The 58,227-nt window shown below is 42.0% G+C and overlaps 2 protein-coding genes across 23 annotated transcripts in view; both read right to left on the reverse strand.

The window, feature by feature from the left end:
- nbeaa (neurobeachin a) overlaps positions 1 to 8,002 on the reverse strand; it is an 85,973-nt gene extending 77,971 nt beyond the window's left edge. For all 19 annotated transcript variants that reach the window (XM_068716011.1, XM_068716005.1, XM_068716013.1 and 16 more), the window contains exon 1: positions 7,462 to 8,002. In XM_068716011.1, the coding sequence (XP_068572112.1) occupies positions 7,462 to 7,758 (297 nt within the window). In that variant the 5' untranslated portion in view covers positions 7,759 to 8,002. The remainder of the gene's footprint in view (positions 1 to 7,461) is intronic.
- Positions 8,003 to 16,745: 8,743 nt separating this feature from the next.
- stard13a (StAR related lipid transfer domain containing 13a) lies at positions 16,746 to 50,061 on the reverse strand. 4 transcript variants are annotated; one of them, XM_068716021.1, is made up of 14 exons: positions 39,171 to 39,932; positions 28,709 to 28,780; positions 27,681 to 27,762; positions 26,066 to 26,129; positions 24,127 to 25,436; positions 23,543 to 23,713; positions 22,943 to 23,102; positions 22,435 to 22,633; positions 21,846 to 22,059; positions 21,283 to 21,397; positions 20,386 to 20,637; positions 19,842 to 20,059; positions 19,200 to 19,376; positions 16,746 to 19,101 (listed from the first exon to the last, which is right to left on the reverse strand). In XM_068716021.1, the coding sequence occupies exons 1-14, from the start codon at positions 39,628 to 39,630 to the stop codon at positions 18,984 to 18,986; spliced, it is 3,612 nt and encodes a 1,203-aa protein (XP_068572122.1). In that variant the 5' UTR covers positions 39,631 to 39,932; the 3' UTR covers positions 16,746 to 18,983. The 4 variants fall into 4 exon arrangements, with proteins under 4 accessions (XP_068572122.1, XP_068572119.1, XP_068572120.1 ...); XM_068716018.1 differs by lacking the exon at positions 39,171 to 39,932 and adding an exon at positions 49,522 to 50,061 and having other exon boundaries at positions 16,750 to 19,101; positions 26,045 to 26,129; XM_068716019.1 differs by lacking the exon at positions 39,171 to 39,932 and adding an exon at positions 49,522 to 50,061 and having other exon boundaries at positions 16,751 to 19,101.
- Between the last annotated feature and the right edge of the window lie 8,166 nt (positions 50,062 to 58,227).

Here is a 58,227-nt window from a genome sequence, read left to right on the forward strand (position 1 = left end):
CAAAGGAAGCGACACAGAAGTAACAAAAGGTGTCATTAAGCAGGGATTGGACATTTATTTCCTGTGTTCTCCCCATTCCCAGAAGTTGCCCTCACCCAAAATCTGATGTGGCTTATCCTCGGGGAAAAAAAACAGCATCTGGAAAGAGCAGCTAACGAAGAATGAGGAGGAGTTTAGAGGAGTGGAGCAAGAATGGACCAAAAACTGAAATATAAATCATGATGAAGCAAGGAAAAATCAGCATTACACCTTAGAAAGATACATTTGGCTCTGAAGGAAATCGTTATGGAGAATCTTGCTAGCAAGAGGATTTTGGGTTTGTCGTTTAAGGGACAACAAAAATTTTAGATTTGTAATTGGTTCTTTCTCTCTCTCCTTGGATATTTATCAAGTGGAAATGGTTTCTAGATTGCCTGGCATGCCTCAAGTGTGTGAACTCAATTTCACAGAGGAACGCTAACCATGCTAACAAGCCAGTTGAGGCTAATCTCACAGTGTGATAAGTGACTGATGATGAGAAATGGCCAATTCAAATTAAAAATCAAGGTATCTCTAACAGGCATTGTGCTTTTATGTAAAAAAAAAGTGTGCAAGCACTCCCCGTCTACTCAGGTCGCCGGGACTCCTGCTGGATTTCACTCCTGCATCACCGGGAGCAGAGGAGAGGGGAAGAGTAGTGATACACACAGCGTGATGAGGCTCCACAGGGGGGGGGGGGCGGAACTCATCAGACCCCCACAGCACACCGTACAGCCGGACTGGAGCTTTGGTACACTCAAGAAGAAAAGAGGGACCTGAAGGACAATCACAGGCTTTTCAATCCCCCCCCCCCTCTGAAACTCTCTTCCTTCAGTTTACCGACAGTCTCCCTCCATCACTCTTTCTAGAGCATCCCTCGCATATCATCTGCTGCCACCTCTCTGTCTCTCTCTCAGGACAACCCAGCTGTGTGATAGATAGCAAAGCCATTCATGACCTTGCAGTGGAAGCCACACCCACTGTCCTCCACCTCCACATCACGTATGTGTGTGTGTGTGTGTGTGTGTGTGTGTGTGTGTGTGTGTGTGTGTGTGTGTGTGTGTGAGACAGAGGGAGAAACAGGCACGAAGTGTGTGTGTTCAAGTGGCAGCCCATATAAAAACATTTCAACTTGTTATTTTGTTCTAACGCGGTTGTTACCGTTAGCTAGTGTTGCTCACTGGCTGTAGCCCCGAGGCGCAAAGTGACTAAGCTTCTCTACAGCATTACAGCAGCTAATCTTCCTCAAAAAATAACCCCCAACAGCATCGCGCAGAGGCCTGCAAAACACTTGCAAAATGTGCATCCTCTTTCTGAGACATTGTGTTTGTCTCGAAATTTCAGGGTTCCTCCAAACGCTTTTCTTCTCCTGACTGCAGTATTAGCCCGAGGCTAATGTTCCCTTCCCTTCATGAAGACAGGATACACCAGCAGTTCTGCTATACAGAAATTAATTCAGTTAAAACATAACTAATATTACATGTAGAGCTGAAACGATTTGTCGATTAATTGAGTTGACAGAAGAAATTAAATTAGTGTGGTACTTTCGGGTAAGTTGTGCACTATTAGCTATTAGTTAGCTTACAGTTCATGCTTTGGGTTAAGCTAACGTTAGCGTGAAAAAATGGCAGTGTGATGCGCTTTTTTTTTACTACAAAACACACTCTGATCAGGCCCTAAATGATAATTCAAGACAATAGTTGTCAGACTAATTAATAATTAAAATAGTAGCCCCGATAACATTGTTTTCTGACTTTGTTGTTCCCAATTTAATGGATAATACACAATAACTGCTAATAGGCTATCCGTACACAGTAAAAAGGGGTTAAATGTAGCATTTGGACAAATACTATTACTACCATAATAATAAAAGTATAAACAAATGAGACCACCGCTGAGCTCATTGGCGATCTCGACTGGCCTCTACTCCACTTCACAATGTCTGCTACTGATTTAGGTTTCACATTAAAAAAATCAGTTGAGTCACTTTATGGCAAAAGGCAACACTGCCTGGACACAAACCAGGAAGAGGACGCCAGCAGCGCCAACACAAAGAGAAAGAAAGGCAACAATCTCATAGCAACACAAAACTCTCCTGGAAAATGTTGATCAAAATGCACGAAAAGGCAACACGAGCAATTGATGATCTTTGCATAATGGCAAAGAGGACTGTCATCTTGACCATGATCTCATTAATCGATGGCAATAATACAAAACCACAACAACAATTCATTTGATAATAAAATAGGGATGCTGTGTATAGAGCTCATTAAATTGTGTGCGTTATTAGCAGTACAACTAAACCAAGCTTATGTTCCATAACTGAAAAACGTTAAATGTCTTTTGTATTAATTAAAGTCCATCAAAGATCATTATCTACGCACACTAGCAAGGCCGCACATTTTTCACGAGACTATTACAGTCTATTAGTGGGATGTTTGCTGGGAGAGTCATCTGCATGGCTGTGAGCACACGATGACGCATTGTTATTCCCCAGCATGGCCATGCAGGCAGATTACAGTGCTGCGGGGAAATAGTTAGCCTCTGCCCTCAGTGTGCAGCCACAGGGCAACATCGGAAAACAGTTCAACTGAATTTTGCGCTGCAAAAAAAACACCTCAGGGCAAGATAACATATACTCACGTAACACGTTTTGAAATTGGGCGACCTATTCCTTTAGAAATCTGCACTATTAATCAGCATTCCAATGGCCCTGCTCTCCAGACATAGGGTCAACTGTTAACACATTACAAAAGATAGAAACACATAGAATCACTTTGCTTTCTTCCATTTCATTGTGTCATTGTGTTTTATGTTCATATACTTTCGTTTGTATATTTATATTTGCACAGTAGTTAAATGTTTATGCTAACCTTTGTTCTACTTTGTTGTTGTTTTTTGTCAATTTCTGTCTATGTATGTTGAGAACATGGCCAGTAAAGCTGATTCTGATATATATATATATTTCAATATTGTGATATGAGACTAGATATTGTCGATTTGAGTGTCCTTTCCTGGTTTGAAAGGCTGCGTTACAGTAAAGTTATGTATTTTTCTGAACTTAACTGTTCTAGCTGGCCAAAATATTGTGATACTTGATTTCCTTCATATCACCCGGCCCAGGCTGCTACTGCTTGTCCCGCTATATGTCTGTGTGTGCATGCATGTGTGTTTTTTTGGGTCCGTGAGGGACGGACTCGGTGTGTCTTGCTGACTCCGACTCTGCTCGCCATGGACTCGGTATCGGGTGACCTTGGTGATTGTGGAGTGTGTGGACGAGAATAATGAGACGTTTGCTAACAGAGACTCAGCGGGACCACTAAAAAGGGCTCAGGTGGGGATCGACACTGCCAGAAGATATTGCATCTGGCCAAGAAAGGAAGGTGAAAGAGAGAACGAAGAGCAAAAGAATGAGCATGGAGACAAAGAGTGAGGCAGAGTGTGCCACCAAATCTTTTTCTATGCCAGACAAACACTCCAGTTTGATCCCAAAAAAAAGCAGAACAACTAGATAAAGCTGTCTATAAATAAGCACAGCTGGTGTCGTATTAAGGCGAGACTGACAGTACTGCCTGTAGATGCATTTGAATTACGCCTCTCGATTCTTCAAACAGAAATTTCTCCTCACTTCCTCATATATCCAACATCACAATTTAAATCATGTCAAAGAAAATAACCACAGCCTGAGTTGTGGACCATTAACCAAAAAATCTGAGATTCATTTAGTCGTTAAGTCATTTTTTTATGCTCTTTCATGCTGAATGACTTCTTTCAAAGAAACTTCTGAGCACATCTCTGGTGAACACAAGACTCAAAGTAGAGCTTTGGCGTAGTTCTTTGTGGACAAAAATGGCAATAATGATGAAGTTTCGGTAAATTTAGCAGCAAGCCTTACTCACTAAAAATGGACGACTGGATTTCCAGCATTGTAAATCCCTCACAGTAGCTCTGCTGCTCGATTTTGTCTGTGTCAATTTGTCTGACCTTTAAAACCGAATGTTGTGGCGTTCTTGGACGGCGAGGGTGAAGCAAAGGTAGATAGTAAAGCGGCAGGTAGTCCTGCAATGAAATTATTAACTTCTCCGCCATATATTTACCCTAGACTGATATTTACAGGGGAAAAAAAAGATATTTGCTAGCTGTGATTGGATGTTTTTTGAGCACACCTCACCTTATTTGAGGGCCCAAAAAACCTGACCAGTTTTTCTAAGGGGAAAGTAAAGTATCCTGTCCTGTAGGGTGTGGTGTCTTACAGTGGTCCCCAATCTTTTAGGCCTCTGACCAAACAAAGAAATGTCTACTTGTGACCCATCATCGCCAGTTGAATATGTCTATGGGTTATGACCAGCTCGACTAAAAAAAAAAGATTTTATTGCACTATTTTTAGGGGCTAGAAAATGTCAAACTATACAGCAATTTTCAAGTAAAAAAGCAAAAATTAGGAAAAATATCTTACGTTTTTTTTCTGCTGTTTATCATCTAATGACCCCTCAGATTTATCATATTGTACTCAAAAGACTTGACGTACATGCATATAAAAGAATTAGCAAATGAGAGGAGCAACATAACAAATGACCCAAGTGTCCAACGTGCTTTTCACACAAAATCAAGGAATATCTTTTGGAAAAATGGTTCACCCCTCCAGTAGAGATCCAGAGTCTGGTGGCTCATGGTGGCCCATCACCCAATTGTGCATCCATCATCAATCTAATTCACTGACGATCCCACTAAAATCTAGCTGCATTAGTGTGCACCCTTTTTCAGACATACACGTGTTTGATGTTTAGTGCTAGATGGCTTCAAGCCACGACCATATTATTGTATAATAGGAGAGGAAGAGACAAACAAAGACAAAGATAAAGAAAGAGCGTGAGAGATAGACGCTGTGGCAGCGTACTGTGACAGAAGTCCGGAAGTGGAGAGCAACACCAGGTGGTCGAGCGTCTGGAGGCAGGCAGTCAAAGAGCAGTGTTGCCTTGACAACTGTGATGCCTTGCTGATGATAATAACTGAGCACCAGCAGCCCACACACATAATGCAAGTGTTTTTATACAGCACATTTGCTGTATTTAAAGCAGAGCAGCAGTGCTCTGTGGTTTCTGTATCAGCATCAGTACAGCCAGCATTCTGGCCAGAGTTGATTGTTATTGTCTTCTCTCTCTCTCTCTCTCTCTCTCTCTCTCTCTCTCTCTCTCTCTCTCTCTCTCCTTTTCTTCTCCTTCTTTCTAGAGACAGTGCAGTTCATCACTCGCCAACGGCCAGCATCGCACCGTATAGAACAAGGAGAGTATCCGATCCAGCCGACAAGCCATCTGTTTGCCCAAGCCGCAGTGGGATCTGATCAATACAGCCACAGTGGACGGTGGATGTGGCCGCTGTGGCCTCCCACACTGACTGGAATAATGGATCAGCTTTTGGGTCACAGTGGACTCATTGTACCAGCAGCATGACCGCTGAGGTTCCAGCCTCCACACCTCTTTTGTTTCAACTCTTTTAATTAAGGAGCTGGGCAACAGAATTCCCTAACAGGCTTAGCTATTGGCAGCCTCGCAACCACAACTGATTGTTCAATTCAGGATTTAGCAAGTAAAGCTTTTGTATGGACAACACATAGTGCTTTAATTTGTCAGGGTGTCAGGCCTTGGTGTGTTAATGCATCAGACCAACATGTGGGCCTAAATGCAGGTATTTATGCAAAAAAATGGGGTCCATTTCAGTTGATGATCTGATGTGGACCAATCCAGAGTCCTTTCCTCTTCCGCTGCATCAGCTGGTGATTTCTGAGCACATAGCCACTGCAGCATCCTACCACCTCATCCTCCTCCACTCTCTCTCTCTCTCTCTCTCTCTCTCTCTCTCTCTCTCTCTCTCTCTCTCTCTTCTCCTCCCCCACCCTCCATCAACCCCCTCTTCTCCTCCTCCTCCTCTCCACCTGCTTTTAAATGCATGGCGCTGCCCTGCCAGCCCAGTCTATGCAGGCAGCATCTCTCCTCTCAGCCCTCCAGAGTGAAGGAGGAGGCTGTGGAGGATGGATGGTTATCAGCCTATGCAGCCAGGGGGGGGGGGGGGGTGTAAGGGAAGGAGACAAGGTCGGAGTGAGCCAGCAAAGCCCCTCTGCTCTTCCGTGTAGTACCAATAATCGATTGGGGGGATGAGAGGCAACCTGAATCCGGACGGCTCACCAGTCTGACAGAGAGGGAAATGGTTTGGCCCAGCTGTAGGCTGTCCTGCTCCAAGCATCCAGTGAGTAAATGGTACACCGGCTACACGGAACCCCGATACAGTCAACCTCCAGACAGCACTGAACTGAAATCGGGTTATAATTTATGTCGACGCTATTCGACTTCTTCCTCAAAAGAGAATGAATAATGATCTGAGCCCCCCTCTTTTAGCAGATATGTAACACCATGCAGTACACGCCATCGCCTGATGCATGGAGGAGGGAAAAACAGCCTGGCAGCATCCAACACACACGTCCTATATCCTCCTAACGCATTAGTTCTCCAGTCCCACGTCTGCTGTACATTTTGCTCCTCTGTTTCGTAACGGGAAACACGTCAAACCCCCCCCCCCCCCCAGCTGGATTAAAATCCTCTCATGTGTAGGGTAGGCCCAGCATCGCCTCCAACGGAGGGTAAAGATGGAAGGAGGGGGGGTGGCAACGTACAACTGATCCATAAATAAAAATGATCGCGGTTGCACTGGCCGTGTCTCAGCTACCTATACATCACTCCTTTGCGCACAGGATGCAGGGCCCTGCCTTCAACAATAGGCCCATGCATAATTTTGAGCCATTCTCATACACACACATATGTCGATGGATAGCATAATGCTAGTCGGCCTTTGTTCGTGTTGGATTGATTTTTTTTGTTTCAGTGCTCCACAGACAGTGCATGCCTCAGTGTTTTCGTTCTTTAGGAAAAACGAAATAATTCCGTTTTGGTGTCTCGGGTGGTTGTGCGCAACATTGTAGCCCATCGCCGTGTGCTGGAACCTGCCAATGCATCATTCAGGGTACATATCGGGGTCAGGGGAGAATAGCCTGCACACACTTTCTCCCGTGCACTACAGTTTAAACTGCAAACGTTGTTTTCCTTGTTGCACCGCACACTGGTCATTTAGTCAACAATGGCTGGTGATAGACTACCCTTCATGCCTTGGTGGGGTCACATGCTTTCCTTTAGGTCCTCTAAGGCTTTACAATAATACAGCTTCAGCCTGTTTATCCCCCCAAACACACACACACAGCCTCGTGAATGCTCTTTTATATCTGCAGAAAAAGAAAACCCCCACATCCCGTCCTCCGAACAAACAAATGACATCATCTTCTGAAAGCCACACAAACCATGGGAGTGAAGCATCGTAAATAAAACATAGCGGGTTAGCACAGCACTGTGCTCTATGGCTGCCTTTCTAACAGTTTTGATCATGTTTTTCACTCACCAGGTTCAGCACCGTCTCCACGATGTCCCTGTTGCTAACCTCCCCAACCTGGATCAGGCCCACCAACACGGCGAATTTCATCTGGATATTCCTGATCGGGACAGCGGGGTTGATCACCCCGGCCGGGAGGACCATGGAGCCGGCTGAAGACACCATCCTTTCCCCGGTGGCGCCGGAGCCAGCGCCCGCGGCGACCTGCTGGACGGAGGAGCCCGGCGGCGGATGGGAGTCTCGGTCTGTGTCCGTGAGCGAAGAAGTAGACCCCGGTGGTGCTGAAACCGGCTTCTCGCTCGACATTTCCCCTTGGAAACAGGGAGGAGAGGAGCGGTTTGCCGCTGTCTCTCACACCTGGTCTGCAAGCTCGAGCGTCCGCTGCTACACAAAAACCATCCACTGCGCAGAAGAAAAACAAGGGAGAGCGGTGTTTCTGAAGCCCTCTGAAGTCACCCTATCCTCCTGGAAATGTGTCGGGATTCATAGGGCTGGAAAAAAGGGATGGAGGTTTGACAGAATGGTAGCCTCCGCTTCTTTCTCTCTCCTCTCTCTGTCTCTCTCTCTCTCATTGGCAGGTTGCAGTCAGTGCGGTCGTCGAGGAGAGAACGCCATGTTGACGCCCCCTGTCTGCGGCAGCGCGCGCTAGCCACACATGCGCATTCGGTAGCTTTCTGGTAGGGCGCTGAAGCGGAATAACATGGAGCCATCCGCGCATGGGTTCATGCAGATATAACAAGGCCACCTGAACAACAATGATTTGTTTTGACTTTGTTTTGTTGTTTGTATTTTAATGTTTTACTATTGAACGGCTCTGGAGATGGAAATGTGGAACAGTGAAGACGAGCTGAATACAATGATTTAAAAAGAAAAAGCAACAATAAATACTGGTGGGCATATTGTAGGTGCAGTAGAGGGGCAATTCATATTGAGTTCAAGCAGTTTAGGGAGTCTGGCTTCCAGACGGAGGCTGTATCTATATTCAGAAGCCATCTGTCCCACTTATTTCTGTCCCTTTAGTTTAACCTTTGTTTCCCTATTAAGCATCACAAGTCTGCTCTTCGGACACTCAACTCAAGATTGTGTATGATTTGTTTTACCTCTGTTCCTCTTTTTCTAATGTCCTCAGCTCTTTTTTCTACTTTCCTGCAATCATTTTCACTTTTTGAACACACTTTCTTACCTCACCACATCTGTTCTTCATCCTCCTTGTGCCCTCTGCTTTACATAGTATTGCTATTTCTTACAGGCCCTAATGTGGAATATACCACCCTCAAACAATTATGTCTTTATGTGGCAAGGAAAAGCAATGCACTTCTAGAAAACTGCTCTCTTTATTAGCACTATTTTATTTGTTTCCTTCAGGCTTAAAACCAGCGCCACACATGCAAATACATACTGTATGCAAACAGTTATGTTTGCAAGTACTTTCCATGGAAACAGTTTGGATGGTGCTACAATGTCCTGCATGTTTGACTGTATCTAGACCTTTATCTTTCAATTTTTTTGATGTCGTGCTCTCAGTATTATTGACTCACAGGTCCAGCCGGTGTCTCTCATACACACATACTCACTAATTGTACAGACCGTGGCCACTGGTTCACTACCTGTGTGCGGACATAAGCCTGTTTCACACTCCTTGTGTTCTTCCAACAGGACACATCTGCTGGGTAGGATTGCCATTAGCAAAGCAACTATAGAGGCTGATTCATCTGTCTGAGTGTATTTTCATATAGGCAGTGATGGCAGTCTCTTTGATGTCTCGCTCCCAATTTTTCTTGAGATGCTGGCTGTTGACAGGGGGGATAAGGTGAGGGTGATATGGGAGTGACATTTTCTGGCTGTGTGTGTGTGTGTGTTTCACATTTGGCGCACGTGCATGTGCATACATGAGATCATTAGAGGATCTTACAGATTAGCAGAGGGTGAGGCCATGTCGGGTTTTTTTCCTTCCTAAACCCAATATTCGGCACAAAGGAAATTAAGGAGACAATCACACACACACACACACACTTGCACACAAATGCTTGCATCTGTTACATACTTCCCTCACACACAGAGAAGCAATTTCTCAAACAAACTCATGCTATCTTGCTGTCAGATGCACACACACTTGGGTTCACATGCACGCACACGGACACACACACACAACCACAATGGCAGACTCTCTCTCGCGCACAAACACACTCCTCTTTGTTTTCAGACAAAGGCCTGCTTCTGCAGCTTTGTCATGATTCCACAAAAGACTTCTTTAGCATAAAGAGAGGTCTTAACCGGGATCTGCTTTGTGATTGGGTAAAAGCACTAACATTGTTCTTCTCTCTCTCACTCTCTCTCTCTTTTCCACCATCTCTTCCTCTTCTCTCACCTCCAGCAGAGGTGCAGTGCTTGCGGGCAGTCCATCAGTTTCCTCTCTGTTCCGTTGCACCTTTGTAGAGAAGTGTGGAGGTAGTGTCAGTGTCCTGTGGGGGTGATGATCACAGTGCTTGAGCTTCCAGCAGGGACCCGGACTCAGTGAGGTGAGCAGAAGAGGTGGCATCGATCAGTGGAGAACGGACAAAATGAAGTTTATATCTTGGCAATTTTTTTGTGGTTGCAGTTATATTTGGTTTGACATGTATTAGCGGTTGTCATTTAAATGACTTATAATTCTGTCAATGCCTGGAAAAAAATGACACCACATTTGTGAGGAGTTAAGAGAGCAGGATCAAGATCCAAAGTAATGTTTTAAGACATTACTTTGTCTATTCTGCTTCCAAATCTCTGTCTCTGCTATTAGGAACAGTAGAGAAGCAGACTTGTTGATGTACAAAGGGCTGACCTCAGACAGCAACACAGGTAATAACTTCCTGTTTTCAAAGACGGATGTGAGTCATCATCGAGATGGCTGTGTCTGTGTGTGTGTGTGTGTATGTGTGTGTGTGAGAGTGATAGGGATGGGAGATGGACAGAAACTGATTACTGAACTGGCACAACACAGCAACTTGCTGTCTCTTTGCATGTAATTCGTCAGTTATACAATTTCATATTATTTCAGCGAACATATACAATTTGAGTTGAAACATTTGATCAAAACACTAATGAGCTGACTTAGGTTAGGTTTTCTTTTCTCCGATTTTCTCATTGCTCCGTTACTTAGATCCTCTGCAATCGTGCGACTAAATACTTTCAACAAGCAGGTCATATTCCCTCTCCAATTCACTCAGTTACTCTAATACTGGTGGAATTGTAGAGGACAATCCTCAAAGAACACCACAAAGTAGCTTATTAAAGTTTTAAAGATAAAGAGTGCCTATGTATAACTCTGAAGGAAAGAGAGAAAAAAGAGGTCATCCTGCTAAAAATGTCATAACCTCAATATTGGTCATTGTCAGGTTTTAGGGATTACACACTCCTCCTTGGGTTAAGAAGATTACACCATATTTGCTCTTATGAATCCCGTTCAAAAAACCCTCTGGAGGAACTCAGAAGTGTGCAAAGATGAAGGTTTGAACAAGCTTCTTTTATCTTAGACAAGGAAAAATAGCCATTTTGAAAATGTCACAGTTTTGGTGAGAGGCAGCGGTATGTAGTAACAATCCCTATGTTCTGGAGAGTTGTCACCAGGGATGAAGGAGCCGAGTCTTTGACAGGGGTCAGGACCTGGGATCAAGGACGTGGCTCTTTGACTGGGCTGCAATGCTGGGCTCCTGAACTGTGCTGGTTGCCATAAATAACCCAGCTGAGATGAAACCATCACTTCAGTTTGATGGAAAAGCCCACGTACAGTATGTGTCCCTGACGGCTATCCAGTTTGAAAGGCCAGCTCTGAAAGTGCGTACACCAGAGAACAGTGAACAGTGTACGTACAAACACGTCTGCTTGTTAGCAGCATCGGCACTTGTGTTGTCAGTACACGTGACAATGATCCAGTATGGCTCAATCTCTTCAACCCCATGGCCCCTCAACCCCCTGATGAGTCAATTATTATGCGACAAAGCGTTGTTCAAACCTGCAGAACTTTATTTAAAATTCTACTCAAGATTTCCATCAAATCTGTCAAGTTGAATCACTGCATAACCAGATGCACAGCACCAGAATTTGATGTACTCAATACAAAAGTGTGAGATAGCTTCAGGACACTGTGGGTATGTACACATCCAACCAGATACCTGTAGCCACATACAAATAGCAACTCGCTGGTGAACATAGTGGAGCATTTAGCAACTCAAGAGCCAGATATTTCCCTCAGTAGTTGGTGGAGACAGAGCTAAAGGAGAGTGAGTATTGGACTCATGCACCAGGTGTCCAGAAGCAAAACTCCAAATGAATGAGACATACATAGCACATTGTGATAGTTTTGTGTGTGTTTCAAGTGTACACAATAAAATCATGCATCATTTTATACTCTCAAAAACCTATATCTTAAAATACCGCAGAGTTGCCGCTGCCAGCCTACCAACAATCAGACTAACTGAAACCCTGACACTCACAAGCCAGAGTCTGTACCTCTCACAGAGCTAAGCATCCATTTTCCAGAAAAGAATTACTAGGCAATCTTTGAAAAACCTGGAGGGTCATTTAGCAACAGTTGCCGTTGTTATAATGGTATTTTCAGAATCCTCAAAGACTGTTACCATCTGGAAAGAAAAAAAAAGTCGGTCCTAAATTGTACATCTTTTTCCTAATCGGAACAAAGATGTTATCTAGGAATGCTCAATTTGAGCAACTTGAACCGTGTTTTCAAACATGTACGAATAAAGGCATACATTTGTTGTTCGTGTTTTACAAATAGAGCAAGGACATAAGTACATTTTGGCAATCTCAATTTTTTGAGCAATAGTCGAAAACATATTTTTTCATCCAGTTGGTAAAAGGATTCTGAAAAATACCTTTATATCAGTAGTAAGTGCTGGAAAAAAAAGACCTTCTGGCTTTTCAAAGATCGCTGGGTAATCATTTTTCAGAAAATTAGCTACTTTAACTCAAATAACAGGGACACATGAGAGGCACAAGTTCTTGAGTAATGCTAACGAGTTTTCATGTGAGGCACCTGGGTCCATGAGCCTGAGAAACATCCAGCAGACCTATCTAACAGCAATTAATTGATTCTTCAAAAACAGATGTAACACCATCTTCACCAGCTGTAACGCCAAATCAGCCCAGGGGTGTAAAATGCCCTTTACCCTTACTTATGGCACCATCTCTCAGGCCACACCAATCTTCAAACTCATTTTGATCTCAACTACACACCTGTTAAGTGTTGTGACTCCATCTTAAGCGGTTGTGACGCTACTGTGGATCTGACCACATTTTTCCATAATGACACACAGAGACTCACATGATGAAAACAATGCCAGTGTCACTGTCGCAGCTGGTAATCAGTTATGTTATGCACTGCAGAATTTGGATGAAAATGTCATGCTGCATGTCATACTGTATACCAGGGGTCAGCAACCTTTTTGATATGAAATGCTATCAACATTAAGGTTAACATGAACTGTAATTATGACACTACATCAAATTTAGAATGTCCAATTGATCTGTGATTTTATTCCATTCATATAAGTAATGTGCAGCAGCATTTAATAATAATAAAAAATAATAATTCTGCCCCCTCTTCAGTTTTGATTTTAGCCAGCTATGATGTCTTTGCTTGATTAGTCATTGTTTAATGTTACATTTTTTTACTATAAACACAAGATTTAAAATGGTGCTTTTGTGTGATGCTTTTTGGAGAAACTCAGTTTTACAAATCTCCAGATTAAATCAACTAATCGATAAATTGACAGAATTGCTTGTTCCTCGACAAAGAATTTATTTGGTCGAGAACAGCCCTATTGTAATTACATATGAGAGCGCTATACAAAAAAGCTGAAGTCCTTATGAAAACATCCACATCTGAGTTGAAATCACTAACCCGACCAACCTTCCATCAATCTTATTCATCAGAAAAAACATTCAAATGAGCAGTACTTTACTGAATTCGATCATGTCCACGTTGTGTTATGATAAACCGGAAATCAAATGTCCAGCTTTTGTTGCTCTTAAGGTTTCTATACTGATGTATACAACGCTTCTAAACCTGCAAGGATTGTCCTGAAAACTTGACACATCTGTAATGAATGTTCCATGGTCTTGCTCAACCCGTTTGCCATAAAAGTTAGAAATGTAATCAGGGACCTTAACCTTAATTAAGTTCATATGAACTACTGCAGTACTTAGTACTTAATGTAAACCACATCTGCATGGATATTTGTTCCCCTTATGGCACAGAATTAGATCAGGGTTATATATCTGATGCAGTCTGTGCAGCAGTGTTGAGGTCACATTTGCTATAAAACAGACTCAATTGCTAACAAGCTCCAGCTGTGGACCTTATGTACTGAAATTAATTGATTTTTTTTCCTGTCCCTTGTTTTGAAATGGTTACCACATGCTTCACTAATGTATGTCATTAATTGTGCATACCTTTGGTTAAAGCATGCCAATACCAGGGCATACACTCAAGGATACTGTACACATAACTGCCAACATGGCTTCATCAAAAATTCATTCACTGGATAATTTATTCATTAATGACCTTATCATGGTTGTCTATAAGAAGACAGTGGATTAGCCGTTCTCAGAGGAGATACATCTGTTTGATTCTCTCCCTGCTCAGCTTTATAGTGGGAATGTGCTAGAGATAAAGAGCAGCAACATTAAACAACATTCAAAAGTCCAGCATTACAAACTCTCTATTCAACTTCAAGTTCGTTGGATAGTGTGAATCTGATGTTGGTCTCTTTAATGAGATGAGATGGTCTTTTTTTCAAATTTTGCTATTTCAGTCTGTTAATTAGAGCGTTACATAAGCGAGGCTGGGTTAACATTAGCCATCCCTCCTGAAATGATTTTCTTATATCTGTAATAGAGGAGAAAACATATGACAAATAAAAGGAAAGCGATAACAACAGTTATCAGTTTTGTGATATCAAAAGCGTATAAAAAGTATACGCAATAATATTTTTAAATAAATAAATTAATAGGTTATAGGCCTGCATTCAGTAATCATATACTAAAGCACTGTTAAATTCACGCCACTTAAGTTGTTCTCTATCAATTAAAAATATATTTGATATATTGTTAAGTATATTTTCTGTGCATGTTGAGTTTATTTTGGTCAGATAAACTCTTTTACTGTAAAAAATACTATTTAATTTAATGTAAATACCCAGAACAACACAGACTGCAAACTTTATTGCTAGTGATGTATTGATTCAGTTTGACTCTTGGACGGTAACATGTAGGCCTACTTATGTACAAATAGACAGATTACAGACTAGATTTCTATACATTATTGTGTTTCCCTAAATGCTGTATTTATTTTTTGTAGGCCTACAGGCCTGAGAGGCATGCTTAACTTGACTTCACAAACAAAACATAAAAAGGCAGTAAAAATAGAAAAAATAGTACTACTATTTTATTATATTATAAGGGGTAGCTTGTAGATTCTCGTTGGTGTTAACATGTTGTTCATTTAGGTATCTTTCCAATCTGCCTGTATTATGTCGTCACCACCATGGCATTAAACTATATTTCGAGTTTTAAATATTTGAATAATAATAATAATAATAATAATAATAATATATTTTATTTATTGAGCGCTTTTCATAGTACTCAAAGACACTTTACATTAAAATCATCATATATAAAAGCTATACACTATAAAAAACATAAAACACACAATAATGGTCACACATTAAAAGCAGTTTTGAAAAGGTGGGTTTTGATTTGGGATTTGAATATGGAAAGCTCAGTGCAGTCTCGGATGTGTTTGGACTTTTATGTTCCATGATATACAATAAAACTCCCGAAAAATGAGTTTAAACTGGTTGTCATGTTTACTTGAGTTAGTGAGCAGTAATTTGCATTTGTACTCCGTCTTGGAGTCATAAATCAGTTAAATCTGAACACACAAACATATTTTTAGATTCAGCGTTACCTACATTTCCCAGAGGACTCCGGTTAGAAATGACAAGAAAACGGACGATCATTATAACCCCAGAACTTGCCAGAGAACTTCCACATTTTAAAGTTTTCTTTAGTATCAAAGTACTAGATAGATAGATGTCTGTAAATCCATGGATGTATTGCCAAAAGGAACTGCCAGTAGTTAATTCGGTGTACTTTTAATGTTGCCAATTCGGCAATAATGTGTAGAAATAGTAGGCAAAACAGACGGGGTTGCCTAAAGAAAACTAACTCCACGGCAACATTATACTCTCTGTTTACATCAATCAAACCCCCAAATCTTGGAAACCGTAGTTCAAAATGCAAGAGCACGATAACCCCAAAATCGAAGTAGGACATAGAATAATGGAATTACAATCTGATTTATACAACTTTTTTCATGTTGCACTCAGTATCAATATTTTTTTCCCATCGACATGGTTCTTACGTTCCTGCAGCACCGATGCTCTCCTCCTCTATTCATTAACATTTCTGTTTCGTTCAGAGAAGGTTGTAAAGACTTCTTGGACAAGGGTAGTTGCTGGACTTGCACTTCCTGTTCCTTCCAGAAGAGGTCACCGTCAAATCCGTTTGCAGGGTCACTCTGTGTGGAGGAACACTGATGATCTTATTAACCCCTCTGCATTTTATCTGAACATAATGAGAAACAGCAGTGTAATAGCAAATTACACTTTCTTTTGCAGAATTTACGTCTTAATGATTTTAAATGTTTGCTTAGAAAATCTACCCCTCCAGAATAAAGTGGATTCAGTTGGGGGGGGGGGAAACAATGCTTGATTCACCTCGTCAGTAATCTTTTTCTTTTTTTTTTCATAGTGTAATTTGCAACATGATGTTCCTCATTTGTCAGACTCCATGGAGTAGTGAAGTACACCCACGGTGCAGAGGATCATTGACATGCAGGAGCTGTAACGGTGTGCCCTAGATAAAATCAGTGACATGTTAAATGGGGTAGAAGTTAAACTAATGTTCCACACATTTCTGTTCTGTTACACCCCCGCTTACAGGGAGAGTAGAGCCTGTATTAAAACACCTTAATCGCCCTCTGTGAGAGTCCCCATCTGTCACGGCTAAGTAGGTAAATGTGATTGAGTATTGATCTGAGCGGTGGGGGGTTTAGTTTCCTAAATCAATCCATTGAAAGGACACAGAGGGACAACAGAGAGGAAATCTTCATAGGGAGAACCCCTTGATGACTCTTCATACACTCAAGTTATCTCAAAACAATCTACATGGCACAGTTTCCAGACTCATGCAGGACCTTCAGACTCCAGTGGGGCGAGAGCACCACTCAATGGACACGAGAGCACATAACAAGGAAAATTATTTATAAAAGTATTTTCATGCTATTATGCCTTTTGATGTTAAAACAATTTAATATCAGAGACTGAAGAACACTTCCACAGAAAATGTTTTGTTGAATTCTTAGATGTTTTTATTCTCTTTAGTAACAATGGTTCTGTTTTCTGTCACTTTGTCAGAAATAACCACCCTGGTCTCAGCTACTCAGATTTGGATTATGAGCCTCTTCCCACACAGCCGAGGGCTCACGTCGAAGTCACTCACTCACTCTTTGTCTTTTTGTCTCTCTCATACACACATATTTACACAAACACTCTCTCTCTCTCTCTCTCTCTCTCTCTCTCTCTCTCTCTCTCTCTCTCTCACTCACTCACTCATTCACTCACTCACTCACTCACTCACTCACTCACAAACACACACACACACACACACACACACACACACACACACACACACACACACACACACACACACTTGGCACACCAGCAAACAGCATCCACGCAGGATTTTGGTGGTACTGTAGAGATATTGTATCATAGCAACACCGTAGCAACACCTACAGCCGAAACTAAATAAAAAAACAAAAACAAGGTAGTGCCATGGCAGAGTAAGTTTTAGTCTGCTATTGCTTTAGTAGGATAGTGTATGGAAAGTTCACATTTCAGCATATCAATATGATAGGAAGACCCTGAAAAGCTATGATGTTTGATCTGCTGGCACAGAAAGCTTCATGTCTATATGTTTACAATAAAGGCTGTACGTATATCTACAGTGCAGATACACGGGCACATCCATGCACACACACACACACACACACACACACACACACACACACACACACACACACACACACACACACACACACACACAATTTCAAACATGCTTCCCAGAAGCAGTGAAATGGTCACATGTCTTAGACATTGTATAACATGACAGCAAAAAAAAGTGATACAATATACATGTATATAATGACAATGATACCTTTAAAATAACATGTAGATAAGATTAACACTGAAAATAGTGACAGAAGTAGATCAACAGTGATATCCAACACAATGTTTCCGTAACAGCACATTTATGGACCTGATGAATGTTTGCCCTTTCTGTGATCCAGATCCCTCATGTGCTTGTTTGTCCTCAACTATAATGCACTTTTCACAATGTAATGCTGACATGTAGCCATGCTGCACTGGTCCTGGTCATTCCAAATGACAGGGATGCTTTTTCAGCGCACTAGGATTTATGCATCTTAATCTGAGGACGGCTCGATCATAATCAAGTGCCTTTTGTAAATGTGCATACTTAAGTGATTTGTTCACAGCTTTCTAGGAGCCTTAGTTTATAGATGGACAAATTAATTAAAAAAAATTCCAGAGTCATTTAAAATTAGATTATTGTATCAACATGCAAGATTTTTAAAGGCAGGATTAAGAACCATTAGAGCACTGAATGTACTTGTCCTGACACTAAATGTCAATTCCTTGGTTGGTTGATGCAATTTGCGGTGTTGTTTATTAAATGTATTTTTTGATTGACTGTGATAAAAGCAGATCTGCAGTGTATGTGTCCTGGTTTTTCCAAGTATATTCAATAAAAATCGTTCTGAACAGTTTCAATCTAATCAGTCATTTATATTCCATTAGCAGGCTATATGACATTTTAAATAGCTGGAGTTAAGATAAATTTCTCAAAGTAAATAATCAATACAAAAATGGGTATTCTACTTTACTTGTGTGTTACCTTTATGTCATTTTTACGTACGATAACAACAGCTACAGCTTTATCAAATTAAGGTGTTAAAGATGGCAACCATCTCATTAACACAGCTTCTGGTGCTGGCTGTTGTCTTACGTAATTTTTATTTGCAAGATATTGGATTAGTAGACAAGGATTTAGAAGAATGATCCAGAGCAATAAATACTGAAAATACGCTCCGTCTGTTGATTAATATATGTAACATCAATGTATATTCAAAGAAAATCAAATTAGCTGTTTGATATTTATGGAATAAATATGTAGCGATATGTTGTTATGCAGAATTAATGGAATACATGGCAAAAAACTCCCTTTTCTGTGAATGACGGTAACTCAGTACAGTATGGTACAGTACAGCTGAGTGTGGCTCAGCAGTGTGAAAAGGTACTAAAGTCCACTGCCTGGATGATTCCCGTCATGGGTTCTCAGGCCCAGCTGCTCTGGCAGTGTGACCTGAGATAAAGCTTGATGTCTGGGGTTCAAATCTTGGCTTCTGTGCTCGTTTGTTCTGTCAGGTGAAAAGAGGATCGGATCCTCTGAGCTTCATTAACACACAGGTGACCAAATGCTTTGTTGTACCATTCTGGAGATCTTCCCCTGTAACAAGAAAAGCAAATCAGGTACATTAATGATTGCATTGTTGTTGTTTTTTTAAACCTTTACGATGACAGAACTTGAAGTTCGCCCCCACACACCTGAGGTCCACTCTGGAGATGTGTGTGAGTCTGGTCCTCCCAGTCCCACAGGGCTCGAGGAGGTACTGTGACTCCAGCACCACCCCCCTCACTGCTCCTGTGCGCAGGCTGTCATCATGTTCGACGGACACACACACCAGTGCACAGGAGCCTTTACATGGGTCTGTACGCCATGATCTGAGGGGGCAGAGGGACAAAGAAGAGAAAAAAGATGAGTTCAGTCAAGCATTCAATGTGGGAATATGAGACATGGTTTGGTAACAAGTAGTAATTATTTTGATTGTTGATTAATCTGCAGATTATGTAAATCATTGAATTGTTGCTCTATAAAACATCAGATTTTTTTTTTTTAAATATCTTGTTTTGTCTGACAAACAGTCCAAAACCAAAAGAATATTCAATTTATTATAATGCAAGTCGAAGTTAGGCAGCAGTTCTCGCTTGCTGTTGATATCAATTCATTTTCTTTTGATGGGCTAGCCGAAGTAATGTTGCAGCTGTGCTTTTTTATACAGTATGCTATTTGAGACATGTTTATGCATTTTAGGGAATGCTTAAGCAGGTTGTTTTGAGAAGTAATAGTCTAAAAATAAATTCCAAATTACACAAAGCATGCAACTATTTGAACTCATTGATCCTGACCTTAGTACCACATAGTCACAGCTGGGTTGAGGTGCCATGTTGTGGTAGGAGTACTGGTACACATCTGTCTGTTTATCCAGTGTCTCCAGAACCTTCTCCTGGTGTAGATCGGTCTGCCACAGAGGGCGCTCTCTCAGCAGCCGCTGCAGAACCTCATCTGGAGTCGCCGACACCTCAACACACACTCGCCATCGCCTCAGAGGGTTACCATCTCCCACCTTACACACAACATGAGTGTTAGATTTATTGTGATGGTGTACAAAAGAGATTCAGACCGTATCTGACTATGTTTAAGTTTAACAATTACGTGGGTCTCCATGCAAACCCTGAATTTTACTTTAATTATTTTGTTGTTTTTAAAGTCTAAAGTTAAGTCAGGTTTCCACTTGAGATGTGCTTCCTGTGGAGAAGCTAACTGAGCGTGCTCAATGCAAAGTCTGCACTAAACAAATAGTATTATAGCATTTATGAACACGCCTGTTTTGCCCTTTCTTTCTCCACTCTCAAAATCCAACAATATTTCATTAATTCAATGAACACATACCTTTTTGAATGCCAGTTCTGTATGGTCAGTTGTCGAGCGAGACACCCAGCCTTTGCTCTTATCTTTGGCCTCTTCCAGCAGGTTCTGGACCAGCCCTTCTAGGTGTGCATGATAGGATCCCTCCTCATCCTCCTCGTCCTCGTCCTCATCCACTTCCTCCTCGTGAGCCTTGCACAGCTCATCCAGCGGAGGCACCATCAGCTCAGCCTCCATGTAGGAGTTGCGAGACTGGGTCACCATCTCCTCTGGTATCTGGGGGACAGCCGGAGGATGTGCATCACATCACATCACATCACATCACATCGCACCACATCAGCTCAAGTCTAAGTACTGCCATGTCTAAAGCAGAAAATAGACCTTGACAAATAGAAAAAGTGCAATTTGACCCTGTTGTCCGTTCGCCATTGGAGCAACAGCATTTGCACTGAGACGACCGAGATTTAAAACATGTCATAGCAGCTCCTCTGGAATATTTTTTTGTACAAAAGGTGGACAGTTTAATATTAAATGTCCTCTGCCTTTCTGATATTATTATCTTAGAATAACCCCATTAAACTCAAAAATGCATGGTGATCTATTTTTCTTTGTCTTTTAATAGGTTTTCATTGACAGCAGCAGTATATACAGTACACACTGTCAGCCTCAAGGTGATGATGGTATACAGTTTTAGAAATTAGCTCATTAAACACAATAACACTGAGGCCTTGGATAATAACAACTCAGCAAAGGAAACATCACAACGCTCCACAGTTATTTTTGTCTGTTAATGTCCCATATTCAGACCTATGAGACGTGCATAATTTCTTAGTCAACACAATTAATCTGCGTAACTTCTGTCAGTCACTTGTAATTTTTTGCTCTTATAGAAAATAATCCCTGTATATTGTAATTACTGACCTGAAAGAGACACTGGCACTCGGTGATCATGTGACACAGACCCTGGGTGGCTGCCAGGTTCTCACTCAGGTCTTTCTGATCGGGACGACCCGTGGTGTACTTCTTCTGGATTGACCTTGACGAACAGAAATTATACAGAATATTTATTTACATAGAGGTACAGAACAATGCACTTGAAGAGGTAAAAGCAATTTATATCACAAGGAGGTCTTATAGATATATAAATCCATTAGCAAGCTGACTGATGTGCACAGCAACCAACCTTACATGAAACTTACATTTTGTCATGGTGGCAAATTACATAGAGGGAATTAATCCACCATGATAGTAATCGTAGCAGTGATAAGAGCTGTTATCCATTAGCTTAATAACTATTTACCTTTATTTTGATGGTCCTGAATATGTAAAATCTTTAAAAAGAAAGTAACAAAATAATGTGGCATACAATTTTACCTAAACTGAATTTAACATCATATAATAAGGACATAATCATATCTTAGACCCCATGTTGTTTTTAGTTTTTCCATGTAAGCATCAGTGTGTTCACCAGTTTGTGACTGCACCTTGGTGAGAGCGTCTCGTTCTTCAGTATGCTGAGGTGGAAGAGCGAAGGTCCCAGACAAACCGCCAGGTTCATCGGCGTCATCTGGTTCTCCTCTACCAAGGAAGTCACGTCACGCAGGAAGTAGAGCAATGCCTGCAGAACCTCCCTGTTTTCGTCCGGCATCAGCAAAATGGCCGCTCTGACAGCCTGCAACCTCTGCTCCTTTGGGACATCTAAAGAAAAAAGATGAGAGGAGGTGAGGAGCGATTGATGAAAGAAAGTTTCAGTTCCCAACATCCAGTCTTTGAGTGCACATTTCATACACATAAATCATATATCAAGCAAGTAGCTAAAATTGTACTTTTTATATCAAACACTGTTTCTGTCAGATGTGACTAACGGTGTCCTGAATTTCCCAGTGATACATTTCATGATAATCATTTTTTAAAAGTCACACTTGACGTGATCATTTGAAATAGATGACACACAGTTTGCTGACTGAGTTTCCATCAAGGCCAGCTTAACAATTAAAACCATTTGCAGTCACTTCCTCTGAGGCAGATGCTGTGATAACACGTTACAGCATTCATAGCTCCGAGGCAACTTACACTGGTAAATATGCAGGAAGGTTTCCCCCAGCTTGCTTGTTAGCAGAGGCTCTGGCAAGTCTCTGAAGAACTGTTTGACCATGTCGGCCACATCGTAAGCCGACTGGTCCTCGTAGCTCACAGAGTCAGGGGACAACTCACACTGCTGCCTCAGAGCCTGAATACGTGACTTCACGCCAGATTTGCGGAACAATCCCACCTGAGATGGAAAGGAAAGAAGAGTCAGACAAAGCCAACGAGGAAGGCAAAACTGTTGGTAACCACTGGTTTAAAGCATTGTATTTCCTAAGCTCATCATTTTATATAATGTAAAGTGTACTAGTAAATTAACTAGTAACTGTAATTACATATGTGTAAAACCATATCCATTTGAAATGTGTAGAAGAACAGGAACTGCAGTATTATAGCATGGAAGTACTCGAGTACAGTAAGTGTACTTAGAAACATTTCACTAAGCACTATATATGGTCATGTACAGACTCTAATAAATGCTGTTTTCCTCTCTAACCTGGTCCAGACAGTGTGTTCTGAGGTGGCTGAGGGCCTGTTGTAAACACAGAGGGAGCGGAAAACCACAGCGCTGGACATGGATGATGAGGGGAACACCAAACACACTCTTCTCTTTGTAGTCTGGCACCTTCATGCGCTTCATAAACTTGGGCACAGACCTGGAAGCGATAGACAGAAAACAATTAGGGAAGTGTGTGGGAGAAGGATTATCTGTCCCTTCATGTACATGCTGGTCAACAGAATTTTCCTCCCGGGTATAATAAAAACAAAAAGGAGTGATTGTTAACAACGATGGTTGTGTGGCTGAGAATCTAAAGCCAGTTTTTGACCTACACTGGTGCCTTTAATTATGCACAGACCCATTGTAAGAGCCAGTATCAGTGTGGTAGATGATATGTTATGGTTTTGTGTGAAGGTGTGTCCTGCTGTTTTAGTTCTGATGTCGAGAAGTTGAAGGAAGCACTAACACACACACACAGATCACACCTTGTAAATTCCCTGAATTATGAATAAATGCATGAAATATGAGCTAATAGCCCCATTGTAGAGAAGAAGGGGGAAACATATGGACAATGTATGTGGCAGAGTGGATACCCACCATGTCCAGCCATGTTTATTAGACATTGAGTATTTCTCCATGATGGCGGTGAGGCGGAGCAAAGAGAACTTCTGCAGCAGGCTGAGCTGACCCGCTGATTGGCTAGTGATCTGCAGTGAAGATGCCGGCTGGTTGAGATGATCAGAGGTCCTGAAGCTGGGCCATCGCAGACTGGGATGGGGGAGAGAATACCAGTAATGAAAATACCAGTAAAGAATAAGAGACACAGTGATTCAGTTAATGTAAAGGCCTTACTAGGTCAATATAAAGGATAATTACAACTTGGGTCATATTATCATTGATTTGGACATATTTCCTATCTATGATAATAACGTTGTTCTCAAACAGAATAATTTCTGAGATCTGGGAATGACACCTATCAAACTTCATCCAGGTGAGCCGAATTTGTTTTGAAGAGAAAACAAAGGTGAACAGTAAAATACCCAAACTGCTCATTGTTAACATCTTTTGTAGTTTATTGACCAACCTTCTGGTTCATCTTTGACCTACTGCACCACAGTTTTCCTACGCATTGAGACATTATTACTGACATTTTGGGTGCATTCCCTATTGGTTTTACTCACCGTGGTCTTGTCAGCGAAGCCCCGACTCCAGAGTCCCGTCTCTCCCGACTGGTTCCTGTCGAATCAGTGTCAATCAAGGAGACCCCATCTCTCTCACCTTCACTGGGGGTTGTCCTGCCCTCCCCTTCCTCCTCCCCCTCCCCTGTCTCATCCTCAGGCAGCACATTGCGGCTCCAGTGGTCCACTATTTGCTGCAAACCGCTGACGTGCTGGATGATGTCATCTAGGTGAGGGAACAGATTGTCCTCTTTCTCTAAGTCCAGTAGGTCTCCTGTGCTGGCGTAGAGGTGGGAGCCCGGAACGTTGTCATAAACACTCACCCTGCTGCCACGTGGTGCTCCAGGACAGGGGGGCTTGGACAGAGGTTTGCCAGACCAGGGCTCACCCGGACCATTGTTGAGTAGATAGGTTTGGGCCCGTCTCTGGGGGCCATTGTTTCCGTCACCAGGGGAAGGCACCAGGCTCTCTATGGACAGAGCTTTTGGAAAGGTGCCTGGTTTATGGTCTTTGGGGATGTGAACGAGGAGGTTTTCATATGAGTGAAACTGGTTTCTGCCAAACTGGCTCTGTCCTTCAGTCCTCTTGCTTTGAGAAAGCAGCTCAATGTCCTCCAGATACATGCTGCTTCTCTTGCTGGCGGTGCGGTGTTTTGCACACACAGGCTCCTTCACATTGGGCGCCACTGTCTCACCACTGGGGCTGACACTCACCATGGATTGGTCTTTACATTCATTGGGAGGCGAGACAGATGGGGTGTCACCGTCGGTTTGGTGGTTGTGTTCTAGTTGGCTGATGGGAGTACACTGGAGCATCTGCAGTGCGTGAGGCTCCTCGCCCTGCAACACCGGCCCACTGATGACCAGAGGTGCCCTGCGATTTGAGCTTTTCCGCTTTGTCGACGGCCCCCAAGTGCGCATTAATTCCATGCGACGCAAAAACTCCTTGGCTTTACTCCGCCCTCCTTGCCCATGGCGGCTGCTCTTGATTGGCAGGGAGTTGTAGTGTGGAAGATCCCTGGAGGGATGGTAGGAAGCAGAGAGAGATGCCATAGATATAGAGTCAGGCATGGCAGAGGCGGAGTCCTCACTATGCAACGAGGAGATTTCTGCGATCTCCTGCTCGCTCAGGTCCGTCAGCACACTCTCAATGCTCACGGTGCTGTGCAGCAGGCCGTCCCCCGGACCTGTCGGGCTGCTTTCAGCGGTGCTGTCCAACAGGAAGTCTTGCAGGCGCGACCAACGTCGGCTGCTCCACTCGAACGTCCACCTTTTGCTGATGGCCAACGGGTCATCTTCATCAGAGTCATCACCCTATGGAACCACAAAGGAGTTATTACAGGGTCAAAAAATTGCAACACAAAGTCCCAAATAAGAGTTACTATAGAATGAAGATCCTCTGTTGTGTTCATATCACGATTGACTTGTTTTGTTTCACTTCTAGTCCATTTAGGATTTACTACAAATAAATCAAGACTTGTAGAATGAAAGTTTCTATCATTGGACAGATTTTGAAAACTATCCTTCATCATCAGCACTACTGAACAAAAAATATCTGGACATGAGCACTAGTTGACCCTTCAACTGGATTTCAGAAATACTATTGAAGTGTCTTATAAATATATATCTATGATGGGGGGGATAATTTGGAGCCAGTAACTCCTTATATTTATCTAGTTTGAATTCTCACCAACTTAGAGTTAAGTGTGAACCTCAACATTACATGGTGAATCCACTTTGAGGAGCATGGCATCATATTTTCAGATCTACATTGACCAGACAAAAAACTGACCAGCTACAGACAGATTGTATGACAAGCAACGAAGAAAAATCTAATGATAAAATCCTCATGTGTCTATTTGTGGCAGCTCACAAAGCATCAGCAAAGCAACAACAAAGAGTTTGTTAAGTTGATGGCTTACAGTTAAAAGAGGTTGTCTTACTTTCTTCTTGGGGTGGCTGACATCCAGTTTCATGGAGGCACACTTGTTCAGAGTATTTAGACGTCTGCAACATAAACACACAGTAAGTTAAATGTGTTGGTGCTGGCAGTTTGGATATGTTTTGTCTGTTGCAGTGTTAGTTTCTTTATGAACTGTCACATTCTCATTCTCACTCTCCTCCTCATTTATGATGTTTTCTGACTCTATCCTTCTCATTACACTCTCCCTATCCCTTTCTCCCAAACTGACTTTACTCCTCCCTCTCCTCTGGCATCAATCAGCTGGGACTGATCCTCACCCTCAAGGAGTGCATTTCCCCAAAAACACAGCTGGCTCCTCCCTTCCACTTCCCTCCTCCCTTGATCTGTCACCCATCCCCACCCCCTTCCACTTTCCTGCTCTGGAGCGCTGCGGGCAACCTCCTTAGCAAAAAAAGTCTTGGTGGAGTCTGCACCCACCCTTCCCACCCACTTTCTCCCCCCTTCTGCAACTCAGGGAATGTGAACAGCGGCTGGTTAGGAGGGTGGTGTCTGTGTTGGTGCCTTTCAAGATGGGATCATAAAAAACATTTTTTAGGACTCGTGACATCTGTCATTTGAAAGATTTCAGCCTCTAACAGCACACTCAGAAATCCTCTTTTGTTCACTGTTTATTTTCTCTGTCCTCTCATACAAACTGCCAGACAAGGGCTTGTTTGATATAAACCAGAATGAAATACCAACAGGAAACAGCAAACTGTCTTTCTTGCTGAAAGTAAACATTCAAGTTTGAAAATATACAGGGGAAGCCCCTGGAGTCTCCACACCCTGTATTTCTACTGCAGGATGGAACAAACAATTCATCCTTGTTGAACATATCCATACAGATTCAGAATGATATGCTCCATAATGTAGTCTTGAATGCATATAGCTGTATATCATCCAAATTGAAACAGTTCTGAACAAAAAAACAATGTAAAGAGTGATGCATGAACAAGAGAGATCTTATTGTGAGTGAATCTTCCAGCTTCTGAGACATTCTCAGGGGGTCCGATACGTATTCTCTCACAATATAGCTTTTGGGAATTACTAACTCTATAATTACCACACCCTTCTGTACCGTAGACATTGGAGAGGCGGGGGTGAATAGAGAAGAAGGAAAAAGGTAAAGGTGCCAGGTAGGAAAACGTCAATGGGAAGAGAGGAATGGGAGATGTGAGACACAAAGATCATAGAGGTGTGCAAAGGGACTTAAAACACACTCAAAACCATCTGGTAGAATACACTGGCATACCCTCACTCCTTCCCCATTCCCTTTACCCCTCAGCCCCCCCTGTTTTTTGCCCCCTGAGGGTCTCTGCTCTTTGAATGGGAGATCAGAGCGCTACAGAGGGGAGGGGAGGCTACCAGATCAAAGCCTGGGTTGTCTGAGTGTGAAACAGGGATGGGGAGTTCATTAGGGGTCAGGGTCAGACATCTAATGATTAGCGGTTAGCACCAGGCCGCAGGGACAAGTACAGAATCTGGGATTTTACTAGTGTTAAATGGGCACACCAAAAACTGAGGTTTGCATGTGTATGGCTGGGTTGACTGAAGTGTACAAATATGAACATGTGTGTTTGTACAAGTGTCCTTACCGACATAGAGGCTCTACCAGATCCCGGTCTAAAAAGTCGTGGTCCCTTTTCACAGACGAAATGTCAACTGGAAACTGGGAATCTGTACGAGAGAGTCAGAGAGGAAGAAGAAAAAACAGAGATTGAGTTTCAATAGTTAATGACTGACAGAAAACGGCAGTTTTCTCTAACCATTACTGAAGTCTGTGAAGCATGGGACAACTGCTGCCGCCGCTGTTGACACCTGTTATGTGCATACGAAGTTTACAGAAAATACACACACGCCTTTTTTAATTCCAAAATAACCTGAATTCCACACAATGCCAATGCCAAAAGGACTCAAGCCTTTTATTTTGGTGATTCTCTGTGTGTGGTGGCTGTCTACAGGCACCATGTCCACCCAGGAGCAGCCAAAGAGTCCAAGAGGCCAACATCCATAACCCGACATTACTGGAGCTCACAGCAGTTCTCACCACATTGTGTGTGTGTGTGTGGGGGCTGCTAAAGCAGGACTGTTGGGTTTTTAGAGCTACTTCTTAGATTGCTGGGGCCATTTCCTGTTTGTGCCTCAACTGTAAGAGACCCGATGATCATCACATGAACAGAGAGGTGGGTAGAGGGCAAGACGGAAGGAAAGAAGGAGAAAAGAAAGCTGAATGAAAAGCAAGACAGACAGAGATAGTAAGGAAATACAGGCCAGAGAAAGGTGCAAGAAAGAAGAGAGAAAGAGAAGCTGTGAGAGTCCCAGCAGTGATAACAAGGCCTTTCCCATGACCCCTCCCTCTGGACAGGAACTATAGCCTGGAAATAGAACGCAGCGGCCCAGAAGACGAGTATATACGCAGATAGAGGGATGGCAAAAAAAGAGAGAGAAACAGAGATGATGGAAAAAAGAGAGAAACTCAGAAGCAGGACTGAACAAAAAGGAGAGATTTGAAGGAGGAAGTCTTTGTGTGAAACAAGGCAGCTAAGTGTTGGACTCTGGCTACTGTGTGTGTGTGTGTGTGTGTGTGTGTGTGTGTGTGTGTGTGTGTGTGTGTGTGTGTTACCTTCATAGAGCTGGGCGTACTGTGGAAATCCCGCTGCTCGAAGCCAATCACAAGCCTCCTTAGCCTCAATCTCTGTAAAGCAAAAAAAAAAAAGCAGGTGTGAGTGCACACATTACCATATTGATCATATGGATTTGGGATCTACTCTGTAATATGAAATCTGAAAACACATAATATCACAACATAAATGTGGAGGAAAGTCCCCACATTATTGAATTTCCTTCTGAATTCCACCGGACTGATGTCTTTTATATGCACAGCTTGATGTGCCGTGTTAATTATTCGCTCTCTAAAAATAAACACGGATAAATTAAGAGTCACAAAGAGCATAACATTGCATTTGTCTGTCATTCCACTATCCCAGAATGTGTAGCTTATAAAAGAGGAACATCTCAGGGAATTACATTTTCCTCTGGGAATTTACTGGAATGATGAGATTATAAAAGCTGGAAGTGAGCCAGTGAGGGACAAAGGAAACACTTCACACAATTTAACCAGCAGCCAGATTTCAGCTGTTAATGCGTAAGTTTAACAGGCCTTACACATGACACCACACCCCATTAGATGCTGCCGTCAGCACCGCAAAATGTTTTACAGGCATTTGTTTTACTACTTTTTTCCGCCAGCATATGTATTGCTCACACTGCTAGACTCTGCATCGTTCATGTATGTGTGTGTGTGTGTGTGTGTGTGTGTGTAGGTTCTCTTTATGAGCAGACACTGATTAAACCGCTCTGCAGAGCTTTGTGCTGACGAAGACATTTGAAAGAACTTGGTGCCAGCAATCACATTAGTATTTTTTTTTTACAGAAAAATGGTTGAAAATAAAGCAATGTAAAAGATATAATAGATACACAGACACATACACACACAAAAATGCATTTACACCTATACATACACACACACATGTTTAAAAACTGTAAATAACTGTGAGTGGAAAAGCTTAGGGTTTGTAGGTGGACAAACTCCCAGCAAAGAAATTATGTACGTTTTTTAAAAGTTGTAAAGTTAAAAATAATAATAAATTCCACACATAGTTATCACAACACAATAAAGTCACTATCATTGAAAACCCACCAACTTTCAACACTATTTCTGCATCACTCTGCAGTCGCCGTCCTGATCTCGTACCTCTTTTTAAAACCACCCTCTTTCTCACTCCTCTCATTCACTCATTTAGAGGTGCTGGCAGTGAATGGGAGAAGCACCGCAGAAACACAGGGGACAAAGTTCAGCAGGGCAATAAAACGCCTCCGTCTTCACGGTCAGAGGAAATTATTTTTTCACCGCAATCCAGCAATTACATCCCTCTCCCAGCATTCTCAGCATAACTCCTCTCTCTCTAAATCACATATGAAGCAACAGATCAGGAAAAATACTTCTTGTAACACTCTGAAAATAGACAGAGAAACACCAGAGAGGCTGTAGGGTTGAGAAAACTGAAAACTTACTTGGTGCACTCATGATGCAAGTGATGATACGCTTCCATTCATTTCTCCTGTGCTCACTTTCCTCTCCATCCCATGGCACATCCACTCGCTGCTATCTAGCTTTCCATCAAGCGGCAACGATTCTGTACTTTCCTCCTCTCTGCCTTTCCAACCCTGGTGTTTACAACTCTGCCTCCCTCTCTCAGCCTGCCCCATGCAGGGTTTCTCTTCCCTCTAATTTTCTCCTCAACCTCCTCTCTAGCACTTTCTGCTTCGTTAGGATCCACATACAAAATCTCTCTATTTTTACATCTCTCTCTGCCTGATGCTGCACTAGACTCTTTATTCTCCTCACTCTTATTTTAGTAAGTCACTTGCTTTTTCCCTCTTGTTTATTCTTGTGTAAATTTCTATTTACTCTGTACTCTCTGCACTTTTCTTGCTTATAACCTTGCCTCGTCCCCTCAGGTTCTCTCTCTAAAGGCAAACACTTCCCTTCATCCATACGTCCGCTTTGCTTTCTCCTCATCCTTTCTTCCTCTTTGCTCTTAGAAGAAACTGGCCGATGACACCAACTCCACATCTTCTTTGTCATCACCAGAGCTGCTGCTGCCCGTCACGTCCATCGAGGTAATGGCTAATTTCAGCTGGCGTTTGCATCAAGCCCCGCGGTTACAGACTGAGGACTGGTGGACACTAACTTCACATGTCAGCAACTAAAAGCTACTGGCAGGCCAGCAAGGAGACTCTGACCTCGGCCTCCTTCTTTTGCTTTACTCTACAAAACTGCGGAGCAGAACAATGTGTGGGAGAATGCAGTGTGTGCGCACACACATACATTACACACACCAGCGCAGATATTTAGCACAGTCCAGATGTTACCCCCAGTGTGTCAGAGGATACAAAAAGGATGAGACAGACAAACAGCTGGGGTGGGAGGGAGGGCAGCTGAGATGGACAGACCCTGTGGGAAAACCACAGGGAGGAAGACATACCACACCAGCAGCGTATTTACTGAGATGCAGATGAAGAGACATTACGAGCAAGAAATGTTAAAGGATAAGTCTACATTTTTAAAATCAACCAACCAAAACCAACAATCAATTAATCCTGCTTCAAAGTACTTCCTGTGTTTCCCTATGCAATAACACATCAGTGAGTCTCGCCGTTGTATCAGTTTTCAAAACAATTGTCCATTCTGTGTTGCAGAATAATTAGGACAAACACATAACATCCTCCAGCAATCTTAGAGCAAACGTTTTAGTTCTTCAAGTAAATGCCATTGTAGATCCACACAAATATTCTTACTGTGCTGCAGCATCCTGCCATAACAATGCAAACACTCAATTTAGTGACTATAAATGAGGGATACCTATCCGCCTACTTATCAATTGACCTCCATTACGCAGACTTTTCTAGTGTTGCACTCAAAAGTAACTAATAGTTATGAAGCTGTTGTAGTCCCCCCCAAATAGTTTTTTCTTCCTAGAAAAAGCACACAACAGCGTGCGTCATTTTGGTTTTTTGCTTGTGTAATTGGCAATGCGTCTTTGTGTTTGTGCACAAGTGCCAAGTGGCAAAGCTCCTGTCAGCATGGGAACAAAACACCACTATTCATCTGTGCAGAATTTAATCAAGAGATTAATTAGTACACAAATATGTTATTAGTGGACCAAAAACAGACAAATGCACACAGTCAGACAGAGCTAATCCAAGCTGCCTACCGTGCTTTTTCTTCAGTCTATTCCATGTCCCTGTGTTCCTGCTGTGGAGAATATATGACAACAGGCAGCAAGCCACTAGGATAACAGCGGGGAAGGTAGACAGATGGTATGTGTATGAGTGTGTGATGGGCTTGTGAATGTGGGCGTCCATGTGTGGGACAAAGGGGCTGTAAGGTAGTTCCTTACATAACAAGGACGCCAGCTATGTTGCATAATACACATAATACAAGCACCCCCGTGTCCTCACAGCTTTTTCTCAGAAAGTGTGCCTTTGCCTTTCTTTCTTCTACCTTTCATTTCCTCCCTTTTATCCAACGCCAGTAACCTTGACTTTATGACAGCCTTTTCTCAGTGTTATGTCTGCCTTGTGCTGGGTCTCAAGGACCCTGAAGTGCCATGCATGACATAATTTCCTGCTCTGAATTTCCCAGGCGTCCAGAGCGGCATGTGACCTAAAAACAGCAACAGGAAGTGGACAACTCAACTGGATTGAACATGTCAGAAGGGACTCAGCTGGGATATATGTTACACAGACCATGGGGCAACATAGATTATAACTGGAAAGTTTGTTTCATTTTAGAAAATTATATTCAAGCGCTTGTTGAAATGTGTCCTTCCAGTCAAAATTCATTTGATACCTAGAGAAGATAAACCACACTGATAAGGGACTGAGACGAGATAGCTTATAGTTAGGCTGTATAGGCATGAATTGAGCGATCCTACTACAATACTACACACACACACACACACACACACGCTGCCTGGAAAGCAGCCATATTCCCACATAAGCCAAAGCACTTAGTCCTTCATGTTTTAAGGTCACAAAGGGGGGAAAAAAGTAGTGAAGAAGGCAGAAGAGGAGTGATGGGAGAGAGGAAGGAAAGGAGGGAGGGACTTTAAAAAAAGAATATGTCCGTACCATACCATATGGATCATCTGCAATGATGTAGAGCCCTCAGGAATGTGCTGTAAAACAGCATCAACAAGGCATTAAATCGGTGCAGCTTCAGGCGCAGCGTCTCCTGTGCAGAACTCACTGAGGACTGCAGAGGTTAGACATATACATACATATATATATATATATATATATATATATATATATATAAGGATATAAATGGCAAGACTGCTGTGAGTTAGCAGTATTAATAGAATGGATTATGAAGATCAAGTTGAGTATTTGGTTATGCCACTTTCCTCCAGCAGAGGTCGTTAAAACCTCTTGGACCCGAGAGCCCCCGCCGGTGGGGGCAGAGCATCATATTTCATCAAAAAAATACTCATTACAAAATGAATATAATGATGTCGCACACCACATGAAACTTCCAATAATATCCAAACCATGTGTACATACTCCAAACACAACTCAATCACCAACTATAAGAATTACTACAATATCGTATTAATATTTCGCCAGGAGTGCTGCACACTTGGCACATTTCCGGACCTAGCAATCGAAGCTAGATGCTACAAAAGAAACCGAGACAGCAGAAAGCACGCCAACAACACACAGATTACAGACATATCCGGAACATCTCTCTCCTTCAGACTATCGCTGAGAAATCAGCAAACCAGCAACACGAATCACATTATCGCTTTATAATCATAAATGCCCCTACCGTTGCCGTATTCAAGAAGAAAAAGCATATATCCCCGCATTTTTTTTTCCGCCGGCAAACGTTCACCGGACATCCTGTCTAACACAAAACGCCATTCTTTTCCTTCGGGAGGGATATTTTGACCATGGGGATGGGAGGAACCAACTCCATGATCCCGGAGCATACGCGTCACAATTTACGGAAAATTGCTGATTTTGACTGGCTAACAGTGCTGTCCGTCATCCTCAAGTGGATAACTCAATTATATTGGCTCTAACAATTAAAAAGAGGTATGAACCATGGTGATTAGCCAATGGGTTAATATGGGTCGCCGTGCGTATACATATAACAGACATCCTGAAGGAAATCGTCTCTACGCACTCGAACGCAATATGCACAGCTCCGGCTTGTTTTAGCATCGTGTGAGTAACTTTTACGGTTTATTTTCAGTACTTTTTGGGAATTCATTTAGTAGAAAATGTCCATGCAAAGAAGGAATATTTCACCACGGATGAAGTCCTGGAAATCCTGGAGAAAGACCCTGGGAGCCATGTTTGTCCTCGAGACTCTTTGTCAGACCTCGTGCATCCAGAAAATAATCGGGAGGACACCAGTGACATTGATTACCGTTTTCCATCATCGGAAAGCTATGGGTCGTCTTATCAATGTTATATTTATCGATTTATTGATTTATTGGTGTTGAATGTTCTATCTATCTATCTTTCTCCGGCCAAAACCCTGGTGTAGTTTGGTCTGATTGTAGTGTGTGTGTGTGTGTGTGTGTGTGTGTGTGTGTGTGTGTGTGTGTGTGTGAGATAGAGGTTTGGGGGGGGGTATGAAAAGCTATGGGTTGTCTTATCAATGTTATATTTATTGATTTATTGGTGTTGAATGTTCTATCTATCTATCTTTCTCCGGCCAAAATCCTGGTGTAGTTTGGTCTGATTGTAGTGTGTGTGTGTGTGTGTGTGTGTGTGTGTGTGTGTGTGTGTGAGTGAGTGATAGAGGTTTGGGGGGGGGGTATGAAAAGCTATGGGTCGTCTTTTCAATGTTATATTTATTGATTTATTTTTGTCAGGAGGAGGGGGGGGGGTTGCTGAAGTTGCTTTTGTTTACATGTATTACAATTTCTGAATCAGACCACTGAATGCACATATTTTTCTTCCACATTCTGGTTTACAGTGATGAGGATGAGGGTTACGCGCCACCCCATGCCAGTCTCCCAGGTCCTTCAAGTGCCTCACAACCAGCACAGCAAAAAGCAGCTCAACAATCAGCTACAAGACGTCCACAGCCTCAGCCAGGCCCAGCAGCATCACCTCCCCCCACGGCTGTACACACACAGTCGTTGACGCCTCAGCCTGGCCCTGCTGCACCTCCCCGGACCACTCAGCGGAAAAGAGGGCGCTCATCTCTCTGAGATAATCTGCTCCAGCTACCAAGCATGGTAGTTTGGAATCTCCAGAGAGTGAGGAGGACGACCGGTGGCAGGACAGAGACGAGGAGTGCGTCAAACCTGACCCTCTCAGGTTCCTGCCGGCCAGGCCCCCAGGCCCCACATTTGACACCACCACAGCATGGACTCCACTCAGCCTCTTCCAGCTTTTCCTTTCCGCATCTGTTGTCAGAAACATTGTTGACAACACAAATGCCAACGCTGTCAAAAGAAAGAAAGCTGGGATGAAGTTCAAATGGGACGTGCTCACAATAAAGGACTTCTACATATTCCTCTCAATCATCATCTTCACTGGCCTTGTCACGGTCCACACTAGGTCTGACTACTGGAGGAAGAAATGGCCTTACAATTTCTAGTTCCCCAGTGACCACATGACACGGGACCGCTTTGGGGCAATTGTGTGGTTACTTCACCTCAGTGACCCAAAAGAGGATGAGGAAAACAAAAACAAAAAGAACACTGCTGAGTATGACCGACTCTTCAAAATCAAGCCGCTCTACACAGAGATTTTGAACTCCTGCAAAGCCCATTTCCAGCCATATCGGAATCTGTCAATTGATGAGCGGATGGTCACATCCAAAGCCTGCAGTCACATCCAAAGCCTGCATCAGCATGAAGCAATACATGAAGGACAAGCCCACAAAGTGGGGATACAAACTGTTCGTGCTGGCAGATTCCTCAATTGGATATACCTGGAATTTCTTTGTGTACCAGGGCGAAAGCGAGTCCACCACAGGCCGCGATTTGAGTTACTCAGCAGTGATGGACCTTTTGCCATTTCCTCTCCTCGGTAGCGGCTACTTTTTATTCACTGACCATTTTTACACAAGCCCTGCTCTCTTCACTGATCTGTCCAAGAAGAACATTGGCTGTTGTGGGACAATCCAAAAAAATAGAATTGGCTTCCCTAAGACCCAGACCAACGACCTGCCAAAAAAGGCTGACAGGGGGGACATGCATTGGATCCGGAGTGGCAAACTCCTCCTTGTGAAGTGGATGGACACGAGAGAGGTAACTATGTGTTCCACAGTGCATCGGGCCTTCAGTGGACAGACAGTGAAGAGAAAGGTGAAGGCAGCTGGGGTGTGGCAAAGCAAGTCAATACCGGTTCCGGACAGCATCGTAGACTACAGTCACAACATGGGTGGTGTGGATTTGACTGATGCTCTGATCGGATCTTACAGCGTCCGCCACAAGACATTGAAGTGGTACAAGACTTTTTTTTACCACTTCATGGACATCGCTGTTGTGAACAGTTACCTTTTGCATAAGGAGCTGTTCAAGTTGAGGCAGGACCTCACCCAGACAAAGCCCTTCACCCACAAGGCCTTCAGGGAGCAGTTGGCCAAGGAGATGCTGGAGTTTGGTGAAGGCTCAGCAGCCCCCCCCCCCCTCCACCATCTGCATGCCCATGTATTTCGAGAGCGGGGTCAGGAAGTATTGCAAGAGGTGCCACGAGGCTGGAATGCCGAGGGTGAAGACACCCATGCATTGCATTGGGTGTGATGTTCCTCTCTGCCTCACCACCAGTAAGAACTGCTTTCATCTGTGGCACAGTGGACAGTAACTTGGACAGCTTCTAGGGTGCATTTATGGCCCACCTCATATGTATATATCCATATATATCTGGGTCCTGCCTCCTGCCATGGATCCTGCTGACGGCCACTCTTTTTTTTTTTTTTTTTCCTTCTGTACAAATTCATGCACCATCAATGCAAATTCATCAATCTCATGTGTAAATGTGTTTTTACAGTAAATCTGTTCCATTTGGATTCAACATTCAGTGGATTTGTGTTTTTTTCTTTAATGGGATAATATATAGCGGTCTGGTTGAATTTTCCAAAAACTGCTGTATTTGGATGTATTGAACATCATTAGTAATATACAAGTGAAATATATAGTTTAGTAAATGAGAAAATTCAAATGGCAAACGAGGTGCCAATGTACCCAAATGTGTCCAAATGCCCATTTTGGAAACCTCGCCTAAACTCTCTATACTGAAACCTCTCTAATTTTGTTTTGCTTCACTTTATCAAAGTCAGACTTTGCAGAGAGACTGTGTATATATTGTGCTATGATCTGGGAGAGTTTAAAACCTTGAAGCTACATCATTCCTATGAAATAAATATCCTGAAAGTGCTTTTTTTTTTAAGGCGGAAATTAAAATGTTCAATTTGTGCTGTGTGCCATCTTCATTTACTCTTAACCAATAACGTATATACTGATATTTACACATCTCAACACAAATCCTTAAGTGTTCCCTTTATTATAACACCAAACATATTAAAATACAGCTTAGTAGTTGCAGAAATATACTCATTTTAGTATGGCTATGCAATTTTTGAGCAGAGGCCTAAAAATAGGCCTAGGGTTCAAGAGGAATGTGTTACAGCAATGCACTTAATCTTCAGGCTATGATTGCATGATGTATGTGTGCTGCATTTGATACATTTTGCTATTTAGTGATTGAGCATTTATGGTTTTGGGCTATAATTTCCTCTTTACTTATTTTTTGCAACTTTTCTAGTGTGAACGGGCTACATATTGTAAACCTTTAATAGATTTAGTATTTAGTTTAGTATTGGGATACAGGTCCTCTAACCTGATTTCCTCTAACCATGCAATTAATTGTTTTGCGCCAACGAGCTGTGAGCACAACACTAAATTCACTTTAAGCTGATATGGCAAACATCTAGCAAACGGTTGCATATTTACACATCCATTAGACACAGAGCAACATTAGCATTAATCTGTTGAGATGTTTGAGTCAGATATTCACCTTTCTTTAAGCTCTGTTTTTGGTCTCCACCAACTCCTTTATATGAAATATCTGGCTTTTCAGCTGCTAAAACTTCCACTATCTTCAACAGCTAGTCACTAACTTTGTCCGTCTGCTATTTAGCGCTGAGCAGGTAACAGTCATTTTATCATTGTTATTATAACAATACTGATAACTGCTGCTTTAAATTGTCATCTGTAAATAGACCATGTGCATAAATAAATCTAAATGGCAGGAAAAGGCATGTACTTTGAGATATGAATCAAACTATTGCTTTTGAGAAGTGGCAGATTAGGGGTCACCGAGTTCTGTTTTTATTTAAGTCTGTCTGAGACTCTACCAGCTGCTAAGAAGTGGAATGCAACTTGGGAGGGAATGCGTGAGAAAGAAAGAGAGTACGATTGGAGAAGAAGAGGACAAAAGTGTGTATAAGTGCATAGCATCATTCAAAAACAGCACAGGCATAAACTTGCTTCTCCATCTCCATTCCTCATCTGCCACAGCTGTCATATCACTCTCTCTCCTTCGCACAGTTTTTTTAGATGCTTCACACTAGATTTGGCTCGCAGAGGATAAAAAAAAAACAAGACCTGACATGTTTCTGCTTCCGTATAAAACCGTTGTGTACTACGGTAAATCAGAACAAAAAACAACACACAATCTGATCTCTATCAAGTGTACCAACATGGCACCAGGAAAAAACCTCAGGATACAAAGGAGAGAGACTCATCTTCTACGAAGACCTCAACAAACATAAGAATAACCCAAAGCCTCTTTATGAATGACGGGATGTTCTCTTCACTCTGCGGGAAACTTGAGTCATGTGACAGGAAGTTGAGGAAGTAGCCATGGAATACAAATTGGGTAGGGAGGACATAGACAAAAACAAAAACACTACAGTCCTTTATAGTTTGTTATGACTTCTTTCAGATTTATGAAAGACATCTTTGGAGGACGGGGGGCTTCATGTGTCCGACTATTAAAACCAGAAAGAAGTGTGTGTACAGGCAATCTTTGGTGGGTAAGATCTTGCCAAAAAAGAAAGCAAATAAAAAGCATGATGAAACAGATGATAGATGAGTTACTTCTAAAAGTTGGGTCTATTCATTTTGGTGTCGATGAATAGGTCAAATGTTGAAAAAATCCTAAGTAAGGGAGACAGAATCTCACATGAAACAGCTGCAATCAGAGTCCCTTTCTATGTTTTAAAACTGACACTTTCTTTATCAAAATATTGTTTGAATCTGCACCCAGTTTAGTTTTCCACAGGAGAAAAGAAAACTAATGGGGAATTGACACTAGGTAGACTTAAAATATGTAAGTGTAGGTCTTAAAAACAATAATGGCAGTGTCAATCTATTCATGTTCCATCTCTCTTTTGTAAAAAAAAACTAAACAACAGCAAAAAAAACAAAGACACTGTAAAACCAGTCACAAATCTAATCACGCTGGTGTGATTTAACTCTCTCTAGTTCTACCTTGCGCCAGCCTCCGCAGCAGCTGCTGGCGGGCAATGATGCGTGAGAGGCGCAGGGCAGAGCGCCGCCGAGGGGTGTCGCCCAGCCTCAGGTAGTAGTCCTGCCCGTCAGAGGTCATGGCCCCCAGACAAGATTCCTCATTGGAGCTGTCGCCGTCGCTCTCGCAGTCATTACTGTCATCCTTGGCACTTTGATCCATACTGTTCATGATGTCATCAATTTCCATACCCCTACTGTCTGTAACATCAGCGCTGTCCTCGGCACAGACGGTGTCAGCGTTCTCTGCGTCTCCCCTCACATCCTCATCTTTGGCAGCTTTCATGCTGTTCCCATTGTCCACAGGGTCCAGACTGTTGTTTGCTGTCTCTCCCTTTCCTGCAGCATTTGCTCGGTGCGCCACACTGTCTATAGTCGCTGCCACATCATCCATACCAGCCAAACTGCTGTCCACAGTCTCCATGACATAACATCCAAAGCTCACTAACCTACAAATCTTCCTCCCTCGCTCCCTGATGAGTTGTTGTGAGTGCACACCTTCTAAATTCCTGTGTCTAACATGCCCTCACTGGAAGCCGAATCGGCTCACCTCCCAACTGCCTCCTCCCTCCAACTCAGTCGAACAAACACAAAACTTCATCACACCACCTGACACGGATGACAGACCTTATTCTCCCCACACACACACACACACACACACACACACACACACACACACACACACACACATGCATCTGCCGACCTCGCAGCTGAGATGGGAGGAAGACTTGCAAACTCCTGCTTCCACAAGGTTTTTCCTTTTGGCCACATGATCAGCAGCCAATGGCGTGAGAGCTCAGGGAACACTGCTCTGCTTCCTGAAGCTGTGCCAAAGACACAATTTGATACATGCCTCAGGCAAATGTGCACATGTGTGTGTGTGTGTGTGTGTGTGTGTGTGTGTGTGTGTGTGTGTGTGTGTGTGTGAGAGAAAGAAATATCTGAGATGGGAGATGTGATCAGATTGGGGATAGGCCTGGAAAAAAAACCCACTATCCAAAAGACCATCTGCCACTGTGACATGGGAAAGGGCAGAACAATAGAGAGTATGTGGGTGTGTGAGAGTGCGCTAAGGAAATTATAGGAGCAAACCTATTGTTACTAAAGTTGAGTGGATTGTTACGCCATTGAGAAAAGTTCTCTAAATCCACACCATCAAGTTCATACCATGGAATTCCCCACCCACAATTTTTCACAACTAAAAAAACCCAGCTAAACATTCATCATAATCTCAAGATAATCACTAGTGAACAGTTTATGCAATAATCAAACAAATGATAGCTTTCTGTAAATGATATGATGTGCTTTTCCACCATAAGCTCTTTGATAGAGCATTAAGATGCTTGCTTTATGTCAAGGTATTCAAGGAGAGACACTTACTTTACCACACAATGAAAAACAGCTGAACAATACTGGAGAACAATTGTATCATCAACTTTGTAACCTAATATGTTACCATTTCAATCCTACATAATGCATAACACTTGAAGTGTTTCTTTGATATTTAGTACAGTCATGTTCAGGTATGTTCAATAAAGACAATACCGTGTGTCTTTGAAGGTTGTATGTGGGTTTGAGTTTGTGTTAGTGGTTTTGTTCCAACTGAATCAGATAAGTTTGCAAAATACAACTTATTTATTAAGGGTCAGAGATGGGCAGTATTTCTATTATTTGTATTTGAAATACGTATTTCAATTACTTTTGAGTATTTTGTAATTTGTATTTGATAGGGCCGATAAAAAATCTAACGTAATTTGTAACAAAATACTTTAGAGTAGAGTAATTTTGTATTTTAAATACTCAAAATACTTTCTCCATGAATCAAGAAACAGTTCACGAGTTCAGTCTTCAGATCTTCAAGTTCACCAGATTGTCTGTCAAGGTAAATATTTTATCTGAGTGTGACAAATGTCAACTAGCTTGATGTATAATGTATGTCTGGGTCTGGCTACATAGCCTATTGTATATACATGGTGATGGTTATAATTTCAAGCTAGCGATCAATGCTAATGACGCTAGCATGCTGTCTAGGCTAGTGCATAGCCAGTGTTTAGCAAGTTAGCTTATCAGTCGAGTAGCTAGCTATAGGAAGAGGGAGATTGGGAGCTTGTATGTTCATGATAACCTTATCAAGAGACGTCTGACCATCTAATCTTGCACTGTATTACAAGTTATGCTGTATCTTCTCAATGTGAATGTCATAATGCCATATCAATTACTGGCAGATAATATTGTTCACAGTTAGCCAGGCTATGACAGTAGATGTCCATTTGTTAAAAAAACATTAAATATCCAATTTATTTTATTTAAAAGGCATATTATGAAAGTATTCTTAGTTTTATTATTTCATACATTCTACAGTTGGCCAGGTGGACATCATGTCTCAGTACAGTAATTTATGTAGGCTCTTTACCTGTGTACAACTGGTTTTGATTCTATATTTTGCTTTTATAGTATACATAGGCCTAATGTGTAACGCTATTCATATGTGATGAATATTTTCTTGTTGATACAAAGCCAAAGTTTATGGGATGTTAAGTCCCATTAATAAAAATATATATATATAATCAATCAAGTTGTTGTCTTTTAATAGATTTGCTTAGTTACACTGACATTCTGTGACTGTTCCTCCTTTTTGTGGGGTTCACCAGAGCTTTGTGTACATTTTATAACCCAAACCTGAATGCTCTGCTATACCAAATTGTGAGAAAACTGAAAATCCAGAAAAAAGTATTTCCTATATTTTAAATACAAAATACATGTATTGTATTGTGTTACATTTTCTGGCACCAGTATTTTGTATTTTATTTTAATACATTTATTCGAGAGGTAGTTTGTATTTTGTATCAAAATACATTTTCATGTATTCTTTGCCCATCTCTGTTAAGGATCACTGTTGTTCCAAGAGTTCCATGTTCTTGTGTTCCAGTGTAATGGTTCCAGAATCATGCATCACCCTAGTCAGTGAACAACAGCTGAGTGCATTTAATTTCATAACAATTTCTACACACCTAGAGTGCAGAAGAAAGAGAGCGAGAAAGAAATACATCCAGTTTTCAACAGTTGTTTTTCGCAGAATTTTTTCGCAAGATGTTTGGAACTAGTTTCAACACCCAGCAGAGGTCCAGCGGCCGCATGGTAAGTTGATTAATGTGTTGAATTCTTTGTTATCTAGCACAAAACTGATTGAAGTCTTTACCAGAGTTCAAAGTAATTATAAACTGCTGCTAACAATGTAAACAAAAACTATTTTAATCTTTAAATTAATCTCACATCTAATGTAGAATTCACTGACCTTTTAGTCTAAGAAGGAAAACAGATAAACAAACAAGTCGATACTTATATCGACATAGTTGTCTTCCATCTCTCGCCCCTTTTTCTCAGCTTCTACATGACTATAAAAGATATCTATGTAGCTATCCACAGTCTGCTGAAGCAAATATAATGTACAATGGCAGGAATGTGATCAGGTATTTAACTAAATAAGGAAGATGCCATTTCATTAGAAATTAGTGACAGTAACAAATGACTTAACCAAGTTTATTCATTCTACACATAGGTGATTTGAATAGTCTTTGATTAAACTAAACACATTTCATTTTAGTGTTATTTGGCTGTATGTCTTGTGTTTGGCAGTTGTTTAAGGTTAAATAATAGATGGTCTAAACATGTATCCAAAAATTCACTCTTTCAGAATCATGTTGGTGATGAGGATCCTCTGACCATAAGTGGACAGATGAACCAATCATCCAGGTCCTCCCCTGAACCCATGGCCATTGATGGTAGGCCTCTGTCTAAGACGGAGGTAAAAAAGAAGGTGGATCACGGTGTGAGGAGCGTTGATATTGGTCACTCCAGGGCCATTGAAGGAGGATTCATCCAGCAGCCGCTGAGGATTCCACCCGCGGCCCAAAACCAGATTGTAGTGGCTCAAGGACAGTCAGATCCCTACAAGAAGATGGATCACAGTGTGAGGAGCGTTGATATTGGTCACTCCAGGGCCATTGAAGGAGGATCCATCCAGCAGCTGCTGAGGATTCTACCTGAGGCCCAAAACCAGATTGTAGTGGCTCAAAGACAGCCAGATCCCTACAAGAAGGTGGATCACGGTGTCAGGAGCATTGATATTGGTCACTCCAGAGCCATTGAAGGAGGATCCATCCATCAGCCACTGAGGATTCCACCTGAGGCCCAAAACCAGATTGTAGTGGCTCAAAGACAGCCAGATCCCTACAAGAAGGTGGATCACGGTGTGAGGAGCGTTGGCTCTGGTTGCTTCACGACCACAGCAGGGGAATCAGTGAGAGTCATGCAGACTTCAACACAGAATATTCCACCTGAGGCCAAACAAAAACGTGCCTGTAAAAGGACATTCGAGGATGTAAATCCAGCCGATATTAGAAGGTAAGTGTTGCATCTCTTCCCTGTATTGATGATTTACTGTGATAATCTGGAGATTCAAACAACTTTTTGTGTTATGCAAAAGGCCGGACAAAAAGAGGGGACGAATGACAAAAAACGAAGCAAGAAAAAGAAGAAACAGGAGAGGCAAGCCTGTACGGGGTTCAGAGAAACACAGGTAGGCTCTCTAATGGCAACACACCATGGGTTAATTTTTTTCTTTCCAGGGATTACGTGTTGAATTTAGATTTTACTGGAGTGTTTTCCCAATTCACCGCTGCAGAATTAGGAGCACCGCTGCTAAAATTTTTCATGGGCATTAACATTCTATGATCTCCTGTTTAACCGAGAGCGGGGCTTTAGCCTCTTCACACACACACACACACACACACACACACACACACACACACACACACACATAGGCAGAGGTGAAGTGAACATATAGTTGTCGGTAATGAACTAAACCAGAGAACATTCAGTTCACAAATATCGGTGTTGCTGTTTCGCCCTCATTGTTCTCCCATAAGTTTGTTGGAAGTGATGTTATGTAACTCCGGTGCAAATTTCAATAAGTAACTGTTAATTATTTGGAAATGTATCTGATACATATTTGAGTAAAAAACCCCTCTAAAGTGTTAAATTCAAGAACAAAATGTGGTGAGGTGGTTAGGTACTAAAATTTTCAATTGGGGTAGTCCCCCCCCCCCTCAAAGCAGTCAACCTATTAAAACCATTTATAATCTGTGCAGATACCCAGAATGCCCTGATCACCAAGTCAAAAAGACCAAGAGAGGTAGAAGCTCTGAGCGTGCACAAGATGCTGACAGTCACAGATACGTTTTATAATAGCAACACACACACATTTGGGACGCATTTGTTTTTGCAGTTTGTCACAAAATATCTTCAGATTTATCTAGAATAAACTATTAAGTGTAATTATTTGGAAAAGTGAATGATAAATCTTTAAAGAAACTTTAAAGTGTTAAATTTGAGAACGGGATTTGATATAGTGGTAAAATGTTCAATTTGTTTAGCGCCCCCAAAGCAGTCAACCTAGAGGGAGACGCTAATAATAAGGGATTAAAACCATTTATAATCTGTGCAGATACCCAGAATGCCCTGATCACCAGGCCAAAAAGAGCAGGAGAGGTAGAAGCTCTGAGCGTGCACAAGATGCTGACAGTCACAGGTAAGTTTTATAATAGCAACACACAAAAGTCATTTGTTTTTGCAGTTTGTCACAAAACATCTTCACATCGAATCAAGAATAAACTGTTAAGTGTGATTATAATACAAAGTAACTGAAGAATCTTTAAAGAAACTTGACAAGCTGTTTGTGACTCAGAAACTTGTCCTTTGAGGGTTGTTACTTAATACTTTTTTTTAATGTGTGGAATAAAATCTACTTTTACATGTCTTTCTTTGGCAAAAGGGGAAAAAGTGGACTAAATAAGAACAGCACCCCAGCTCACTGTCGCTCCAGACCTTCTCACTAGAGGGAGCAAAGTGGACGGAGAAACCAGAACAATCATCACCGTCAATGATGATCGAAATATCGCTGGTTCCTCTCCATTTATGAACTGTCTGTCTGCTTTTGATGTATTGTTATTATTGTATGATATTGTAACATATCATAATGTATCATAATTAAGTGCATCGTGTGCTACTATATTATATTACATTATGTTATAGTACATTGTATTATATATCCTGTCATATTATTATATAATACATTGTAAATAAATATCATACTGTATGTTGAACTAAAGTGTCTTCCTATCTCACTATTCAATTGTGTTTAAAAACACTTCTACTTCATTTAAAGATGCAGAACATGAATTACACTAAAATCAAACCCACTCACAGCAGTAACAGGTGCTCCTATTGGCCTGAGCATAAAGGGCCTCTCAGCCCTCCCTCCATAATATTAACTTCACTGCTTCAATAATGAGTCTGAAAATTCAGAAATAATCATTTTGTTATAAAAATATATCAAAGTGAAAGATGCAATAGTGAACCTACGGGCAGGGTGTGTGTTACTGTGGATAAATGTTACAGGCCACATTTTCTTCACATATATCGCTGATTTTCAATACAGCTGCATATTTTGCTGCATCTTAATGATTATAGTGACTGTAATGGATTTGATTATTTTACTTGGTTCGATTTCATTATTCACGGTAAAGACATTAGCTCAAAGCCCACATCAAGTGATCTAAATGTGGACTTTTGATGCGTTGAATGCTCTGAACACCAGCAGCACTGGATCCTTAAGCCTTTACCACATAATACAAAAATTTGAACGTTAATGCTTAGATATGATTTATTTGACTCTTTTAATGTTGTTCTTAATATTTGTCAAAATGTACATACTACAAATATATACAAATTATAAAAAGACATTATTTGCAATATGTAAAAACCAAAATCCGTTATTGTTTGAAAGCTATTGGATGACTTAGAAAGTTCTTTTAACAAACAACATCATAGATGATCCGTCTTCATGATCTCATAAAAAACATGTTTCAGCACCGACTTGCTAGTCCTCTTTTATGTTTAGCATTTATGAAGAAACACACATAAACCCCCTTCTATTCACTTCTGTAACATGTTTTAGTAGTAGCCAAAGGTCAGAGCCTAGAGTGCTTGTGTGTGAGGGGAGGTGTGAACAGGAAGGATGTAGGGAAATAACGAAACAATAAAGAGGGAAGATGTGAGTTGTATTGTTGGTTTTCTTTAGTCTAGTTTAGAACTATACTTGAAAATAGCATGTTTTGCAAACCAAGCTAGGACACAAAGTCACACTCTTACTCAGTTAAGCTGATCCAGCACATATACAAGTGCAAGTAAACAGTCTGAAGTAGTGAAATATAAAATCTGTGATTCAATTTGATTAGAGTGGCCGCTTGAGGAAATCTGGGAGAAATTAATTTACTTTTTTTTAATTCCACGTCAGTCAAAATACACTGAGAAAAAACACTATGCAGAGCACTTTGCAAAGTGTCAAAGTGATGCAGGGCACAGCAGGCGGACTCAGGAACGTGACAGTGAGCTATTTAGATGTGTGTAAATGGATTGCTGCGGGGTGGGCTGTAAGCAGCCAGTAATATAATATCCATCTCAGTTACACCCGGCCAACCTGGGACAGAAACTGAACAGGCAAACTGAAGAGGTTTCAATATTAAGCAAAGAAAATCTATACAATGTTCAGTGTTTTGCTAAGACTTTCTCAAAGGTGAGATCTCATACTTGATTATCATGACCCAGACACTTGCCTCTGATACTGAATATACAATATGAACTAAATCTCTGAATACAAGTTACATTCACTGTAATTCTACCATGTGATGCCCTTAAGTGAATCTATAGGTAGTGTTTACTAATTGCAAAGCTACAAGCAGAAGTGAAAAAATGGCAATATTGAGAAACTAAAGAGTAAACAGCTGCTGGTCTCGTAAAAATAAGCCCTTCAGGAGGTTTTAAGTGATCTAATGGATGAAACTCACTCTGAGCTCCACAGGCAGGGTATTTCCAAGCTTCAGGTGTCAAAGCCTGGTCACCTTTAATGTTTAACCTGTAGACTTAGATGCAGCCATGGGACCCGAGTTGTGAGCATCTATGGCTGCAACAGGCTCAAAAGAGATTTTTTTTTAAACTATCTGAAATGTGACCGGAGCAAAGTAAACAAATGTCTGAATCCTCTACAAAGACATGCAGCAGCATCTTGCATATTCTGGAGCTGTATAGGAAGACTTGCTTGTTAATACAGATGAATAACTTTTCCTTGAGGGGAATATGAGAAAATGTAGCTTTTTGACATGTTGCTAAAGTCTTGAACCAAAGAAGAAACCTCAGTTTGTTGATACGGCCTTGAGATTATGTATGAAAGCACAAAGAGGCTGCTGAACTTCAAATGCATTCAGGGCCACTAAATGAGAAATTCACATTGATCAGCAGGAAACACTGAACGTAATTGGATTCATAGTATTTTCAGTACAGCAGCATATACGTAGTTGTAAGGAGGTGATTCAAGGTAACATACACACATACACCAACACTCACACCAAAGCAACTAAGACCCACAAATCCAACACGCAAAGGGAGACCCGACCCCCACAGCTAACCTAAAAACCTGTGGGATTACATCTAAATCCAGGTGCTATTATGTATTCTCAGTTCACACACACACACACACACACACACACACACACACACACACACACACACACACAGATGGTTGAATGGAACCATAAACACAATCAAAATTCACTTTAACATTCAGTTCAGGACCCCCATCCGTCCATTTGTTCAATAATGCATCTGACTAAATTAAAAAGTGTCTTTTTTTCTTGCTAAACTTGAAATATGTCGCTTACTAAAGGTGATATTTGGACAGCATCTGAAAATTCTTTTTCTTTTCTGCACAAAAGCGCTCTGCTATATGTGCTCTTGTCTGGTGTTTCTCTGAATGTTCATTTCTGTTCAATTTAAGCATCATGTAACAAAATGTGTTGTATTGATTCTCCAAAGTTATTGTCCCTGACCACTAATGAATTACCTTATACAATATGCCACAGTTCTGACTAAATCATAGAGCGGAAAATACACTGCTGAATTCCAGCATAACGGTGAGGCCAGATGTGCACATTTTAAGGATCCCCCATCTGAAAATCTGATCCACACAGATGTGAACTGTGTGCCTCCTGAGCTGATGGGTTAAGCAGTGGGGGTGAGTGAGGAGGGGGAGCTGTGGGTTTGAGGGTGTTTTGGGGCTTTGTCTAGAGGACAGGATGAAGGGGTGAGAAATTAGAGGAAAGAGGATTACTGGGGCAGCAGGTGCTCTCTGATGCTCTATTTGACTGGCATCCCTCTCTGACTAATGGTGTGCAAAGCATCACTAAACCAACATATATCATAGTTAACCAGCATGCAATATTAGTTAAAATGATCTTTAACAACGCCTGAGTGGCCTTTTGCTGGTCACACATGAAATGTATCACTGCTGTGCACTTGAGAATGCCTGACAGACACAGAGACTTTGACCGATATCGTGGGCTGGTGGTTTGTATAGTGTCGTGAATGTGGGAATGTTCATCTTTTAATTTGCTTAAGAGGCAGACATCTCGATAATTACATTAAACCGGGGAGACAGATGCAGCTCTCTCTCTCTCCCTCTCCTTCTCCGTCCTCTCTGACGCACAGTTGACAGCGCTGTCAATCATCAGAGAGAGAGAGAGAGAGAGAGAGAGAGAGAGAGAGAGAGAGAGAGAGAGATAGAGAGAGAGAGAAAGACAACTCTGCCTCTGCGCATCCAGGCCACTGTAAATATAGAGCAAAAAGACTGACCCTCCAAACTTGGTGCATAGGCGCGTATTTGTCACCATGCATTTGTATGAAACGCCTCATCCCAAAATATCAACTCCCCCTCGCTCTCTCGAAGATACAATATTCAAAATAAATCATTATCCAGAGTGGGACAACAAACGCTGAGCAGTTGGCATATGAAGCCCCGGCTTGACTCCTGACCACAGCACATGCCTGCGCTGTCTTCAGCACTAATTTTGACAATGACCTTCCCAAAATATCAGGGAGCGCGCTGCGCGTGACGCTCCAGGCTTCAGGCATGACACAGAGGCTACGTGCAGCGCATAGCCCGATATCAACTTTAGTCTTCTATCCTTCTAATGTTAAGTTGTTCTGCTGGCAAATAGAAATGCGGTAGAATTATGTGACGGTACATGAAGTCATGAAAAAAACAATTTCCAGATCATGATTATGTTTAAGGTTAGATGGGGTGCCAGCACTTCACGACTCGTGCCGCTGTTCGCCTATTTGACAGTCAAAAATGAGAATAAACGCAATGTATTCCGCATATTAAAAGAAGTGTCACTTGTTTTTGTTTTGGCTCTCTGACCTGCCAGCCGTCTCTCCCGGACATTCCTCCACAGCAGATCCCAAGCCTTGGACGTGGAGTCCCGCAGCTGTTCGCTGATCGACCTCCGCAGCTGTAGCTTGGCAGACCTTCGCTGGGTTGTCATTGCGGTGCAACCGGACGCATATTCCCCGACTAAAACCAGCCCTCCGCCAACACCCGTTATCCCTCAATTGCTCCTTTTATTCCACTGTGAACAGCCCCGGCGGTCTGGCTGGGACAGAGCGCCCCGGGCTGCTGCGTCTGGCTGCCGCAATGGTCGTCACCGCTTCACCTGGTACGAGGCTCCTCTCGAGCTGCGTCACCTTCCTGCACCAGCGGAGGCAGATGAAGTCCTGTACGTAGGGGTCTGGACTCACTGAAGATATACCGGTTGAATTAATCCAGCAGTTGTGCAGTCCTCAGCCCGACTCCTCTTGGCAGAGCGAAGGTGCAGCAATGTTTCAACATAACTTGTGCATGTGAGCCTGGACCTCTGACATGGCGAGCCAGATGTGAGAGGCGGATTCCCCCCTCCCCATGTCTAAGACTCTCTCTCACACACACACACACACACACACACACACACACACACACGCACGCACGCACACAAAACCTAAACGTTCTCCACGACCCAAACCCACCCACTCACCCAAACAAGGATCTCTTTCAATCCCCTTGATACACACTAATAACACACACACATACACACACACACACACACACACACACACACACACACACACACACAAGTTGCAACTGAGCTGTGTTGCCGGGAAAAGCTTTCTTTAGCATCTCTGGTCATTCAGTCACAAGTCTGACCTTAAAAAGCAGCTGTACGAACTGTTGCAACAGACATTTTTGGACTTCAGCAGCGATTGGCTTAATAAGAGTCTTTATTTTCCCTATTGCTTCCCTTCCTTTCCAATGAATGGATTGATGTTTGAAATCTTAAAGAGCTAGTGACAAACACAATGCAGAGGTGACCAAAGCTTAAGTCGATGTCTCAACTGCCAGGACATGAAAAGAAGAACAGAACTTGAGGCGTTGCAGCTGCATTGGCAATCTTTCTCTGTGACGTTAATGTTGTGTAATTTGCCAGCTACCCTCAGGAACAAGAAAAACACAACAAAATTAACAAAGAATTGACATTAGTAGGTGACGGCATATGAGAAAATGAATATGTGCTTGCCTGAGAGATAAAGAGGAGCATACTCAACAGAATACATGATCCAGTCTGACAACCTGAAGTGAAAGTGCACAAACATCAGCCATCTGAGCTGTCTCTCTTTGTGAGCCACATTCACCCCTCAAGAGCTTCACTCTGAGCTCTGAGTTATTCCCGCGTTATCCCAGGAATGCCAGACGGAGTGATCAGAACAACCAGGACACTCCCCAGCTGCCGTCTGCCTGACACCATCGGATGTCCTGTTCGCAAGCGTTGAGTTCCAGGTCAGCATGGATCCATGAGCAGAGACCTGAATCGACATTCCGGCCTGTCGAAAACACGCTTGACATCCAGAGTAGTCAGCAGAATCCTGCACTCATCTGGACACAGAATACCACTTTACTGGTGTGGTTGACCGTCATAAACTGGGCTATGAATAAATCGCTTGGGGGTGAAAAATGTAACTTCACCCAAACTCTGATTTGTGCAGTTGGATGGAATCCCCATCATATTGAAGGGGAAGGTTATTAAGGCTCTGGGTTCATGGCCCTACTTTCCCCGCCATGGCCTGGAGTTACCACTGACAGTTCAGCTGTGGAGAGACCCGGTGATTTATATTCCTAAATTACACTGCAGAGATTCATGGCTGGCACTGGCAGTCAGCAGTGATGAGGGGGACTGGGACGGGAGCTGACGTTAGACTAAAGCAGTTGATTGACGAGACAACCAACATATAGAACATCCGGTGTGGGACAAGAGGAAGCAAGAATAAACATGCTAAATGATTCATGGAATAAAACGACTGATGAAATTTCCTTTTCTGTTTACATTCTGATTGGAAAACAGCTCAATGGGATTTCCAAGCATTATATTTGCAAATCACACAGTATGTTTCTGTCACATATAATTCGATTTAAAAAAATGACATAGTTGAGACTGGGAATAATGGGACATTATTGACATTATAAAACAAGTTGGTGACAAGAGGAAGACGTTTACTGACATTTTATATAAAGGCAGTCATTGCCCACTATCTACAGAGCAAAACAGCTTTTCTGATTAATTACAATACATCACATAGCTGCAAGGCTAACATATGTACACCAACATCATGACAATGCTTAATTTCCTTATGGTTAATTTATAAGTTTGTGTACAGATGTGACACACACACATGTGAAATATAGAGCTGCAACTTACCCATTTTCACCATAGATTAATAATTTGATCAATGAAATAGTGAAAAATGCCCGTCTCAATTTCCTTAAACCCTAGGGGACATCTTCAAATGTCTTGTTTAGTACCCTAACTATTGATTGAAGGATAATAACTGATGCAAGCATCCGAAACAGTTGAATGAGCTCTATTTGTGGGTTTGGATTGGAATCGCACATATTCAGGCACGCGCCATTGATCTGTGAGCAACGGTTCCAGAGGATCTCTCAAAAGAAGCTGCTGTGCACAGTTACATTTTGAGTGAACTAATCATGTTGAGGATGGAACTGAAAAAAAGCAGACAGGTGAGATGGCGAAGCTGTGTATGTGCCATTAGAAGACCGAAAAGTGGGACTGTGTGGGACTAAATCATGTAATATGTGTGCATTTAAAAGAGGTACAAGATAATCCACCAAATGTCTTGAGTCACAACAGACAAAACAAACTGAATACACTGAAGTTTCAAGAGATGTCTGTGAGCCTCCTGCATCTGTCACTTACAGACGGGTGATACATTAAAAGAGAAACCTGCACACAGTGCAGAAACATAACAGATGCAGATGCTTCTATTCGAGGCACTGAATGGTTTGACGAGTATGACAATGGTGTGAATCATATGCTACTGTTTGATCTTCACAGTCACAAGATCTCAAATCAATTCAACCCCATCGTGAGGAGGTTTTGAACCAACATCACCAAAACACCAAATGAGGGAATATCTGTAAAGAATAGAGTTTCAGAGAGTTGGGAGAATTTATGGGGCGGAGCACTGAAGGTGATCTCAATCAGATCAAAAAGACTTTATGTTTTAAAATCACAAAGTAAAGACCAGTGTCATAGTAACAGTCCAAATGAGAGCTAACATAAATATCTGATCATTCAAGTAAAAGGTGCTATAAGGGCTGAATGTGTCGTCATTATATGGCATGTTGCAGTACATTTCCAGCAAAGTCTTGGATTAGAGAACGGGCATGCCTGCAGATATTTTAAAGAAACAATAAACGTGGTAGAAATCGAAATACAGTCTGTGTGACAGATTGCATGAGTATTTTTGGGGGAATTTTTCAGGTGTTTGTACAACTGCATGCGTGTGGTCAATGGTATGTCATAACTGATACACACATGCACCAAAATGGGTAATTTTACAACCATGAAACACAGCGTAACACCAAAGTGTAACATAAACCCTGAAGGTACCAGACAGAGTGACGGCACAGCGACCAGCTTTCTTGTCACTTTAAGACACATAAACATACTACGTCACGTACAGACAAATGTATGTAAATAACGTGAAACCCACACAAATACAAAGCATGCCTACAGTAATGCATAAGTGGACGCATATGTATACAGTTTGAATATATAAACACATACGCATACATACATACACACACACACACACACACACACACACACACACACACATTACCTTGTGACCTATGTTGCTTGTGCAAATGCTGTCATGTGTGGGCAGCAGGATTAAGGGACATATAATCAGAGTACTCTGACATAACTCTGAGAGTATTAAGTACCATTTGCATTTTCTGTGTTTTCTTGAATCCTTCTAGACATTTACCACTGATATGTTTTTTTGATGTATAATGTACTGGGATAAGCAGAAGAGTGACTGAAAAGGTGCCCCGAAACATTATCTGGAGATAAATATCACATAACACGCTTTTGTGCAGAATTACTGCTCAATTAATCTAAAATCCATGACAAGGTCCCAGATTAGTCTTTTTTAATAAACGGCCCATTTTTCAAAGGGAAACTCCACTGATTTTACATGTAAGCTTCAGTTAACTCATCTTAGGAAGTGCGACTCTGCCTGTAAAATAAGAAGTATAAGGCTCTTAAATCTTAAAGCTTGACCCATAAAAGTCAGGATATCTCGGCCCCTGCTGCTTCAGTTTTGACCATTCATTTTTAAATCAGTTTCTTGTGAGTCCCCTACATAGGCTGTACATAAGAAGTGGACGTAATCACCGCGATATCACCCATTGGTTTGTGGACTACAGTTTGGAAGCCTCGAGTTCGGCATTTTGGCCGTCGCCATCTTGTTTTTTTGCCACCAAAAGTGAAACGAAAGGGTGGAGCTATGTACAACCGAATGCTGAATAAGACATTTTTAGGCAACCAAAATGTTACAATGAACTTTCATGAACTGAAAACATACTGTGAAGGGGTTTAAGTTGACCGAACAATGCTGTGGTAGTGAACTGTCAATCACAGCCATGTCCTAAAGCTGCTTTATCACCTATTTTACTCTAAATGGGACAATAATTTACATCACGCTGTCTTGAAAAATACACTAGCAATTGAGACCATAAAGTCATATTTACTACAGTAATAAATCGCGTGAAAACTAGGGACATTTTCTCATAGACTTCTGTACAATTGGACTTCTTTTTGCAACCAGAGGAGTCGCCCCCCGATGGTTGTTGGAAAGAATGCAAGTTTAAGGCACTTCCACATTGGCTTTTCAGACCTGGAGGTTGCTGCCTTCTAATCTTATAGAAGTGACAGATGACATTGCTAGAGTGTCTCTTTCAAGGAGAAATACGTTATCACCTCTTTTAGTGAGTGAGAAACTATAACATCAATAGATCTCTGTAGCACAGCCATCACTGAGCTTTTATACAAACATTGGTCACATTTTCTCAAAAAGCCAGCTAATCAGGACGGAGAATTGTTGAATAGTCATATTGTTTTTCGATACATTTTTTTAAGGAAAGGATGAAATGTCTTGTAGCACCAGTAACTCATTTGCAGCACTGTCTCTATTGATGAAAATACAATCAGACTGGGTGGATTGGACTGAAAGTGAGGAAAGAAATTGTAGAAACAGAGAGGAGTGTGAGTTGAGGTCCAGAGACAGAACGAGTGAGAAAGAAAAGAGGCCCCGGGTCAGAAATTGAACACTTCAGTGGGAAAACCACAGCACTACAAGTGACTTTGATCCGGGGTCAGTTTTGTATTTCTTCGCTGTGATGTTGAAGGCTATGATATGTGGATGGTGAGCTGGTCCTTGAGGTCAACCTCCACTCCTGGCAGGGAGAGAAAACACCACGGGAACTTTGTCTCATAGCAGAATCCAATCAAAACACCAACCGAACACATTCCAGGGCTTAAACAGCCAATCAAAGCAGCACGATGGACATGTTCTCTGGACAAACCCGAGATCCGATTTTCAGGACAAATACACAACAGAGCATGGCTGTGTCCACGGGGAGAGCAATCAGTTACAGAATGGTAAAGTAGGGATGGTTTGGAGAAGGCAGATTCTGAGGCAGAAAAGAGGAGGAGAAGGTGGAGCAGGAGGAGGAAGTTGAGTTTGTCCCTCTTCTTCCTGTCACGTCATTTCAGGTTATGAAATTGTATTATCAGCATGATAAGTCAGAAATTCTGCACAAACTGCATGTGATGGTGACAAAGATGCTCAAGGCCCTCTCTTGTATTAAACTGAATGCATTCATTAATGCCATTTTTAGATGAATTTTGAATGCAGTTATACGTTCTGAACATGAAACTTGGTTTTCTGTCACTGACTTTCCTGAACTGTGATAGTATGACTGTAAAAGGTCAACAGCTGTAAAGGCACACACATTCTGGATGAGCGAGTTCAGGCTGATCAATGATTTAATGGGTCACGTGATCAAAGACTGTGACAAACGCATCTCCTCTCTCCCAGCTTCCATAATTCTACATGTCTGCTCAGCTACTGTGCACCCTTCCCTTCCTCCTCCTCTTCCTCCGCCTCCTGTCCCTGCTCATTTTTTCTCCTCTTCATCCCTGCCACTGTCTCCGTGGTCTCTGTCTTCTATTTTCAGAAACACTCAGTCATTCAGGCCAAGCCGCTCAGTTCACTTAGCTCTACTGTTTGAGACTGAAACACAAGCGCATGCATAACCCACCCGTAGTTATACTGTATGTCACCAGTAACTGCTTACTTGAAATCTTTGGTTGCACTACAATCAAAACCAAACAAAAGAGGAATCCAGACGGTGAATCATCTTCATACAACGGAAGAATTCCTCATCCTATAAAATAAATTGTCTGCAGCTTCAGAGAGCACCACTAGTCTGCTTCAAGTGGAAAACCTTAAGATTAAATGAAACCATTGAACAGATGGCACTGTGTGACCTTGACCTAAATTCCGAGCTTATATTATGATCATGTGGAGCACACACAACCATACACACACACACACACACACACACACACACACACACACACACACACACACACACACACACACACACCTAATCATCTCACTATGATTCACATAGTAATTCCATATGTTGCTCACTTCCTCGAAAAGCATTTCGAAGAGCACCGCTGCAGCATTCAAATCCCAACAGCTGTTTGTGAGTTCACTTGTGATCGTGTTCTTTACCTTCAGCAAAACAACATGAGCTGAAACTGGCAAAAAAATAGCTTTGTGGAAAAATAAAGTTGCTTCTTACGTAGAGGTAAATAACAGCTAAAAGAAGTAAAGGAACAAACAAAATATCGATTGCACAAAAAAAGTATGTCCTTTATCATAGACCATTCTTTAAACATGGGGAAAAAATAATTTAGTATTCAAGAGGTGATACTGTTAACACGACCCTTGACTTTGATACACCAGAGTTACACTGTGATTGAATGGTGCTCTCTGCTAAAGCAAAGGCAGTGAAGACTCAGCAAGAGTGGAAATGCACAGGGGAAGACAGACGACGGTGGCACAGGAGATCCAAAGAGTGCAACATCAAAGATGTGAGGTCATCTTTGTTAAAAGTGTGAAGACATTTGATTTTTCAATAGAAGAATGTCTGATTGGAAAACGATTCAGACTTTCCTTTCTGACATTTGACTTTGATCTTCACTAAAATGAAGAATGAAGAAATTATGCATACTTTTTTAAAACAATTTTAGGATCCGTATGTTTATCAAGTGTCATCTTAAAGGAGCCTGATCTGAAACAACAACATTACGAGGAGCCAACATTATACCATATATATCTGTTCACACGGGCTTGAATCAACAGTGTCAGCGTGTCAATATTTCTGCACCAGCCTTCAGGGAATGCTGCTCTGGTCAATTCCATCAGAAAAATGGGCCATGAGGAAAGTGGGTCAGGAGCTAATTCTCAGTGTCTTTCCCCCATACTCTCTCTCCAGTAACAAAACCGTCCCTTGTCCGACCTGCAAACGTAAGTCTGTTGACATCGTCCACCATCTGTTCTGAAGACTGGAGCACCTACAGCAGGAGATGGCGATCGCTGTGACCTGTCTGAGGCCGGGAAACACGAAGCAAATGTCTCAGCCTAAGGACCAAGGAGGAGAGACGATGCAGATAGGAAATTAAGGGAAACCAGGGTTTGGATATGGGAAGCACACTCAGCCTGAGGTATAAAGTATGGAAGTTAATGGGGAGGGGTAGACATTGTATTTGGAGACAGACGTGGGGGTTTGTAAGCTGAGTGTGGAGGGCTACGGGCGCAGACTGTGGTATGGAAGTAGCAGGGCCGGGAGGGGAAACAATAGCTAATGGATACGGAGGAAACCCCACAGGTCATGGGAGTGCAGATCACATGCTGATAGGAGGCCTTGTTGCTGGGTGTCTCATTTTAAAATGCACTTAGGGGACGATATACACATAGTGAGGTTTTTAGCTGTTAAAATAAGCATTTTAGGAGGAAAATCCTCAAGGACCAACCTCCTTCCTCAAGTATTTTTCTCTGTGCTAGTATAGGGTTGCAGGACCACACACAAACAAACAAGTGTGTACAGGCAACTCACAAATATGCACTCATATCTGTGTCGTCAAACACACATGCCAACACATATACACACAAATACACAAGTAGTCGAGTTTTACAATCTTTCAACTCATTTGTTTCGGTTTTATGGCCTGTAACTGTTTTGGTTACCGTGTTGTTTCCAGTCGTAGCAGATGCAATCAGTAACAAAGCTCTAAAAAACAACTGTATGCTGCCTAACCAGCAGCAAACAGCAACCAGACACAGCTAACAGCTAGCTGGTGAACATAGAGGAGCATTTAGCAGCTTAAGTCAGATATTTCCCACAGACGTTGATGAAGACCAAACCAGAGCTAAAAGAAGCATGTGAATATTGGATATTTGTCATAAGAAATAAAACATATCTCCAAATGAATTTCCATATTGCTCCGTATCTGCTGGATATCCAAACAACTCTTTTCTGACACGTTCCCCGTAATACATTTATAAGGTACCATGTCAGTGTTTACAGCGTGTGTGTGTGTGTGTGTGTTGCTAATTTACCTGATAGCTAAGTTCATAAAAAGTAAAATGATGATTTGGG

Source organism: Cebidichthys violaceus, unplaced genomic scaffold (genome assembly GCF_023349555.1).
Source record: "Cebidichthys violaceus isolate CVI_PGR_0920_01 unplaced genomic scaffold, fCebVio1.0.p SCAF_20, whole genome shotgun sequence".
Lineage (NCBI taxonomy): Eukaryota > Metazoa > Chordata > Actinopteri > Perciformes > Stichaeidae > Cebidichthys > Cebidichthys violaceus.

Coding starts and splice junctions, on each gene's coding strand:
- stard13a (XM_068716021.1), bottom strand. CDS start 39,630: ATGGAGACTGTGGACAGCAGTTTGGCTGGTATGGATGATGTGGCAGCG. Junction 22,060..22,434: donor CTTCCTGCATATTTACCAGT/GTAAGTTGCCTC, acceptor TTTTTTCTTTAG/ATGTCCCAAAGGAGCAGAGG. Junction 19,377..19,841: donor TGTGACTATGTGGTACTAAG/GTCAGGATCAAT, acceptor CTGCCCCCTCAG/ATCATGGCGTACAGACCCAT.